The following is a 72,089-nucleotide window of genomic DNA, read 5'->3' on the forward strand; positions in this document are numbered from 1 at the left end:
CGGGGTAGATCCCTCAGAGTGGTTGGTGGGTCACGTCGTCCGTTAACAGCCCTTTTCAATCTATCCCAGACATGTTCTATAGTTTCCTTGTCTGTAGAACATGCTGGCCACTCTAGTCGAGTGATGTCGTTATCCTGAAGGAAGTCATTCACAGGAAGTGTATGATGGGGGCGCGAATTTTCGTCCATGAAGATGAATGCCTCGCCAATACGCTGCCGATATTGTTTGAATTGCCCACTCTGTTTATTGATTGTATAGCCACTGAATTGCTATTTATTTATTTAATGGGATAATAATAATTTTTAAAAGGTGGCAATTTTCTTTAAGCATTGATTTTACTCTTTCGATTGTTGCGAGTCAGCGATAGTGCTATGCTGCTCGCTTTGCAAAATACACATTTTATAAGAATTATTTGGTCCAGGAAACACTTTTGCGATCACGGTTGCGATTTAGACGCTATTCGCGTAATTGTACTGATTAAAAGTTATCGTTTCCGAAAGACGCACGTCCGATTAAAGCTGTGTGCACTTTTGCGCGTATAATGAAAATATTCATAACACGTCGCGTAACAAAAAGAAACATGCGAATCACAACCGTGATCAAACGAAGAAAACATATGACAACATAAATGTTCTTCGCTGTTATTCAGGACAGGCTCAGATTAGACCCTGCAATTTTTAGTTATAGGAAATGACAAGACGTTACACTTGGGAGATATTTGTTTTGAATAACTTGTATTTCAATCATATATAGTTTCGTAGTACAAATAATGCTAATTTATTCCGTGCAGTAGAAAGTCTTTGATACACTGAGCACAAAAATGAAAATAATAAAATTATAATTACATTTTTAATATCATGAATACTTCTTTACATAATGAAAGTAGGGTTCACATCGTCGTAATATTAATTTTCATCGTTGTAGCACTCCATGTTGCATCATCGATCGGATGATGGAATTCACCTATCGAACAGCCGCTACGGCGCCTTCCATAACCACCAGCGGCGTACGTCGACCCCACATAATTCCATCCGAAACAGCACGGAATCTGCACCTTGCTGCACTCGCTGGACAGTGCCTAAGGCATACAGCCTGACCGGGTTCCCTCCAAACATGTCTCCGATTGTCTGGTTGCACGCATATGCGACACTCTTCGGTGAAGAGGACGTGATGCCAAATCTGAGCGGTCCTTCCGGCATGTTGATTGACCCATATGTACCGCGCTGCATGGTGTCATGGTTGCAAAGATGGACCTAGCCATGGACGTCTGGAGTGAAGTTGCAAATCATGCAGCCTATTGCCTACAGTTTTAGTCATAACACGACGTCCTATGACTGCACGAAAAGCATTATTCAGGATGGTGGCGTTGCTGTCAGTGTTCCTCCGAGCCATAATCCGTAGGTAGCGGTCATCCACTGTATTAGTAGCCCTTGGGCGGCCTGAGCGAGGCATGTCATCAACAGTTCCTGTCTCTCTGTATCTCCTCGATGTCCGAACAACATGTCTTCGGTTCACTGCAAGACGCCTGGGCGCTTCTCTTGTTGAGAGCCCTTCCTGACACAAAGTAACACTGCGGATGCGATCGATCTGCAGTATTGACAGTCTACGCATGGTTGAACTATGGATCACACGAGCCGTGTACATCTCCTTCCTGGTGAAATGACAGGAACTGATCGCCTGTCCGACCCCCCTCCGTCTAATAGGTACTGCTCGTGCATGGTTGTTTACATCTTTGGGCGAATTTAGTGACATCTCTGAACAGTCAAAGGGACTGTGTCTGTGACAAAATATCCACAGTCAACGTCTATCTTCAGAAGTTCTGGGAACCGTGTTGATGCAGAACTTCTTTTCATGTGTGTATTTGGATCTAAATATGTATATGACTCTTTTATGATATACAGCGGAGTACAATTGTAAGGAATGGCAAATAACAATTTTATTATCCACATTCTTAGAAAAACGGAAGATCTGATAATTAACTATAAATGTTTAAATCAACAATTGTGCTAGTAGGAATTAACGGTACGAGGGGAGTTACAGTAGTATAGTACCTTATGCTACTGGAGAATGGAAAAATTGACAACTCTAAAGATAATTACGAACAATTACCGCTTATAAAGTCGGCCTTGAGCGTCCGTAACCTCCAAACACACAAACGAACAATTAGAAATGACTCTAAACTGGTTGAGTAAAAATAATATTTTATTCGTAGGAGGGATAAATTCTGAAATATGAAATATATCAGTTTCATAAACTGTAGTCATATCTGGAGGGAACGTGTGATGTAAAAAAATCTGGCAAGTGCGAGTAGCCCCGCGCTCTGTCCGTTCCGTACAAATTAAATTATGTGTATGAATAGTTCATCCATAGTTTCTGCTGAGTGAGTCTTCGAGTATCAAAATATGTCATAAACAGCTGTGTCTTCGGATTGTACTGACTTCGAAGTTTACAATTTTTATATCGCCATTAATATTATTATTATTATATTACCACATATTTGATGTAAATTTCAGTTTGATACCTCCAGCCGTTCGTGATAAAAATGAGTCTTAGCAGACCGACAGACAGACCGGCATCTGATTCAGTAAGTGATGCATTGTTACTGAGTTACGAAACCCTACAAACCACCAATAATAAGTGATTTTTCTATCCTTAATCTTCTGAAAATTACCGGTTGCTTCTTTAAGGAGAGAGATGTTCACGAAGTTACTTGGCCAGAAAGAGGATACAGATTCATTACATATTATATAAGGATAAATCAGTAATTTCCTGGGCAGGTCAGAATTAATCAAGGTGTGGATGTTGATTCTGACAACTTCTTACTAGTGCCAATAATTGATATATATGCAAACTAGAGAATTCCAAATGAGGAAGAAAAAGAAGAACAAGTTTATAGGGTATACGTTTTAAAAGACAGCAGTTCGAGAAACCTGTACCAAACTCGGATGACAAAAAATTTAACAAATTTGGAAGCGATAGAAGACTTTGAAGATTAGTGGGAATGAACCAATACGACAAATATAGTTAATGAAGTTCCGGGATAGAAAAGGAAATGCAGGAGACCTAGGAGAGTGCAGATCGTGCCACAAAAAATGAAAACAGGAAGGAGAGGGAAACAAGAATGCCGGCCGAAGTGGCCGTGCGGTTAAAGGCGCTGCAGTCTGGAACCGCAAGACCGCTACGGTCACAGGTTCGAATCCTGCCTCGGGCATGGACGTTTGTGATGTCCTTCGGTTAGTTAGGTTTCACTAGTTCTAAGTTCTAGGGGACTAATGACCTCAGCAGTTGAGTCCCATAGTGCTCAGAGCCATTTGAACCATTTTGAAACAAGAATCTTTCTCGATAGACATACATAAACAATGCATATATATATAATTCCACAAATGACCAGTATAACATGTGTAAAGAGAAACGGAAGGAAGCGAAATACATAACTCGAAAGCACACGCAGAATCATGGGAATGCTTTACTAGGAATATTGAGAGTGATTTATATGACAGGGAAACGATAGCTTATAAAAACCTCAACACACAAGAGAAGGGTCAGGGTCGTATATCTGTCAGTAGCACAGGAGGGAGGAACGGGGAGATCATAAAAAAAATTTGCAATGCTGGCAGTTGACACTGACATAACGTTGGCAAAAAGACAGAAAAGGCTTGGACGATACTGATGCGAGAGAACCGATAGAAGCTTTAAGAGTTACAGATTACAAGGAACCCATTCCCTTAGATGCTACTAATATGAAATCGTAGGACTTGGGAAGTTTACTCCTACTTCAAGGCTTCACAATTTTTTTGAAATATTGGAGAAGTAAGAAGGTACCCAAGGGCTGGCTAACAGCAAAACTAGTATGTATGTAAGTGGTGATAGGTTTAAGAAAATAATGGTTCAAATGGCTCTGAGCCCTATAGGAAATAACATCTGAGGTCATCAGTCCCCTGGAAGTTAGAACTACTTAAAACGAACTAACCTAAGGACATCATACACATCGATGCAGAGGCAGTATTTGAACCTGCGACCGTAGCGGTCGCGCGGGTTTCAGTCTGAAACCGCGCGACCGCTAAGGTATGCCATAGCTGCCGGCTGTATAACAATTATAGAGGTAGAAGACTCCTTGATTCTCCCTACAAACTAAAGTCTAAAACAGAGAAAAGTACTAAGCACCACGGAGAGCTACGCGAATTGGTCACATATTTAGTCAAGCATGGGTCAAATATCCAAAACTGACGCCAGCCTGTGTGGCCGAGCGGTTCTAGGCGCTTCAGTCTGGAACCGCGCGTCCGCTACGGCGGCAGGTTCGATTCCCGCCTTGGGCATGGATATGTGTGATGTCTTTAGGTTAGTTAGGTTTAAGTAGTTCTAAATTCTATGGGACTGAAGACCTTAGATGTTAAGTCCCATAGTGGTCAGAGCCATTCGAACCATTTGAACCAAAACTGACGCTCAATTTCAACAGACTGTTGGCAAGGATAGTAATCAGGGGACATATCGATTTCGGGGGATGAACTCTTTGAGAATTACATCCGGTGTAATGAACTGGACAATAACTAAGCATCGCAGACGTGCACGTGAACAATTTGCGCTGAAGTCAGCATTTGAGAAAGGACATCTGGTTGACCTCAATGATGCCGGTTAGAGTATTAAGTGAATCACTCGACATTTCAATAGGAGCGATTATACCATTCGACGATGTTGATAGAAATGGGTGAACCATGGCCGATCACAGCATCAAGAAGGAAGTGGTCGATGTAAAGAGACGACACAACGAGAGTATTGAACAAGCGTCGGACAGGCACTCAGAGCCTCCGACTGGACATTTAATCCGATGAATCTGGTGCTTCATTGATCACAAAAACTGTTAATAGGCGATTCACAGAACGGGAGCTGACCTCATGTGGCGCCTTGCGTAGACTTCCATTGATCTCTGTACACCAATCAACCTGTTTGCAGTGGTGTCGGTCACATTCGGCCTTTTATTACATTGGAGTAGAATAATCTTCAGCAAAGAGTACTGCTTCGACCAGAGCCCCGCTGACTAGCGGAGACGTTTCTGGAAGCGTCCCGGGAAGCGATAGGGAGTTAACCAGACGCTATGCCACCGTATATCACAACAACCATTTCATTTCATAACAGGAGCCCATTTGTTGTCATCTGCATGTCCCTTACAGCACAGCAGTACGTCCACGATATTCTAAGTCCGGTTTTGTTACCGTTTATGACAAGCCATCCTGGGATTACATTCCAACAAGATAACGCCCACCCGCACACTGAGGGAGTTTCTAGAGCTTGTCTTCGTGCATGTCAAATCCTAACTAGGCCACAAGGGTTGCCGGACCCTTCCACAACTAGGACCGTTTGGAGCTTTATGACCGAACATCTCGGAAGTTTGGCGATATATCATGACTATTGGCGAAAATCTGGAGCGATTTCCCTGAGGAGGACATCAAAAAACTCTGTCAATCAGTTCCAAGCAGAAAAACTGCTTGAATAAGGACAATAGGTGTACCAACACGTTATTGACTTACTCAATTTCTGGACCTCTATCTCTTGAATAAATCATCCAGTTTTTTTCTGAAATGGTAATCGGTTATGTGTTGGCCCTTGTACATTATACAGCAAAATTCAACCCATTCTGAGACGTCCTTCGTGGTGCGTCTTCTTTCTTGTCTCAGAGTGCACATTCCCGAATCCTGAATAAACAATTAAAGATATGTCTTGGAGAAACTAATAACTGACAAGGAATCAGATTCTAGTAAGGGGCTAAAGTACAGTGACAATTTTTTTACGCTGCAAGAATCTACGGAAAAGAAGGCAGAATGCAATAGGAAAAGTCACTTTGCTTTTAAAGAATTTGAAAAGGGGTTTGATAGTATGAACAGAGAAATATTATGAAAAAAAATGGCTGAGTGAGGTTTCTCATCTCTTGCCAGATATGCTATTAACGGTCTGTACGCAAACACCGGACTTGTTACAGGCATGGGAAACGTTTTCACAAAGCAGACTCTGCCTTCACTAGATGTCACTAGTCAGCGGCAAATTATAAAGCGGAATGAATAGAGCTGCGTCTGTGCCAGCACTAAAGTGTGAGGACGCTGTCAACGGTAGCGGCGCTACACCAGCTCCTTCCGGAGCTAACGGCAGAATCCGACTGTAAAAAGTGGACGCTGGGTACCACCGACAAGACGATTGACTACCAGAAGGCCGAGTGTTGTGCCAAACAGGAAACGCAGGAAGACCCGCTTGGGTAGTCGTTGGCTGATAATGAGCGTGTACTGTTTGATGGATGCATGTATAGCATGTCTTCTGATATTTCAGTAAAACAGTCTTCACTGTGTGGTTATTGAGGTATATGAATCGAGGTTGGCCACTGACCTACGTGTGTACCTGTTTTACAGGCAGATCTCTCAAGGCTCCGGCACATGTCATAAGGCTGCATGTTGCACGGACCATATTGTATTTATAGGACTAACCTATAGGACTAACCTGACGATAGTACTTTGCGGCATCTATATCAAATCGCGCTGTGCGAACTTCACTGTGTTCTTTTGCATTGCTGTCAGATGTTTACGTGACTGACTGACCATCCTCAGTTTGAGTACAAGATGTTAGTTGAATTGCCAGTTTAAGTAACAGTAGTTAGTGAATCAAATTGTGATCGGCTTGCTGACGTGTATGCCTCTAGGTAATTTATTATTCGATAAATTTGAGGCATTTTAGTTATTTTAATTAAATGGCAGAGTGTAACCCAGCAGAGCCGTTGGCTCCAGTCACTAAAGCTAAGTTTCCTGTGTGTTGGGTATTTTGAATGCTGTACTTTTATTTGGTTCTCTGCTTTTATTGAGTGTGATACTGTAAAGCTATTCTCCGCTCTTAATATTTTTGTTTATTATTCCGTGTCCACTAAATACGGAAAATGAGTAAACTTGCAGGGAATGTAGTGCAACAAATTATTGAGAGATAAAAATGTTTTTGTGATAATGAGGAGAAACTAGATAATATTTATTTCGTTTTATGTCTACCAAAAACGAAAGTTTATTAAAATGTGAAGGTGAAATTGAAGAGGAAGCAAAGGAGTGTAAATGACACTTTCTCACTGATGACAGGTAACTGCTACGGAAACAGAATCCCACAGCTGTGGGAGAGGACCTCGCTTCCCATCGCCTTCAAGGCGACCACAGCAGAGCCGCTGCGGGCGTTTGACGCCAGCCGACACTCAGATTTTACGCGCCTTTAACGAGCCTTGAGGGTGGTCTTTCATGTGGTTATCCCCGCCGCGTGCTGCGTGCCTTAGCGCCCACCTCCGGTCCGTGTCAGAGAAATACGTGCGGTACTTTCTGGGGCAAAATTGCTTACTTGTTATCCAACAGGTACGCTTAGCTGCGGGAAAAGTGCCCTAAATTAGCTCTTACAAAAGAAGTAAAGTGGAATTCAGAGAGGCACAACATTTTTTGTTCATGTCGAAATTATTACTATCATAGAGGAATGGTATAATCAGCTGATATAAAATTCATTGTGACTGCAACTGTAATGCACAGGATTCTCTGAAATTCCTGTTACAAACTCTAGCACTTGTAGACGTACTCAGTAAATAATATTTTGCACTGGATACCACGCCTGGAAACTTACCGTTTCCGTGTTTCAAAATCTACAGCATGCGACCACTTTTACAGGTTTTCTGTTACACACAAGCCAGTACATAACTAGTTCTACAGTTCCACTCATTAATGGCCAAAGAAACAAAAGGAAACATAATCAAGTTCGACAAACACTATTGTTTACAGTATGGGCACTTCGAAATCGTGTGTGCCGCGTCTCCTTGGAGCACCACAGTCACGCCTGCTGACAGTGAAAGTACTCCTTTCTCCAAACAGTTGCTTTCTTCTGGCGAAAAGGGTATGCGATGGAGTTGGACGTTGTGTATAACGATCTTGATGCAGCCGATGAGCAGCGCATCCATCACCATGAGCTACGCCATACAGAAGACCATATCGGGGTATTCTGCAGTACTCAGCCCTGTTGCTGTAATACGCACTGAAACGTGAATGAAGCTAGAACTAAGTCAGATAAGTACGACAGAATTCAAATGACATAAACTGACCTAACGTAAGCTGTCACTGAATAATGGCATATAACACTTTCAGCATAATTCGATTTCGTAGTAGAAAGGGTTATTAAGGTGAACTCAAGAGTAGATAGACCTGGACACTTTGGTTTCCGAGTGATTTCGCAAACTTGTAGCTGTTGCTTACGCTAAACGAATTATGAAAATGATATATTCTTGCTATAATCTGGTGTACATTATTATCTATTGCTAGGATTCATCACGTTATTGACTATAAACAGAGAAGACAAAGCTTCCTTATAATTTCATTTCTGCAATGCCGTAGGCATTAATTACTTTAGTTAACTTCCTTCGTATCTTAGGAAACAAAATCATATTATGTTTTCATTAACATCTTTATGGAAGGTTATAGCGGTGTCCTTCTCCATATACACAAAATCGTTCGTTGCAAGGATATTCTCAGCTCCTAGTCATAATCACTATCATAGATTATGGCAAAATGGTTCAAATGGCATTGAGCACTATAGGACTTAACATCTAAAGTCATCAGTCCCCTAGAACTTACAACTACTTAAACCTAACTAACCTAAGGACATCCCACACATTGATGCCCGAGGCAGGATTCGAACCTGTGGTAGCGGTCCCGTGGATCCAGACTGAAGTGCCTAGAACCGCTCGGCCACTTTGGACGGCATCATAGATTATAACCACGATGTTTCCATTTTCGGCTTTAGGTCCGGAAGACTTTTATTCACAAGTTTCTTGTTTAGACTTTAAAAGACTTGTGTGTCACATTTTTCATATTTATTTAACTTTCTTGTGTTAGTATGAAATTCCTAACATCAACAGCTCTCTTACTCACTCTGAATCTTTCAATTGTAATTATTTCAGTAAGGAGGTTTTTTTCAGCTGTTATTTCTTCATCTTCATGGTGGAGAAGTGAAGAGACTGTGCCTAGTATTCTGAAATTTCTGCCTCATCTTGCAAGTGAACACTTTGAAAATTTGTTACAGATAGGACAAAAAGTGGAATAGCAAAATATTAAAATGGTATGTTTATTATGTGGGCTATCCTTCGCTGAACAAAGAATTCTATAATAATGATCATCACTGCCCAATTAAAATACAATGAATTCAAATGTTACTATCAATATAAAGAAAACACAACCAAATCAAAATTCACAACCAGTGTATTTGGATATTTCTTAAAATCACAGTTGACAAATGTAAGACTGATGTAAACAACTTACAGGTTACTTTTAGTCACCCTATCGCAGTAAGGAAATTACTTCTGAAAGCTATCAAAAGTGGCTAGGGATCTAGTAGATATCTAACGACAACTGCTGACCCAATTGTGGTGTTAGGTTATCATTATATTTAATAACATCTGCCACTTGATTGTCAAGCAAAGTTGGCCGACTCGCTCAGATGCTAGTACGAGTCCTGCCCCCAGTTCGATGTCGTACAGCCTAGGCTGGTCCAACAGACTCCCCAGGGGCACGTGACCTGATGCCCCTGCTTTAGAAGGGATACTGCTACATCTGTAATGGCTCGATGGTTCGTCAGTGTTGTTCGACTTTACCATTAGGAAATTCAAATGGCATGTGGGCACCAAGTACATCATAGCACAAAAAATAAGTAGTGCATATCTTTAGGTTTATCCCTAATGCTATACTACACAAGACATAACAAGCCACACCCTTCTAATCTAATACATAAGGTGCTACACCCACTTTATCTCTGACATTGCTATGGCCATGTAATAAGCTGCACTCTCATATCTAATACACCATTCACATCCTGAAAAGCCACACCTCATTTCTGGGAACTGTGGGAACCATTAGTACAAAATAGCTATTCACAACCCAGTATCTTTCGGGCGATTAAAAGGACAGAGCCAGGGTCACTGCACCCGCAAAGCAGCCATATTGGCTCTGCTCAGAAGTATCCAGAGCCCTTACTCTTTTGCTGCAGTTTCAAAGGTATTTATCAAAAGAGTTACAGGAATTAAGAACCTCACAGTATTTCTAAATATAAAATGTGCCAGCAGCATATTTACAGATTTGTGCACAATGTTCAAGCCATGAACTTAGTCGTAAGGCAGCTCTTTAAACTGTGGAAAGTTCGATCGTTATACCACACTTGGTGTGAAAAACAGCAGTCTATACAATTAACAGGATACAATTTTTCTATGATGTGCTTCAAGTTTCACAATGTTATTTCCATGTCTAAAATATCTGCAAGAATAAGTCCGTGATACAAAAAATGTAATGTCTGTATCAAGTGTTGTAACTTTCTTCCTACAAACACACACACACACACACACACACACACACACACACACAAACACACAGCGACACACGTATCCATCAAATTATTGCCTGAAGCATGACGTGAACTTCTTAATGAAGTGCCTCAATGCTACTGCATCCCCAAATAGTTACAAATAACTCGCTAGACACATTAGATATTTCATGTCCCCCCAAAATGAGGCACTGTAGAAAGACTAACATAGCGAGAAATTATCGCATAAAACCTCTGTTGGTTGAAATGTTACACTAAGGAGCTATGCTCACAAACAAGGAGTAACAGTTACTGACAGCAGCTGGAAGAACATAATTATTTAATTGTTTAGTTCCACATTTGGAATTTCGATATTGCACTGCTGAACCACATATTATTTCCAAATTTAAACTGCATATACAGGCTGTATGAATGTCAATTTAATACTGTTTTATTGATAATCACGTTCGCCTCTATAGATGAGTCATCAGCGCGACGGAATACCAAGCAGTGGGGACTCGATTCGATTTTCGGCTGCATCGGAGATTATTCCCGCCCAGGGACTGAGTGTTGTTTGTGTTCATCATCATCTCATCCCCATCGACACGCAAGTCGCCGAAGTGGCGTCAACTAAAATGACTTGAACCAGGCGACCGGTCTACCCGATGGGAGCCCATAGCGGTAAGACAGTTCATTGATGATAACAAAATGAACTTGTTGTATTGCTGTTTCATTTTGTGCCTCTAATTGTAGCACATGCGATAAAGAAGAGCGGAGATTTGTTTTTCTCTGTGTGTGTGCTTTTGTCTTCCGTTTTTCAAATCCAGAGATGAAACCAGAAACGTTCAGTTGCAGTTTATCAGTACAGACAGAAAGTTACTCTTTTATAACTAACTTCTATGCCATTTGATATCTGCTATCACAGACAACTTAATTACCACGACGAGAATGTGACTATCTACCTAATATGAGTACAAAGAAGTTAAAAGCAGTTCATATTCTGGACTCTTATGAATACTCATAGAGTATAAATCAATAAAAGGACGGGAATTTTAGCAAATATGTAATATCTAGAGTATTTTATTAATCGATATGTTTATGTATGTTTCCAGCTAAAGAGAGATGACGTAAGTATTTGTCACATTCTTTGTCACGTGAAACAGAAGACAAGGTATTGGTCGTTTTAACGAATTGTAGATGCCTTTAAAGTTTTCAGTAATGATTCATCGTACTAAGAAACATTTTAATGGGGAACAATGCCCTGCGCAACAAAAAAAAGCAGTCAATGTAATTAAGTCGTAATTATTGTTTTTATTACAAAAGATTCATTCCTACTCGACGGATCTGCTATATGTACTGTTTGGAATTGTCACGAAATGGTTAAGGTAGCTCTTACATGGCAAATTTTCATTACTCACACGGGTGATTTGATAATATCAAATGTTTACACACTAAACAAAACTAGCAATGATTGTGGTTTAACAAGAGAGAGATGAAACATCACCAAAGATAATGGTAAAACAAGACTCAGATGGAAAGTCTTTATCTCAAAAATACAATATCTTCCACCAAAAATAAAATTACACTCTAAAACAGGAAAAACGACACAACACGAAGGAGGTCTGGAAATTGGTCACAAATTGAAATTAATAGGAGTAAACTTTGGTGGACGATGGATAAATGTGTGAAGCTACAGTGCAATTTCACCACGCAGATGGGAATGGCAGTATACAATTGCGTGTGTCGTTACCAGGGCAGGAAGCCTTTCCAAATTTCTATCAGTGTATTCAGCAGAGTAGTGCATCTACTTAGGCGGCACTGACATGCGCTTAAACAATATTTGAGAGTGGTCGTGTAATGGGCTCAGAGAAGCGAGTTCGAGCAGTCGGGGATCTAAGCAAAATTTGGATCGGAGCGAAGCCACTATTCGACGATGCTGGAAGGAATGAGTGAGACATGCCCGAACACAGCGCGAGAAGGAAGTGGTCGACCTAGAGACAGAGATGACAGGACGTGAGGACCAAGTAGTTATTAGGGAGGCACCTAGAGCCCCGGACTCATCATTTTCATTTGTTCGGTGTGCCGCTGCTGCTTCAGAAACCACGAGGTCCATTAATGGACGACTCACAGGACCCTTGGATCACGGCGCCCATTTCGTCGACTGCCATTGACCTCTGTACACTAACAACACCTCTGTTGTACTGACTATCACATTCGGCCTGCAATCTCATTGATTACAGTAGAACTGTCTTTGAACTGAGCCATCACGACCACTGAAGACGTGTCTGGATGCGGCGCGGCACGTTTCTTTTTTACCGCCCTGCCAGAGTCCAGCAATGTTATACTAGACCACTACTGTCTGCTGCAGGTCGCAACATACATAGAATTGTCCGGTAACCGGGATGTGGCTAGTACTGAATTAAAAGTTTTAATTCGGCAATGTAAACTTTCAGGTGTATTTTTACGATAAAGATCACAGTTAATACTGCCGAGTCCATACTAAGTGTTGTAAGGTGTCAGGCAAATCCAACACCTTCCATGAAAACTCTGACATGATAGGCTAATCCAGTAGTATGTCACATAGCTCCGAATAAATCGTGACATTAAATTAACGAAAGTAATACGAGTAACGAGTGAGCAAATGAAATACCACAGATTAACACAAGAATGCCTAAATGCATGTCATACCTTCCCACCGTGAGACAGACGCAGTTCCGAGGGGAGAAACGAGAACAGAAGCCGAGAGCAGAACCGTGTTAAGCTGGAAGGCCCTACGATAAGGGACGGACGGATGCCCACGTCTCCAGCTGACCGCTAGGACCACACCACCCGCAAGTTAGCGTGAGACTTTTTCGCGTCTCTGTTACATCAGGACCACCCCTCAGCCAATGTTAAAAGCTAGAGCCCTCCTGAAGAACAGTATAGATCTTACGATAACACAAAAAGGGCTACACCACCCGCAAGTTTTAGCGTGAGACTTTTTCGCCCCACCACGAAAAGTATAACGTTTCTCATTGGATAGACAGAATTTTTGTAGGCAGAGCTTAAGGTTAACATTGAGACCCTGATTGGTCAGATGAAAACACAGCCAGATAGTTTTTTTTAAACTGTAAACTGTAGTAAGGAGAAGTTAGGAGAGAGTTGCTTCCGAGACGGCGAGGTGAGCGGAGCTGTGCTGCCCGCCGCCTCCTGACGAACACCGACAAGGTAATGAACGCACACGATGCCGCAAAACAGCGCATAAAGCTTTACTCAGAACTGCAGAAGTCTCATCTGTTACACCCCATTTTTGCATAATACTAGTGTCGATCGTCAATTAAAACTCATGGTGTTCACATTTGCCACTTGAAGTAAAAATCTGAAACGCGATGATTTTTCTGTTATATAGTTATTGAGAAGCCACATCAGCCACTGTAATTTACGACAAGTTAGATAAGTAATTAAAGATAATTGAGGGTCACTGTAGACCATTTTGATAGTTTTCTCTCTTGTGAAACTTAATTTAAACCTAGATTATAGATGTGATATGGCATAGGTCATCCTTAGATCCATTGTAGAACTTGGAAACCCACTCAGGGAATATTCGTTCACATTTTTGTTGAACGCAGTTGGTTTTTACCATCCTGTATTAAAACATTTCATTTTATGAATAGTGCAATTTATAAACAATGTTTTGTGAGTAGAATAAAATTTCCAATGGTAAAATTAACTGCATTTTTGACGTTATTTTACCAGCTAACCAAAAATAGGAAAGCCTTGAACCCCTTCCACTAAATTTAGTTAGTATTGAGATTCTGTTACAGGGAGTGCAGTGGAGCTAACGCTGAAATCATTAAGTATTTGGTTATATTATCGCTAGTCTCACTGAACTCTTTTGAATTCTATATGTCATGTGTGGTCTGGCGTCTCCTTACCAGCAACAGGTCCCAGGTTCAAATTAGTCAATTCCCTAAAAAACACGCTCAGCGTTCAGAGCGTCATTGCGCGAAAATGGTAGGGAGACACGATATAGAACAAACAGACGCAGAATGTTAGAGTGTCTACACAACGTAAAGTTCACACGCAATCCATAATCACACACGTAGCCAGTTTATGGTATTTAGACCCGTTACCGAAGTTAATAGAGTTCACAGGATCGTTAAGTTATGAAAATGCTCGCTCAAATGTTGTGCACTCTGCTCTACACGTAATACCTGTTCCAGTCTTAGATCGCACAACACGCCACGTGGTTTAACTAACAGGCAAAAGCAATAATTTTGATATTCCGTCCGAAATTCCACACGTCTTCCACTATACCGTTCACTTAAATACGCTTTGTACTACTTCGCGAACTCGTAATTAGTAATTTTCCCCGATTTTATAGTACTTTCGTCGGAGCTGCTTTCAATGAGATGTTACTAGTCTGACCCTCAGCCCCGACAAGGCTTTGTTCCCAGCATAGATTGGCTCGAGCCTGCAATTTTCAGATTGGCTGATATCACAAACAGCAAATCAGGTTGCAATATTATCCGCTCTAACCCGCGCTTTTCTTCAATGACCAATCAAAGTAAAACAGTTCTTTCTATGGTAATTGCTAAATAAATAAATTTAGAAAAGTATCAAATATAAAATTACTCCTTCTGAAATTACCGATTAATTTGTGTTCTACACACGATTCATTAGTACCATAAACTGACTGCACATTTAATTACAGTAAATCACCTGTATAGCTTAACTGGTACTTCGTGAATAAACAAAACAATTTTCATTTACTTCTGTTCTTCTTCACTCATAGAACACTCACACTGCTAATTGCTACACATATAAAACAATTACAATTATGCAAATACATTAAATATTAGTCAAACATAACTTTACAACATTGTTTTGACTACGACTGCTAGCACTGTACGTCAACTGCTGACCTCTGCCACCTACTAGTACAACTACGTGCATCTTTGTAACTCAGGTCCATGTCTGTTGGTGACATCTGTCGATGACTCATGCCTATAATGATATCGTCCTAACAAGTGACAGGAGCGATGCCTCATGGAGACTCCTCCGAGAGTGGTGGATTATCAATATATCTGTCGTCCGCTATACAGCCCGTCAGCCAAATTCCTGTTTATAGCAGAACACGTTTGATTGTCCTATGCGGTACCCTTACAGCACAATAATATGTCGGCGATATTCTATGCCTCGTTTTGTTGTCCATCATTATAAGCCATAAGCCATATCCCGCCGTGGCAGGCGCCAGTTGGAAAGAACCTGGCATGCTTTTTCCCAGGACGACATCCAACAAGTCAGTCAGTGACAAACCCAATAACTGTTTGCATTAGCGCCAGATGTGAAGCACCGCATTATTGACCTTCTGAATTTGTGAAGCTCTTTCCATTGAATCGCTCACCAACCTTTTTCTGAAACTGTAATAATTTTTTTGTGTCTGCAAATGTACATCACAATTATCAGTTGCCATTCGATTATATCTGATTCCATATTCCCACTACTGTCAAAATTTAAAAGTTGAAGAGCATAATTCGACTGTTGCATTACACTTTTCAAGAGCTGTGGATATTTAAATATATCTATCCGCAGCTAAATTGCCTGTGTCACTCACTAAAATACAGACAGCTCACTTAATGGCAGCCTAGATTTAAATTACAGTTTAGTAAACAAGCGTACTTCGATCTCTGTACCAACATTAATACCACACATTAGATTCATCGAAAAACACAAAAGTTGGTTCTATACCATTACAAAACGCTTCTGAACACTACTGCTGATCTAACGAAAAGTTCAAAGTGCACTTGCTGATGAGAGCTACCAATGCCAGCAGTGTTATTTGCGTTAATAGATTCGTTAAATACTCGTTTTTAAAACGAATATCATAACCAACCAAACATTATAGTGATCTAATGCTGTGTTATTCACTTACTGTTCAAAGCTGTGTCATCTTCTCCCGTCACTCAGTGGAAACTACGTGACACTTCAATGAAACTGAATACTGAACTGAAGAGACGTGGGCTGATGTGATTCCAGAGATGTGTGACTCCTTGAAGCGGTACTTATTTAATTTTGCAGTAAACAGTGTTAGCCACCTTCTGCTGATAATGTCAAACGTTACAGTAAACCACATGTTAGGGAATTAACTCTATCTTGCAGTACGGAACGTCTGCCATGTTCTACCGGTAATGCTAAGTAGGCAAGGCGCTGATAGTTGACAGGAGCAAACAGGGGTTCAGAACTAAAATAATATTCTAAAACCAGAAACAGGTTATCTGTAGTAACTTGACAATGTATGAGCCATAACCGAACTGGGGTGTTAGCTATTGGGTCTTAAGGCTGTATAATAAAACCAGAAGCTGACAGTGTGTTGGCATTGGGTATATCACGTGGAGCGGCCGTAACGACAATGCAGTTATCACGTAATATATATTTTCTGCTCTTGAGATTGATGTAGCTTTTCACTTCTTGAGGACACACAAAATCTTTCTGTCGTCATTAAGCAACTGTTTATAATTATCTCACAGCCGATACGAAAGAAAGGGATGATGAAAAATTATGCGTAAGTCAATGTGTCAGTTTATTAGGACCACAAAAAGGTTAATTTTTCGCAATGTGTAGTGAGGAATTTTCTGATGGCGCAAGAGGTAGTAATCCCCGTTTTCTCTCACTGCAGTTACCTTATTTTCGAAATATGGAAAGCACTCCAGTGTGTACATTTCCATGGGACTGCATGTAAACCTTATATCATTTAAGATGAACCGGGATTTCGCCAGAGAAAACAGATAGCCCTCCGAATGCCGCATACATTTATGTTACTTTGAGTACCACAGAAGTCTCTAGTGATTTCAATCGAATCTGTTTTTTATCACGTATAATTTTAATAGGTGTTAATATAATCACACTCCTCAAGTTCTTTTCATCTCTAAAATTTTATGATAGTGGAATGAACATATGTGGAAATTTCAAAATTATTTTTAAGCATTTATCTCAGTGAAAGGTATAAACCATTGTGATGAAAGTACAACTTTTTTTTTCAGATTCCAAAGTGAAAATTTCCAAGGGTTTTTACACACAGAACATTCACATTTCGCACATTTATTAGTGTGTTTTCTACCCCCAGATCTTTTACAAAATGGGTACTGTTCTGGTTTTTTGATGTGTGGTTTTTGTAAAAATACGAGGTAACTAATGCTGTCTAGTTTCCTGCCAATGAATCGCTTTCCTAGTTCTATGTGGAATTCTTGCCTCTTTTAGTTACTCCTTTCTTCCAGCCTGGTGTAAGATACAGCCATATTACAAATGAATTCACTGCACTAATATCAGTCATGTAAAAAAATAACTTCACTGCCATCTTCAGCTCATTTTCTTCGTAGTGTGCTTTCGGACCCAGTTTGTCCATTGTACCTGCTCCTGATTCTGTTTTATTAGAATCCAGAAACATTATTGTTTAGGGTTGTTCACGATCTTCCATTTCTCTCCTTGAATGCATCATACTAAGTTACAATTTTTTTCGCTCTTTGGAAAAAACGAAGCAATTGCTACATGCTCTTGAAACGCAAAAAATGAAGAATAATTCATCGACCTTTGGTCTGAGTGAAAGCTTATGACTGTTCTCCTTTATTTCTTTTAACTGTTTCTAAAAGTTTGACTTCGGTTTTTAAAGTGCTCTCTCCCTAGTAAGACTTGTGAGAAAGTTGTCAGCAGATACGTTTCTGCCGCTGTGTTCTAAGCCTCTGACAATATCTGAAGCAAGTCTCTTGCCTTGACAAACTTATTATGATTTATTTTCTTGTCGAGCAGTGTAAATGTGCACACTGAGAACGAAGTGTTGCACTCCCACACACGGCCCCTAATTTCAACCCATATCTTCCTATCACAGCTTTTTCTTTCATGCGAGTTTTCGATGCAGGTGACTACAATGAGTCACCTATGTTATGTGTTGGGTTCCTCTGGACGTTTTATGTCCAGATATTCTATCTAGCATTTCCTGCCGTGTTCCTATCTAAAGGCTTTCCAAAGTGTCGTCATTAATAGCTCATCGTTAAAAATAGGGACAAGGGGCGGCTTTCTACCTAAGAACCGTGCAGTGGCGGCAGGCGTCTCATTGCGTCAGCTAGATGCCCCGTTGCGAACTGTGTCGGCCTACATGGGACGGGAATTCTCTTAATAAAATTCTCTTTTCCTCAGTAGTGCGTCTCGTAGCTCGGGTCAGGAAATTACGCAATTACTAGTGTGAGTGTTACTGGTGTATATTCATGAAATGCTAGCTTATTTATTACATCACCCTTTAAATAACATTCGTTCAGTTTCATGTTACTATGCCATGTGACATACCGAGTTAACTGGAACTGTTTCAGGAATTCAGTGTAAGTTGTGTCATTTTTTTGACACCTTACAACCTACCACGAAATGTCACATGTTGTTCGTCAACTGTTATGTTGCCTTGAGGAATGTCAGCATCTTGAAATATTTCTCCGATGGGAGAAAGCTTGTCAGGTACAAGATTGTGACATCTCTCATCTGTGTCGTGAAATTGGTTGCATCTTGAAACTTCGGTAAAACGATTTCTACCAATTGCTTCATTACAAATGAATCTACCATCCTCTTTCATCCACAAATGTGCAAGTGTTTCATTGTGGCCCTTGTAAGCAGCTTCTAGGATCAAGAGACCTATATAGCACTTCAACGTGGCAACGTGGTTGATTGCAGAAATATTGTGCCCTATGCACAATACTCTTACCAGGCTGTTCAGCCGAAATTTATTTCGTTATAGCACTTCAGTTCAGCGGCATATACTGTTGTCCACCTAATACCATAAGCAAGTTCCCTTTAGTATTTCATGTGTTAAACTGTCAGAAAAAAAATCACAGCACCAAGAAGGAGTCGTACGACATAAATAAGAGTTGGTAGGTGTGTTCTTACATCTGGAACGTGATGTGTGTTCGAATTTGACGCCAGTAGCCCTAGTAGCACCACTATGAATATGAAAGTCAGGTGTACTTTAAATACATGATGTAACGGTGGTGAGCGTTAGTTAGCTTTGAGATTGTACGTCTTGATTTGATGTAAGTCGAGAATACCTTTAAGGCGACATAGACGTTTTTATCAACAGCTCACTGAGTTTCGTCCAGGCCATGTAATAGGGCTACAAGACGCAGGATGTTCCTTCTGCGATACTGCAGCAAAACTTGATAGGAGTGGGGCCGGTGTGCGTGTTAGCTGGCAGTGGCGGTTACGAAAATGACGGCCGCAGTACCACTGGGCTCTGGACGTCAACATGTGACTACCGAGAGGGAAGACCATCGTGGTCGGAGTACAGCTCTGGGTCATTGTGCAGCATCTGCAGCAACAATTTTAGCAGCAGTTGACACATTGACACAAGGAACTGTCACAAATTACTTCTAGGACAGCTCTGAGCCAGACGCCCAGTAGCGTGCATTAACCTGACCCAAAACCACCACCGTTTGCGACGTCAGTGGTGTCAAGCGGGAGCTCATCGGAGTGTGGACTGGAGATGTGTTGTGTCTTCTGATGAAAGCCGGTTCTACCTCGGTGCCAGTGACTGCCGTGTTTTCGTTAGGAGGCCCGTTGAGCGCCTGCAAACAACCTGTCTGCGCGCTAAACTGACACCCCTGGGATAACAAGGCCGCCCTGCAGTGTTAGTGACGTCACACTAAGGGGCCCATAGCCGACGCAGCAGTCCACGAACACCTCCGTACGGACGCGCCTGATGCTAACGATCTTCCGTCCATCATACAGAAAGGAGCGAACTATAATTCGAACCAAAGACCAAATTGTATATATTCTTGTAAACAGCATAAAGGTTCATAACGAAATACCGATTACATATACGGGCAGGAATATGTTCTAGAACTCCTCTGAAAAGTGTTTATCTTCAGTACCAGAATGAACATCAAATTGTCAGGTTTTCTAAATAGAAAAGCAGTTTGTTAGTAACAGACAGCAATAATGAGACTTGCAGTTGGTGATTTCTACGTGGAAATGGAAATAAGCTGCAGAGAGATAGAAAATGGTAAGTAAAGAGAGCCTCAGCCTTTTGCTCACATTCTTACATGTAACGCACTTGGTTGTTTTTCATTTCCTTACCTTTCATAACATTTTTAATATTGTTTCAAGAAGTGTATCTTCAATAGCAGAGTGAACTTCAAATTGTCAGGCTTTTCTTAAAGGAAAGAGCAGTCCTGTAGTATAACAGTGCAAGACAGAATCTTGTGTTCAGTGATGTCTATGTTAAAAGGGGAATATTTGATATCTATCTTCTTTTCAAGAATTTTTACAAGTGTATACCCAGTAATAAATATTACTGGGTATACACTTGTAAAAATTCTTGAAAAGAGCTGTCACCATGAACATATGAGTAAATTCACAATACTCATGTGTTTTATGAGATAAAGCGAACTCTTGTTACCTTATTGTAAACGAAAGTTGTGAGGATTTTGCTATGTATGACAGTGTTTAAGATAATTTACTTTCAGTGTAATAGCTTGAAAATGTTTAGTCCTGCTGTCAATTTAAAGCTAAATAGTGTTCTGACAATTATAAAATAGTGGCAAAGTTCCTCAATCGATTAAACTTATTCCTGCCCCTACATGTAATCGGTATTTCGTTATGAACCTTTATGCTGTTTACAAGAATATATGTAATTTGGTCTTTGGTTCGAATTATAGTTCGCTCCTTTCTGTATGACGGACAGAAGATCGTTAGCATCAGGCGCGTCTGTACGGAGGTGTCCGTGGACTGCTGCGTCGGCTATGGGCCGCTTAGTGTGACATCACTAACACTGCTGGGCGGCCTTGTCATCCCGGGGGTGTCGGCTAAACACAGTGGGCCTGGACCCGTAGATATGGTCTGGGTTGCGATACCATATTACAGCAGAAGCATTCTTGTGGTTATCCCACGCGCACTGACTGCAAATTTGTACGTCATTCTGATGATTAGACCTGTTACACTGCCATGCATGCACTACATTCCATTGGGCATTTTGCAACAGGGTAACCCATGTCTACATACCGCTGTTGTAAACTGACATGCCCTACAGAGTGTCGAGTCGACATGTTGTCTTGGTCTGCCGATGACTAACTATTAGTCTAATCGAGCACTTATGGGACTTCGTCGGACGACAACTCCAGTGTAATCTACAACCACCATTGTCAGTCCCTGTACTGACTGAGCAACTGCAACAGTCGTGGTGCTCCATTCCACAAACTGATATCTGATACGTACAAAACATAGTGCATGCACTTTTTCATGCTTGCATTCAACGTTCTGTCAGCTACAGTTATTATTGTACCAGCATTTTACATTTGCAGTAGTTTATCTCACGCTTACTCAACGTGTTATCTTGCTAAGTGAATAACTTAAATATGTCACATAGAAAATTTATTCCCGAAATTTTATTGTTCTACATTTTATTTTTGGTTATTGCGATTTTTTTCAGCCAGTGCATGTTTTTCCAAACAAACAACTGGTCACATTTTGTACTGCGATTGTTGATGACGTTGACTTTACTCGTATTATCTGCAACGTTCCTCTTTTCCAAAATGTCTTCTCGTGTTTGCGCCACACTTCTTCTTGTTTGTTGACCTACACCAGGCTCATCCAAGAATTGCTTCCGGCCGGCGCGCCCGCGCCCCGCGGGCGCAAGGCAGTGTAGTTCAGCGCCCCGTCCGCGACCGTGTGTCGCTAGTGTCGCCATAGGAGAGAGAGAGAGAGAGAGAGAGAGAGAGAGAGAGAGAGAGAGCTGCGGAGCGAGTGAGACCGCACACCACTGTTCTGCGCTGGACTGTCCCGCAGTCAGATCCATCGCAAACAAAATAACAGAGGAAGCGCACCTCTGTAAAAGAGGCCGATGAGCGGTAAGACAAGCAAACCATTTACCTTTTAGGTAACAACTACTGTTCTTGTTGCAGAATTACTATGAAAAGCTTTAGAAAACAATATCCAAAATAAGAATCGAAGAACATCTTAGTTGTTTTCTGACCCGCAAGTTCATTCTATTAGTACTGCACATGCACACTCGTCATATGTACAATATGCGTCTTCTGAAAAATACGAGTATATCAGTTTCTTAAATGAACTCGAGTCATAAATATTCTATATTAGAATTTATGAAAGGGATATAGAGTCTCATTCTTACGGTTAGCAGTTACAAGTAAACATTTTTTGTTATAGTTCGGGCTACATCTCTTTGTATCCCTTTTCAGAGTTTAGAAATCGTATCCTTAGTTTGCTGTTTTGTACGTAATAATTTTAACCGATCAAGTTGGAAAACTTATTAAAAAATTGAATTAAGGTTATAAAGCTCTTTAATTCTTACAGTCAACATTCTTAAAGAAGACAATTAACATTTTACACTTTTTTCTTTCTGTTGGTAAAGGTTTTGTCAATGTTTGGTACGATATTCCCTGAGACTTCATAGAATTAGTCAGATTTTTATCGCCAAGTAATGAACGGTTCTTAGTTTTAGCGAGCTTTAAAAGAGAGAAAAAGCGCTCAACATTGAAAGAACTTAGGCCGCGTGCTGGTGCAAAAGAGGATATTTCTCTCGTGGAAGACAGCTGTAAAAGTCATCCAACGTTTTACACATCAGAAAGCGGTTCTTCAGGCGGATATCGCACTGCAGGTCAATCAGCTCTAGCTGAAACACTTGTGAGACGTCCTCTGCCCGAAGGGAAAACGGGCGAACACATATATCTGAGGCCGATTGAAGCTCATTTATCTCCAAAAATCAGTTTTCAAACCGTTCTTGTAATTCGCAAACGACTGCAACATAATCTGAAAAATCCACATGTTCTTTAACGCTGTCTACTGCAGGAAAGTGTCCACAATTCTTCTCGCGCAATTGTTTTTCCCACAAAATAAGTTTTTCTTTAAATACTTGAATTGTCTGCATTAAATCAACGACATAGTGATTTTCGCATTGGCGTGAAGTGTTCAAGTATTCAAATGACCAGTAAGGTCACTTAAAAAAGCCAAATTCGCCACCCACTTAGGATCACAAAGTAATTCATCTGGATGTCCTTTCATTTTCAAAAAGGTATTTATTTCGCCCCTGAAGGAAAAAAACCGATGAAGCACCTTTCCTCTGGTCAGTCATCTTACTTCGTTGTGGTAGGGGATGTCTGGGTATTCCGCTTCGATAACAGCCAGTAATTATTTAAATTGGCGACGTGTGAGTACATGCGAGCTAAGATAATTAACCGTTCGAAAAACTGTGTCCATAACATTTTTTATGTTGACAATCTTCGCACAAAGTGCCTCCTGGTCTATCAGACATTGGACTGTCGCGAATGAGGAACAGCCGACTTCAGCCATTTTTTACCTCACGTAACTGAGAAATCCAGTGCGTATCCCTCGTAGCGCAGGGGCTGCATCCCTTGTTACACTGGTCAGGCGTTCCCATTTTAAGCCCATTGACTCAAAACCGTTTTCCACGGCTGGAAAAATATCCAAACCCGTGGATGTGTCTTTTAGTGGTATAAGATCGAGAAATTCTTCGGTGACACGCAGATTGTCGTCGACACCTCGAATGAATATGACGAGCTGAGATATGTCCGCAACGTCTGCGGACTCTTCAAGAGCGACAGAAAGTGAAATGAAGTTTGCCGCTCACTCCATTAATTGCTGCTCCATATCTGAGACCATATCTTCGACTCTGTGAGCAACAGCTTGAGGCGAAAAAGCAATTTTTTCAAATTTCTCCGTGAGGTCTGGTGAACAAATACAACCCCCCCCAGTCAACCAGGCAATCCTTGATGAGATTCCCAGCAGCAAAGGGTTTCCCTGCTTTCCCAATTCTCAGCGATCATTTGTAACTCGCGCACAAACTTTGCCCACCTGTTTCCTGCTCGTACCACGCCAAAAAAGAACATACAATTAATTTTGTACAATCCTGTTTTTAAAACACTTTAACAATTAATTGTTTCATTCATTGAAAATCAAATGAAAAACTAACAAAAAAGATTGGTTTTACATGCGTTTTCCCCCAGTTCCGCTGAAAAGGACAGCGATGTGTGGTCGCAAAATAAATTTTTATCTATTCCAATCTTTGCGTACTGGCATGGCGAGGCTCGGTGGGCGGTCCGCACGGCCAGCTAAGCGACACGTCTCGGCCACTGCGACAACATACGAATTCGCCCGGGGCGCTGGCCGCGTGCGATCGCGGGCGCTAGCGCCCCAGGGGCACAGTTTGGACGAGCCTGACCTAGACCAAACAAAATGTATATATCGTGGCATAGGCACTACGGCACGGATATAGTAGCTTAAACTACAATAAGTACCTCCCACAAAAGTCAGAAATATTTGTCAGTCCCTTCACAGGCTGTACGTTTGTACTGCACAAAATCTGATTAGGAACTTTGGTCTGACTCAGAAAGATTCTCTTCTAAGATGTCTATTTCTTCATCACTATATGGGACATAAATATCTGTATCACTTATGTCGCTGATTTTGCAGCGGGAGGATTAACTTCCAGAAACGTTCGGCCACTTCGTTTTCAAGAAGGTGAAGAGCCATTGCCTGCGCAAAGCAACAAACCGAACTATATTCCAAAATCATGTGACAAATAATTTACGGCATATGAAGTAATGTCAACAATATCACATGCCAACAATATTCCCAGAATATAGGAAAGCAAATACAGCAACAATTATTGATTTAAAACCCCAGGGGAAAAGTGGAGTCGACTATAACACCAGTGGTGTTCAGTGGCTCTATCATAATTTTCTGCAAAAGTAAATCAGAATATTTATTACTGCATTACGAAACTACTACTTATTTTAAGAAAATATGACTTTTTTCATAATTTTGAGGAATATACACTGAAGTGCAAAAGAGACTGGTGTAGGCATACGTTTCCAAATACAGAGATATGTAAACAGGCAGAATACGCCACTGCTGTCAGCGATGCCTAAATAAGAAATTAAGTATCTGGCGCAGTTGTCAGATCGGTTACTGCTGCTACAGTGGCAAATTATGAAGATAGAAGTGAGTTTGAACGTGGTGTTATAGTCGATGCAAGAGCGATGGGACACATCATCTTCGACGTAGCGATGAAGTGGGGATTTTCCCGTGCGATTATTTCACGAGTGTACCGTGCAAATCGGTAAAAAATCAAATCTCTGAAATCCCTGCAGCTGGAAAAATACCCGTGCAGGGGCGGGAACAACGACGACTGAAAAGACAGAAATGCAACCCATCCGAAAACTGTTGCAGATTTCAATGATGGGCCTTCAACAAGCGTCACCGTGTACGATTGATGACTGGACGACACAAAGCTTTACGCCTCGCCATGTCCCGTCAACACAGACAATGGCCTGTTGATGATTGGAAACATGTTGCCGTGGCGGATGAGTCTCGTTTCAAATTGTATCGAACGAATGGACATGTGCGGGTATGTAGACAACCTCACTAATCCATGTACCCTGAATGTCAGCAGGGGACTATTAAAAATAGAGGAGGTTCTGTAATGGTGTGGGGCGTGTGGAGCTGGAGTGATACGTTTAGATACGACTCTGAAAGGTGACCCGTACGTAAGCATCCTGTCACATCACCTGCAATCATTCATGTCCATCGTGCATTCCGACGGACTTGAGTAATTCTAACAGAACAATGCGATGCCCCCCACATCCAGAATTGCTACAGAGTGGCTGCACGAACACCGTTATATGTTTAAACACTTCCGCTGGCCACCAACCTCCCCATACATTAACATTAGTGAACTAATCAGGGATGCCTTGCAGCGTGCTGTTCAGAAGAGATCTCCGCCGCCTGGAACCCTTACCGATCTAAGGACAGCCCTCCAGGATTCATGGTGTCAATTCCCTCCAGCAGTACCTCACACATTAGTCGACTCTATGCCACATCGTATTGCGGCACTTCTGCAGGACCGCGGGGACCCAACACAACATTTCGCAAATATACCAGTGTCTCTGCCTCTTCAGTGCAGAACAAGATTGATTTTAGAGGAAATTACGCTCTGGTGTCGTTACAGACCCCACTGCATTTGGAGAAATAACGATGCAAAACCCATTAGCTGTGAAATAATGAAGTGTCATCTGTGATTGCTGTCTTCTGTATGCCACCAGGAAATTCCCATCCATGACAGCTATAGATTCAACGACTGAAATTGGCACGAACTACCATTAGCCAACATTTATCCAGTCGAAGGAGTTGCTGGAGAAAAGGAGAAGTATAATTAGCATATCTGTCTCACAATAACTGTTCATAGCTTGAGCATATAACACAGATAAACATCGTGTTGATTGCTGATGAAAACATATACCAAAGCAATGAATAGGTTGCAAAACGTGGTATGGCTAATATTTTGTGTACGAGAAGGTATAAGAGACTGGGGAACCGATTAAAATTACATAGAGCGAAATTTTAGATTCACAGGAGAAATCTCGTATACTCAGAGGATGAGAGAAAGAAACGCAGAAAACTTGGAAGGAATTACGGGATTAGTCGAGCCAGTAACAACATCGACCGACCAGAATACTTCAGATCAGTGTCACGAAACAGACTACAACTATTGACTCTGAAGGTACGCAAGAGGGAAGACCAAACAATTAAAAATGATGCTCTGTCTGAGAAGCAGAAATAAGATTGGTAACAAACCTAATATTAAAATTGGAAGCAACGTAGTAAATTTCGCGAATATTAACAATCGCGTGGAGATGGCAAGATCACATAAATACCAGACAATGTTACAATCAGAGTAACTTTTAATGGATCCGAATTTATGGCAAGAATGATACGTGGAAGAATTTTAAAAATTCGAAGTAGTAGACAACAACATTTGATTTAAACAACGTAAGTTCTCCAGAAATGTTTGACAGGGTCGACCTAGAAAAAAGCGTTTGGCATTGCACAATTGGGCAAGATGATTGTGCCGTTTTGGTATATATGTATAAGATGTAGACAACTACAGACACTGGACAAGAACCGAGAAGATCAGCGGTCACAAAAGAGCATAAGGTGGAGATGTAGTTTTTCTCCTTTAAACTTTGATATACACTTAGAATTCTAAATGTTAGAAAGTAAAGGAAAGGAGAATAACTAAAATTAAGGTTGAAAGAACATCGATGGTAAGTTTCTAGGTTGATGTTGCTACATTCGGTGAATGGAGAAAAAGCTGCTGGACGTGTAGAATGGAACCAACAGTCTACTGAACACAGAACAGAAACTAAAAACGGGCAAATGTATCTAGTCTTATTAGAAATGAGATTAGTGGTCAAATTAACTGTGGGGTCCTACCCACTCATCGCGTATAGGCAGCATAAGGGATGCTGCGTTCTCGGAATGCTATTGAAAAATTCAAGCAAATAGCATTAGTAGTTTTATTTCAATAGAGCGGATTGACAATACTTAACTTTGGATTTATAACAAGTGTCGCAAGCGATGGGCGACAGTCAATGCGAATCAGAATACTGTGATATATGCCATGTTCATGAAAGTTTATCACACAGTTTTTGAATCACTGCAAACTGTTCTCGTAGCACTCTATGCTAGGCCGTGCTAATACTCCACTAATGTTCGGCCGAGACTAGCAAGAAAGGAGCTTATATTCTCTTCGGCCTGAGGGCGCTCCTGCCGTGGTGCGATCCTAAGAGTGTTCCTGCAGCAACTCTGTAGCAATGCTGAACGTGTTGGGTGTCGCTTTGTCCTGCTGGAATTGCCGAAGTCCGTCGGAATGCACAGTGGACATGAATGGATGCATGTGATCAGACAGGATGCTTACGTACGTGTCGCCTGCCAGACACGTATCTAGGCGTATCAGGAGTCCACATAACTCCAACTGCACACGCCCACACCACTGCAGAGCCTTTACCAGCTTGAAAAGCCCCAGGCTGCAATGTCGGGTCCACGGATTAATGAGCTTGCCTCCATACCCGTACGTTTCCATCTGCTCGATACAGTTTGAAACGAAACTCGCCTTCCTAGGTAACATGCTTCTAGTCATCAACAGTCCAATGTCGGTTCTGACGGGCCCAGGCAAGGCGTAAATCTTTAAGCCTTCCAGTTATTTAGGGTACGCGACTGGGCCTTCAGCTCCGAATGACCCTATCGATGATGATTCGCTGAATGGTTCACACGCTGACCAGCACTGAAATCGGCAGCTATCTGCACAAGGGTTGCACTTCTGTCACGTTGAACGATTCTCTTCAATCGTCGTTGGTCCCGTTCTTTTTCCTGCCGGAGTGATGTCGAAGATTTGATGTTTTACCGGATTCATGATATCCAAGATACACTCGTGAAATGGTCGTACTGGAAAATCCCTACTTCATCGTTACCTCGGAGATGCTGTGTCCCGTCGCTCATGCGCCGACTATAACACTACGTTCAAAGTCACTCACATCTTGATAACCAGCCATTGTAGCAGCAGGAACCGATCTAACGACTGCGCCAGACACTTGTTTTCTTATATAGGCGTTGCCAACCGCAGCTCCTTATTCTACCTGTATACCTATCTCTCTATTTGAATACGCATGTCTGTACCAGTTTCTTTGGCGCTTCACTGTAGAAATTAGGGATATTTGTCTGTAATTTAGCGGGTTTGTCCCTTTACCTTTCTTATATAGTGGAGCTGACTGCTCTTTTTTTTACAGTCGCTTAGGACTTTGTGTTGGGCGAGAGATTCACGATAGATACAATCTAGTTAAGGAGCAACTGTCATAGAGTACCATTTGTGAAACCAAAGTGGGATTAAATACGGGCATGGTGATTTACCATTTTGCAAATATTTAAGTTGTTTCACTACTTATTTCTATATCGTCCATACAGTAGTCTGTACGATGTTTGCACCGTTCTCCTCTGTGATCGATTTCTTAAACGTGAAATTTAAATCTTCGGCTTCCGTTTCGCTAGCTTCAAGAGGTGGGCATTCCTCCTTGAACTAGAAAATCAACTCATTGACAGAAAATTAGACAGTATTAGTTGCCTCGTGCTTATACGAATTTGCATTCCCTTTGAACTGTCACTGTGGAATTTATTGAGAAACATTGTAGCTTCATCACAATCGTTTATACGATTTACTGAAATAAATGGCTGAATATAATTTTGCATTTTCACATGTATTTGTTTCCACTATCATAAAGTTTTATGATATGAAAAGGATAACAGGAATGTGATTGTATGCAAAACATTCTTGTGGAATCACTAACGACCTCAGCGGTACTCAGTGTAAAAAAAAATTCGGAATTTGCCTATTTAATTTTTTCTCTTGCTAGTTCTTGATTTATTTTAGATGGTACAAAGTGAACATATAGTCGAACGTAATATAGACATTGGAGTGTTTTCCATTTTTCGAAAATAAGATAACTGTAGGAAGAGAAAACTGAAACACTTACCCTTTGAGCCATCTGAAAGTCCTTTAAAACACATTGTAAAAATTATCTCTGTTGTTTGCCAGTAATACCCTCACATACTGCCCCAAGCATGCCTTTTCATTATGTTTTTAATTTTAACTCCCAACTTTTTGCTGCATGTGTTTAGAAATATTTGCTTAATGACGGCAGAAAGACTCTGAGTGTCCTTAAGAGGTGATAAACTACGTAGATCTCAAGAGCAAATACAGATTTTGCGTAGTATATGCAATGTCATTACTGCTCCTCTACGAGATAAACCCACTACCGGTACACACTCTTAGCTTCTGGTTTTATTATACAGTCTTAAGATCCAATAGCTGAACCAGAGTTTAGTTATGGCTTATACAATGTCAAGTTATGGCACTTAAATCTGCTTCTGGTTTTAGAATTTTATTTCAGTCCTGAATCCCTGTTCTTTTGTATCAACTATCAGTCCCTTGCCTACTCAGTATTATCCGTAGAACATGACAGACGTTCCATATTGGAAGATAAATTTAATTTTCTAGCATGAGGATTAATGTAACGTTTGGAATTATCAGCAGAAAGTGTATAACACTGTTTGCTGCAAGGTAAAGTAAACACAGGATCATGGAGCCGCCATAATATTTGGGTGTCTTTGAAATCGCATCAGCCCTCCGCTCTTCCGTTAAGTATGACGTTTCGTTGAAGCGAACTGTGTAACACCAGGTGGTGACCATGAATTGAACATTAACATTAAGTTAAATACATACCATGAGGTCACTGCAGTCTTTAGTAGCATCTGATGTACATTTGAGACAAGAGTATTTGATGAATTGGAAAATGTGCATATCATTGCTTGCTTTGGAAACTCTCTACAGTAAGTGCACATTAAACTTTACGTTAGATCAGCAGTAATGTTGTTGAGTGTTTTATAGTGTTATAGAACCAACTTTCACGGTTATTGATGATTTTAATGTATGGTATTATGGTTAAAACAAAGATCGAGCTATGCTCGCCTACAAAACAGTATTTTATTTCAATACTAAACATTAATAAGTAACACAGACAAATGCAGATATATATATGTATATATATATATATATATATATATATATATATATATATATATATATATATATATATATTCTTATCAGAAGCATTACCAAACCGACAACGGTAGTTCAGGTATAGATAACGATGTAGCAAGCTGAAGATCATAAGATAGAGAAAATGTATGTTGATATTGATAGGGAATTGCGGTATGTAAATTGAATAGCTGCACCGCTCCGATTCAGATGTCGAGAAGTTTGCAGATTATTCCAACTGGCTTCTCTGAGCCCAATTAAACGACTTCTCTGAAACGATCTGCGTGTATTGTCCAAGCACCGGTCAGCGATTCCTAGCTACACCTGCCATCCAACTGTATACCCGAAATGATATTCTCAAATGCTTTTTGCCCTGGTAACGACATGTCCCCTGTTTACTATACTTAGACGCTGCATTGTAAAACTGCAATGCAGCGTCACCCATTCGTCCATCAGCCGCTAAAGTTTAGAGTATGACATTTTCGGTTCATACTTGTATGAATTTCAATCTCTCACAAATTTTCCGAACTAATTTCTGTTGCCTTGTTTTTTCTGTATTACACTGTAATTTTATTCTGGTGACAGAAATTGTATTTCTGAGATGTCTTGTTTCATCATTACCTTTGGTCTTGTTCCACCACAGTTTTTGGTCGTTTCGTTTAGTGTGTTAACATTTCATATTATTAGATTATGCGTGTGTATTATGAAAATTTGCTGTGTAAGAGTTACATTACAACACAAATATCGTCGAACCACCTACTTTTCTTTATGAAAACGTTGTTCGATTAATTATTTTGCACGTGATATGTTGTGTTTTTACATAATGTATTGAGATTATATTTTGGTATTGCTTAGTAGTCTGAAATCTTTGCATGTACCATGTTTTCATAGTTCCAATTACCAAATATGGCAGACTCTTCAATGTTGTTGATGTACATAACCTCGAGTAGAGCTGAATCTTTTGCAAATAAAAGTAAGAATTACAAATCAGTATCACTTATTGCATTTTTTCTAGTGTAGAACGTTCTTCCCCATTAATCTGTTTCTTGGTAAGATGCATCATTATTGAAAACATTTAAGGAGACGACAGTTTGTTAAAACGATCTATAACTTGTCCGCTATCTCATGAGACAAAAAATTACTAATACTTGATTTTTACATCATTTCTCTGGAGCTGGGATTGTGAGAACATAAAGAAAGATCTCGATTAATAAAATACAGGAGACACTATACATTAGTTAAAATTCCCTTATCTTTGGTGATTTATTTTATATCGTGGATACATATACGTACAGATTAATCACTGTCCTTAACTGTGTGTGCACTGTAGGTAATTAGATACAACCTTTTGTGCTAATTATGCAAATCGCAGATATCAATTGATAGTTAAGGTACTTACAAAAGATTAACTTTCTGTCTGTACTGATAAACTGGAAGTGAACTTTTCTGGTTTCATCTCTGGATTTGAAAAGAGGGTGACCAAAGGACACACAGAGAGTAGAATAAATCTTCGCCCTTTTTTATTGCATGTGCTACAATCTGAGGCACAAAATAAAACAGGAATAATACAAGTTTATTTTGTGAAACATCAGTGACACAGCATGAGATTGAAATTCAATCACCCATTATTTATTTTAGAGATGGACATGCTATTGTAATACCTGACAAGCATTACAGAACAATTTAAAATGGGAAATAATACGAGATTCCGCTGTGCATTCACCAAGTATATACCTAAAAAATTGAATTAATTTTATTCTACCTTCAGTGGCCAGAAATTCAAATTCCCTGTTTGTTTGTGTGTATAACTCCTTAGAATAATATTTTAACCAACAGAGGTTTTCTGCAGTAATGCCTCGTCAGGTCGGTCTTGTACGCTGGAACATTTTGGACTCACATGAAACATGTACTGCCTCTTTAGCAAATTATTAGTAACTATTTGGCCAAGCAAGTAGCATTGAGGTTCCTCATATGAGAGTGTACATAATTCTTCAGACAGTAATTTGATGGATGTGCGTCTGTGTGTGTGTGTGTGTGTGTGTGTGTGTGTGTGTCTGGAAAGAACGTTATAACACATACTTCTATGTGGCTGACATACTTTTGCTAATACTTTAGAAACTATAATGGCATTGTGAGACTTGAAGTGCATCTTAGAAAAAAATTAGGAGTGTTATTTGTATGGACTGCTGCGTCTTAAACAAACTGTTGTACAATGATCGATCATTCCACAGTTAAAAGAGCTGCCTTATCAATAAGTTCATGGCGCGAACATCGTGTCCGAGTCTGTATATATGCAGCTGACGTATTTTATATGTGGACATATTTTGCGGTACGCTCCTCTTGTAAGTCTTTTGATAAATACTTTTGAAACCGAAGCAAAACTGTCAGATCTCTGGATACTTCTGAGCACAGCTAAGATCGCTGCTCTGAGGATGCAGTGAGATTTTTTCTTTTCTTTTAGTCGCCACAAAAGTACTGGCCTATGTTTAGCTGTTTTCTCCTAATGGTTCCCGCAGTTCCAAGAAATGAAATCGGGTTTCTCGGAATGTGAGTGACATCATAAGTGACGATGTCAGAGATAAAGTGGGTGTAGCATGTCGTGCGTTAGATTAGAAGGGTGTACCTTGTGATTTCTTGGGTAGTACAGGAATCGGGACAAACGTAGAGATACGCACTACTTATTTTTTGTGTTTTGATTTACATGATGTCCACATTCCATTTGAATTGTCCGGTGGTAGAATCGAAGGACACCACTGAACCGTCGAATGATTACAGACAGCGCAGTTTTCCCTTCTCGACCAAGGGCAGCAAGTCACGTGCAGCTGCGGAGTGTCTTGGACCAGCCTTGGCAGTATGACATCGAGCAGTCGGCCGCGCTCGAATTAGCATCTGAGCGAGTGGGCAGTTTTTGCCTGCGAATCAAGTGGGAATCTAACATCACAGCTTGGTCAGTAGTTGTCATTAACTAGCTACTAGCTCCTGGCGAATGGTTTTCAGAAGGAATTTCCTTTTAGGGATGGGGTTACTGAGATTATATGTGAGTTGATCAAGTCAGTCTTATATTTGTCAACTGTACTTTTAACGAATTTCCGACTTAATTGGTTGTGTTTTCCTTATATCGATAATGACAACTGCATGTATCGTGTTTTAATTGGGCACTGACACTTGATCATTATTACAGATTTTTTTTGTGAGTAAAACATTACCCACGTGATAAACGTACAATGATAATGTTTTAGTTTGCAATTTTTTATTTTATCTGTAACACCTGTTCAAAGCCTCAACTTGACAGTGTCTTCACGGCTCCACAAAGAAGATGAAGAAGTGACACCTGAAGAAAAATTTCATACGGAAATAACTAAAATTAATAGATTCAAAATGACCCACACAGCTATTAATGATAGGAAGTTCATATTAATCCAAGAAACTTAAATAGATATGAAAAATATGATACACATTTCCTTTATAATCTGAACAAGAATCTTGAGAAGAAAAAGCTGCGGTGCCCAAAGGTGATAAAAGCGACATCGTAGTTATTACCTATGATAGTGGTTATGACAAAGAGCTGAAAATATCCTCAATGCGAACGATTTCCTGGGTATTGTGAAAGACACCACTGTGGTTATTCAAAAATATGTTAATAAATGCGTAATGAAGTGTTTGATTTTCTGAAATGGGAAAGAAAGTAACTATAGTAATGAATGACCACAGATATACACACATGAAATCATAAAGAAGAGCTGTCTTCTCTGTTTATAGTCAGTATAATGTGTATCTTAGCAACAGATGATTCACTACAACTTTTATAATTCTTTCAGAGTGGGAAACTCCTACAAGTTTACAAAATACGTTGAAAACAAAGAATTCCTGGTTTATCTACCCATGTGTTTACCTCAATGAGCCTTTCAACTACGAAACTGAATTGTGATGAACGTATTACATGACATTGCACTGAGACAAGAAACTGTAATATATAAGACACTCGGAAATTACTGCTACAATCTTGTAGCACTTGTACTGGTACTTGCTAAATAATATTTTGAACTGGAAACCATGACTGCGAACGTACCGTTTCCGTGTTACAAAATTGGCAGCATGTTGATAATGTGACAATTTTTATAAGTAATATATTAGGCATGAACCTGTGCATCACTGTTTCTACAGTTCCACTCATTAATAAACAAATAAACAAAAAGGAAAGATAATCAACTTCGACGGACACTATTTTTGACAGTACGGCCACTTCCAGTTCGGAAGTGCCGCGTCTTCTTGGAGCACCACGGTGGCGCCTGCTGACAGAGAAGATACCCCTCAAAGCCGTTGCGTAATTCTGGCAAAAAGGGTATGCGATGGAGTTGCACGTTGTGGACAAAGATCTTCATGAAGCAAACGAAAAGCTGACCCATCACCTTCAGCTTCGCCACGCAGAAGGACCATGTCGGTATATTCGGCAGTACACAACCGTTATGCTCTAACACTCACAGAAACTTGTATGAAGCTAGAACCAACTCAGAGATGTAGGGCGGAATTAAAATGACGTCATTTCATCTGACTTAAGCAACCCCACCGTAAATACCGTGTTGCATACCTTCCTAGCAGACCTATACTGAAACCGATGCAGCATTCAAGATATTGACTCCTTGGCTCCTTCTCCAAGTCGTACAACTCTCTAACGGGAATTTCCAAACATCCTGTGCTTCGCATGCTATAAACTATATCTTGTGGCCTTCGGATTTTGATTTTTGTACGATTTTTACGTTGTTGTTCCTGTGGTCTTCAGTTCAGAGACTGGTCTGATGCAGCTCTTCATGCTACTCTATAATGTGCAAGCTTCTTAATCTCCCAGTACCTACTGCAGTCTACATCCTTCTGAATCTGCTTAGTGTATTCATCTCTTGGTCTTCCTCTACGATTTCTACCCTCCACGCTGTCCTCCAATACTAAATTGGTGATCCATTGATGCCTCAGAATATGTCCTACCACCGATCGCTTTTTCTAGTCAAGTTGTGCCACAAATTTCTCTTCTCCCCTATTCTATTCAATACCTCCTCATTAGTTGTGTGATCTACCCATCTAATCTTCAACATTCTTCTATAGCACCACATTTCGAAAGCTTCTGTTCTCATCTTGTCTGAACTATTTATTGTCCACGTTTCAGTTCCATACATAGCTACGCTACATACAAATACATTCAGAAACGACTTGCTGACACTTAAAAATGTATACTTGATGTTAACAAATTTCTCTTCTTCAGAAACGATTTCCTTGCCACTGCCAGTCTACATTTTATATCCTCTCTACTTCAACTATCATCAGTTATTTTGCTCCCTAAATAGTAAAACTCATTTACTACTTTAAGCGTCTCATATCTTAATCTAATTCCCTCAGCATCACCCGATTTAATTTGACTACATTCCATTATCCTCGTTTTACTTTTAAAGATGTTCATCTTATAGCCGCCTCTCAAGACACTGTCCATTCCTTTCAGCTGGTCTTCCAGGTCCTGTGTTGTCTCTCACAGATTTACAATGTAATTTTTAGGTAATGAGTTGTAATGTGATTCTTTTCTGTATCTGTATTTCATATTTATCTGGCACATGGGTACTTACGAGGCATATGCTATTGTGCATTCTAGTGAGGCAGCCTATGTTACTGTTGTAAGCCTTATCCATATGCGTTAAATGCAGGTTCTTTTTCGCTATTAATGTGACACACTACACTGCAACAAGCTCGATTTGTACGTATCCTCTAATATGCATGTATTTCTTATGTTGTTACAGTAAGTATTTGCATTATGTCCTTTCCGTTCATTATTAGATGTAAAAGTAATTGCTTAGCAGTTGAAACTGGACAAAATTGTTCATATGTTCTTCTGTCAAGACAATTTCATTAAAATATTTTCGAAATTAAACTGGGAATGAAAAAATGTAATTCACACTAGTCCGGTAGCTTTGAGGAATGATCTTCTGCCGTAGCTTCAGATTTTACAAGCATTAAAGAAACAGTTGGTGAACTCTTTGAAGAGATGTTCCTTTTTTTAGAATTTATGTCAGCACATTCATAGATGTGGGTCACTATCAGGGTAAGGAGACATGATTTAGATGATTTTGTTGGCCCACACATTCACAAATCTCTGTGTTGATGTACTTATATTATGGAAACAATTTCGAAATAGACGCTAACTGATAGCCAATGAGCTGCTCAGAAATATCTTAAAAATTACGAGAACGGCCAATGTAAGAGCGTGTAGGTAACATATTAACTGGATAAAGAAAGAGTTTCTGTAATTGAATTAAAGAAATTTAAGAGAATAATGATTGAGAATATTACGTAACAGTTGTCGAACGTGTCATACATTCATCACAACATGTTACAGGACCACGTTATCCCGTAATCCTGAAACATCTTATGGTAAATTACGACAGTCGACAACTGGTGCGTACTGTTCTCACTACTGATGATTCATGAGACATCTGTATGATGCATTCACAAAAGATAAGAGAAGTAAGAAAGATTTCATGCAGATGTGAAGTAATTGCTGCATCGATACCGGGCCTGTTTGGTTCTCAACTTGACTGAGAAGTATTGCTGGGTATACCAAAATCCGTCGGTTTTTATTTACAGGGCAGCTGTCAAAAGAAATACTGTGGGGAAACTAAGAAATAAATGACACATGGCAAGTGTCCATTTTATCTCTATAAATAACGCATGGGTAAGATTTGATTCCTTTTATGGTGACGGTAGTGCGATGAGTCCGTACAGTTACAGCTCTCAATACAATATTACTGATTTATAAACAATGTTTACGCATTACAGGAAAATGGTGATTCTAACAGAAAGTATTAGGTTGGTGCATATGTTCGTAGCGTTTTTGTTTGACACGTTGGTATTTTGGTTGCTATGATTTCAATTATCGATTGCCAATTTTGTATTTGTAGTTCACTGTTGCTGTTTTACTTTACAAATCGTCATTATTTAATTTGGAGCTAGGACGTGGAGGTGTGGACGCTAGAAAATGGTGTGCCATGTTGCGAAATCTGAACGCTTACGATGTATTGTTCTTCTTGCGCCTTGTATGGAAACAGTGTAACTGGACAGAGAATGGCAAGAAAACGATTTTCTAGTTTTATGGAGGATCGTTTTGACGTAAGTGACTCTCCTTCTTCTGGAAGACCTTCGAGGTGTGATGAAGATCCGTTAAACAAATTAATCTACAATTACGCACGTCAATCTACTCAGAAGTGGTAAACGCGAAGAACGGTGACATCTGCTTGCAGTGGGTGAGATTCAAAAATCGGCTTTCTCGGTACCTCATGCTCTAAAACAAAATCACAAAAATCAGCGGGTGACCGAATGTGTATCTCTGGTTGGTCGTTATAAATTGGCTCGTGAACAACACCGACCACTCCTACCCTGTATCGTGACTGGGGACACGAAGTGGTGTCTTCACATTAACACAGGAAAAAGAAAGAAACGGTTGATCCCAAACAAAGCAGCTTATCCCCGTAAACAGGCTTGTGCTTATCCACAAGAGAGAATGTTATGCATCTGGTGTAACAGCAATTGCATGGTGCACTACGAATGGGTTAACCGAGGTGTACCTTCGCTGCTGCTATTTACTGGCAACGACTGAGACGCCTTTCAGACGCAGTCCAAAAACAACAACCACGAAGCTGTGTCAATTGATGTTGTTCCACGATAACACTCCCCGGCATTCCGATAGATTTTTAAAAAACATTGTGCAAGAGTTGGGTTGGAAAGTCATTCCGCATTCACTGGTCTTGTGCCCAGAAATTTTTTCCTTTTCCGTTCGCTATCTAACAACTAACAAGGAAATTCCTATCCGGATAAAAATGCGCTCCGAATATGGCTCGACGAACTGTTCGCCACAAAACCACGTCATTTCTACAGTTCCGGAATCAAAAAATTTCCCCATCGTTGGCAGAATATTGTAAATAGTGAAAGAGAACATATTAGTGATCACTAAATTTTCTGTTATATTCACCAATCCAGTAATACACATGTACCGTAACGGCGCAAACGTTAACAAACAATTTTTTATCTATTGAATTAGCCAGTGCTCTATGATAGTAATAATTTAAACTTTGACAAACTATGTTGTGCTCCTCTGAATTCCACTTCAGTTGTTAGGTAAGAGCTGTTTTATGGTACCTTTCCCCTAGCTAAGCGATAACAAGCAAGCAATTTTCCCTCAGAAAATACCACACGTGTTCCTCTGACAGGGACCAGAGGTGGGGCGCTGAGGCATGCAGCACGCAGCGTGGATAGCCACATGAAAGACCGCCCGCATGGCTCGTTAAAGGCACGCAAAATCTGACTGTCGGCTGGCATCAAATACCCGCAGCGGCTCTGCTGTGGCTGCCTTGAAGGCGATGGGAAGAGGGCTTCTCTGCCACAGTTGTAGGATTCTGCTTCCCTAGAAGTTACCTGTCGTCAGGGAGACAGCGTCGTTCGCAGTTCTCTTTTTCTCTTCAATTCCATCTTTAACTTTTAATAAACTTTCCTTCTTGGTAGACATAAAATGGAATAATTTTTTTCTCGTTTCTGTTCAGTATCACAATAGAGTTCCATCTATAAATAATTTTATATACTACATCCCGTGCAAGTTTACTCTTTTCTGTACGCAATGGATAGTGAAGTCCGCTGCTGAAACCGTGGGATCCCCTTTACCTAGTAGTTTGCTCTCATCAACGAGACAGGCTCATCTACTGTAGCATTTTCTACGTGTTTTACGTTGGTGTGCATTGAATCATGCAAACTTTAGTATCAGTCGGTTGACTGAATAACCAGTGCTTTGTGCTTCCAGTTGTCTATTGTCAATTCTAGTAAGTGGAGAACGTGTGTTACCCACAGATCCTACACTGTGTGCTAATCCAGGAGAGACAAATTTATTTTGTATTATGTTTTTAATAACGACATGTTTACGTAAGTGGTACGTTGCAATATGTTTCTCTTAAGGCGGAAAAACGGAATACCCATAAGAAACGTAGAGTGCTTTCAAAAAAAGACTTGGAGATGTAGATATATTTGTGACGATCAGAGACGTAAGAAAGACGTTCATGCGCGTTAATTCTCCTGCTGGTAGCTAATGAACATTTGTTTGATACGTCTTTTAATTTTTCAGAACAAACCGTTTTTTAGGCTAGTCAAACTGAGGACCATGTATACTCGGTGTTTGCTACCACTCTGACATTTATCGTTTACTTAATAAGTGCTCACCAGTTCAGAATTAAGTCAACGTGTTACAGAATTATTAATAGCAAGAACAGGACTCTGGAAACGTGACCAGAGAATATATATTAAATACAGTATGTATAATAGATTAAATGATAAAGAATATGTATGCGTTAGTCAATAAATGTGCAGAATCGTGTTTAAAAGCAAGAGATACGTCAAACAGGAGTATTCATTTGAAGTAACTTCCTACGGTCTTCATTGTGATGCTGTCAGATTGTATAGCACAAGGAGCCGATTGAAATGGTTAGCGTCTTTGTTAATCATTTGCACAATTAAGAACCCAAAAATCATTAGTCAAATATAAAACTATACTCGTACATATCAAATGACATATAAATGGCTCAGGCGTTGATAAGCTGCTTGATACAGTACGTGTTAAAGACTCCAAGTCCTGATATGTTTCGCATACTGAGTATTAAATAATCAGGCCCAACACACTCCGTGCCACGACCACAGGTCTGAGATGTTCAGAAAAATCGGTTGAAACTGTCTTTTGATGTACTCTTTCTACAAACATCTCAATGCAGTCAATAGTTATTATTGTTAAATATTTGTCACTAATAATCATTTGAGTAAAAATCGTCACTACTGTGATAACGATGACACTTGGATAAATTTAGGACCGATGAATTTCTCTGATTGCCATCATCGTTTTTGTGTGTCTGGTGACTGTGTGACCTTTGTGTACAAAAAGCCTGAATTTTAGCAGTAAAACGTGACACCATTCTACAGTGTTTAGTCTAGTATCGTTGATAACTGAAGTGCTATGTTTTTGTGAGTTGCTGCAAGTCACCGCCTGCCTGGTATGTGCACATGATCTGCGTTTGACATTTCCGTGTTTACCTTTCAGCGGCACTGGCGAGTCCCATATGCATGACGTCGCAGATCATGCCCTTGTTACTAGGGACGTCCATTATCTGGGAAACTACTGATTTTAGGTTACATCGGATGATTTCATCTCTAGTTTAGCTTGACTCTTAAATTTCTCAAAATAAAAGGTTTTCCGAAACCAGGAATTTTTTGTTTTTATTGCTGATGATCATCGACGTTGAAAAAATAGTGAAAAATTCTAATGAAAGTGAAGAAGTAGGAAACCACATTCAATATCACGTTCAGGCTGCGGCCGAAATCGGTCTCATTGTCTCCAGTAAAGATTGCTATCGTGAAGGAGACAGGTGTGGTGACAGCATGAGTGAGAGGTCACAAGTTAAGGACTTTTCTACGTAGTCACATTTAGATGTCGTCAATTATTCACTCAGCTGCTCACAAGATATTTTGGATTCAGCTATTATCCCAAGTCCATAAAATTATATCCCAATTCAATTCTTGCAATGACAATCAAACATGAGACTTGCAACATGGAATGTGTGGAGTATGTTTAAAACAGGGTCCTTCTAAAGACTCAGCAAACAACTAGACATTAACAGTGTAGCAATAGCAGCAATACAGGAAACATGACTATTAGGTCAGAATACACAAAATATGGATAAGTACACAATATTCAACAGTGGTAAAGAAAAAGGTTACCACGAATTTGGAACGGCCTTCTGTGTACTAAATGATATTCTAACAACAGTAATAAAGTTAAAAGACATTGACGAAAGAGAATCAGGTCCAAGTAGTTCAACTTGTCCCCAATAAACTATCATGCACCAACTAATGGCAAAGAAGATGCAATAAAGGATAACGTCTAATAAAAGTTATCAGACCTGTGGAACAAACTACCAAAACATGATTTCACGATAGTAATAGGCAATTTTAATGCAAAAAATGGAAAAGAGGATATTTTCAGACCGTCTGCATGACGAAAGTAATGATAATGCCATTCGGATGGTAAATTTCACTGCATTAACAAATATGATCGTTAGCAGGACTACCTTCCATCACAAAAGAATACATAAAGAAACATGGTTATATAGTGTTAAGATAACAGCTAATCATATTGACTATGTTCTCATAGATAGCAAAATCCCAAAAAAAAACAATTAGTGGCGCACGACCCTTACGACGAGCTGAAATGGAGTCAGATCATAATGTAGAAATAACCACAATGAAAATCAAGCAGAAGGCAGCACCAAAAGTGGAATCTAGTCCGATAAACGTGGATTTCATTTGCAAAATGTGATAATGTCAGACGGAATAATGAAGTACAAAGTTGAAGTTTCAAACCAGTTTGAGTCATTAACTTATATGGAAGAAAGTCTTGAAATGTCCGGTGGTGAATATTGGAACAATGTAGAAGAAGGCATCCTCACAGCTACAAATAATAACCTGCAGAGAGCTACGAAAGGCAGGGAAAAGTGGTTCGATGAAGATTGTGAAGGAGCTGAAGACAAGGTTATGAAGTTATGGAAAAATGGTTGCAAATAAATAATAATCCTGAAATAGTCGTTGCTTATCGACAGGCTCAAACGCAGGCAAGCAAAACTAACTGGAAGAAAAAGAAACAATTCCTAAAACAGCAGATTGAATGTATTAGTCAGTATCATCAAAACAACAACATCCAGAAATGTATGGTTCAATCAACAAACTTAGAAAATGTTTTAATTACAAAACCAAGGTAATGAAGGATTTAAAAGTCAAAATGATTATTGAACCAAAAAAAATATTAGTGACAAACAAGGAGTACTTAAACAACCTACTGAATTGTATTGATAAAGAAACACAAGTTACTAGTTCCAGCACAGTCACAACTTTGAGGAAATTCCAGAACCCACATATGAGGCGATGGTAGAGTGTATCAAACGCCTAAAATGGTAAAGCAACTGGCAGTGACAGCATCCCAGCTGAGATACTAAAATACGGAGGATATACACTGCACAGACGTTTATTTCATCTCATACAGATAATCTGGAGAAAAGAGAACATTCCAACAGAGCGGAGAGAATCAATAATAACCCTATACATAAAAAACGAGACAGAGCAGATCTCAGAAACTATAGAGGAATATCATTAAATACAGGTTATGAGAGCTTATCTTGCTTATTGCAATGCCGCTTAAAACGATAACAGAAAATATAATTGGAGATGATCAAAATGATTTCCGCAAAAACAGATCCACCACTGACAACATATTTGCAATCAAATCAATAAATGAAAATTTTTGGGAATATAAACCATAAATAGATTAGCTTTTTATCGATTTCATGAAGGTCTTTAACTTCATCCATAGACAAATCTTGTGGAATGTAATGAGTGAAATTTGGTTTCCTAATTCAATTGATAAATCTGTGCGAAGTATGCACGGATGAAAATAAAATCAGGGTTTTAATAACTGGATTAAAGACTGGCCATATTTAAAAATAAAACTGGGTTAAAACAAGGAGGTGCTTTGTTCCCCCTTCTCATGAATATAACTTTAGGAAGAATAGTGAGGAAACTCAAACTGGTACCTGCTGGGATCCTCCAAGGAAGTAGAATTAACATGTAGGCATAGGTAGATGACAGAGGGCTCGTTGTAAACACTGAAATAGAGGTTAGGCAATTATTTGTTGAGTTTGCAACAGAAGCATCAAGACTTGGCCTGAAAGTAAATGATGACAAAACGAAACACATGATACTTCAAAGATGTAGTGGTCAATTGGATAACCAATAACACATAATACTTGGTGAACGCAAATTCGGGAATGTTGAACAGTTCATATTTTTGGGACCAGCGATAGAAGAATAAAATCAGAGGCAGGTAGAAATAAAAGTGAGACTGGAAAATGCTAACCGAGCCTATTGTGCTATACAAGGTCTCTTAAGTTACTAACTGCTGACTAGGGAAAGTAAAATAATGTAATATAATACAATAATCCGTCCATCCACCTAATCTATTGGAAGGAAAGGTGGAGCCTAACGGAACCAGAACACCATCATTTACAAGTATTTGAGCACAAAGTTTATAGAAAAATCTTTGGTGCATATTATGACAATGAATCACAATGCTGGAAGGAAGACACGACATAAAAATCCACGAGCTATCACAACAGCCAACGATAGTAAACATAATAAATGGTAGAAGACTGCAATGGGCTGGACATATAATGAGAATGAAAGAAGACCAAATTGTGTTAAGAATATTTAGGGAGAACCTATATGGCAAAAGACCAAGGGGGAGACCCAGGAGTACTTTCAGCAATGAAACTGATTGCATATGCGAAACACTGGGAATAAGTACCTGGCAAGAGGCAGTACCAGACAGGAGCATCTGGAGGAATCATGTGAGATCGGTACGGGAGCTTAGAGTCCCTCAGAAGCCTACTACTACTACTACTAATTCAATAAAATGGTTTAATAAAGTTTACGTTCCCTACTAAGATGCACTATGGATGTAGCGGCTGCATTTCGTAAAATAGTCACATTGGCGATGGTGACATTTTGCAATCCATTCCATGTCCGAAGACGACGGCAAGGAATTACCTAATACACCAGGTACCGGAAAGTCTGACACACGGCATATGCGGGCGTACTCTGGAATAGCCCACGACGCACGGCAACAGGTACGTTAATGTCTCTGTAATGCTGTATCCATTCGTGCTAGTCTTTAACTGTAAGCGTCATTGGTAAAATAGTGTTGTTCTGGATTTAATTATTTGAACCAAACAAATACCTAGAAATATTCATTATTGAGAACTAAAACTCGTGTTTGTTTTAACCGTTCCGTTTTCCCCAACCGTACTTGCCACTGCCTAACACACGCGAATGGGGAGCGGGCGTAATCTAAGCAAGAAAATAATACTTTCTATTTTCAAGCTGCGGCGTACTAGAGATGGAGTGAGAGAGAGTTGCTCGGCCAAACAAGGCTTCCACAACTGCAGAAAGTGGTACCTCACAGAAAGAGTAAAGTAAAGCAATATAACTATCGAATCTCAAGGGTACCACAACGCTGCACTGTGTAATTGTGAAAGTAGACTTTTGCTTTATTAAGAACTATCAGTGACACTGTTAATTTTGTGTGTAGCCTGTATCAGAACAGTAAAATTGTTAACTCAGAATCACGTATTTAACACGGGACTGATCAGAACACTTCTAATTCTTTTGTGTGAATGATCTCTTTAGGTTGAGCACTTCCTGTTTAAGTGTTGTGTGACCTCCTGACGTATTCATATTTGTTCTAATGTTTTATTTGGAGCTTGCGCTGATATGAAACTTCCTGGCAGATTAAAACTGTGTGCCGGACCGAGATTCGAACTCTGTACCTTTGCCTTTCGCGGGCAAGTGGTCTACCAACTGAGCTACCCAAGCACGACTCACGCCCCGTCCTCAGAGCTTTACTTCTGCCAGTATCTCGTCTCCTACCTTCCAAACTTCACAGAAGCTCTCCTTGCAGAACAAGCACTCCTGAAAGAAAGGATATTGCGTAGACTCTTTCCATAGACTTTTTCATAGTTCCACACAACTTCTTCCTATTTTCTTGATTGATCTGTGTTCAGTTTTTCAAGGCCTATCCACTGTGCCAACTTATAACTAAATTGGAGGGGGGTGAGATGGGCAGGTTCCATTGTAAGTATCCAGTGCATTCAATCCTAAACAAAGTTATTAAAAGTGGAGAATAGCTTTTCACTATTACAATCAATAAAATCAGAGAGCCAAATAAAAGTACCGCACTCGAAATATGCAATTCACAGGAAGCTTAACTTTAGTGACTGGAACCTACGGCTCTGCTGGGTTACATTCTGCCATTTAATTAAAATAATTAAAGTGCCTCAGATGTTAGAGTATTAAATTACCTAGACGCACGCAAGTCAGAAAGCCGAACACAATTTGATTCACTAAATACTCTTACATAAACTGGGAATTCAACTTCAATTTTGTACTCAAACTGAGGACAGTCAGTCAGTCACGTAATCATGTGACAATGCAATATAACACAGTGAAGTTAGCACAGAGCTATTTCTTATTGACGCCGCCGAGTACTATCGTCAGCTTCCTCTATAAATACAATGCTGTCTGTGCAACACGCAGGCTTCTGACATGCGCCGGAACCTGGAGGGATCTGCTTGCAAAACAGGTATAAACGCAGCTCAGTGTCCAACCTCGGATCACAATTGTCAGTACTCGCACTGATCAGCGGGGCTCAGTTAGAAGCAGCGCTCATCGCTGAAGATAAGTACACTCCAGTCAATCAGGTTCCAGGCCCAATGTGACCGACACCACTGTCCACTTTCTGTAAGTCCCCTATTAAGTCTTTGTGGTCACTGAAGCACCAGAATCATCGGACTATAGTTATGATTCAAGGACTCTGAGTGCCTGTCAACGCTTGTTCAATCCTCACGTTCTGTCTCTCTAGACAGATTACTTCCCTCTTGATGGAGTGTTCGGCCATTGTTCACCCATTTCTGCCAACATCGTCGAATAGGGGACTCGTTCCTACTGAAATGTCAAGTTATTGGCCGAATACTCTAACCCTCTTGTTTGAGGTCAACTACATGTCCTCTCTCAAACGGTGACACCAGCGTATATCGTTTGCTTGCGTGCCTGCGATGCATATTTACCGCCCAATTCATTACACCAGTTAGAATTCTCAAAGACTTTGTATCCTGGCATTGATATCTCCCCTGTTTACTATCCTTGACAACAGCGTGGTGAAATTGCCTAACAGTGTTGGCTTTTTCATCGACGCATGCCGGAATATGACACCAACTTGCATAAATCCCTCTTGGTGAGCAGTACTCTTTTCTGTTTTAGAGTCTGTTTTATGCACTGATTTAAGGAGGTTTACACCTCTATAGTTGTTACACCTATCACCACTTTATATACAGATTTTACTTTTGGGTTGGCCAGTCCTTGGGTACATTCTTACTTCTCCAATACTTTTTACAAATTTTATGAAGCCTTTAAGTTGAAATAAACATCCTCAGCCCTACGATTTCATATTAACACCATCTACACAGCAGGTTTCCGGCAATGTGTACCTTTTAGAGCTTCCATCAGTCCTCTCACATCAGTATCGTCTAAGGCTTTTCTGTCTCTCAGCTCATGTTATGTCCGAGTAACCTGTCATCATATCACGATTTTTATAATGGTCTACCCATTCCTCCTGCTGTGTCACTGACTTATATACGACCCTTTTCTTGTTAGTTGAGGCTTTTCATCTCTTTATAAGCTTTTGTTTTCCTATCATATAAATCATGCTCTATGTTCATAGTAAAGCGTCAGCGTTATTGTGCCTGTGCTTTAGAGTTACGTATTTCACGTTCTTCCTTTTCTCTTTATACTCGTTTTAGTTTTCATTTCGGGAATTATATATGTTTGCATGTATGCCTCTATGCGTGTAAAGAAATCCTCTTGTTTCCTTCTCCTTGCTGTTATCATTACTTGTGACCTGATCTGTACCCTCCTTGGTTTCCTGTATTTCCTTTTCTTTCCCAGAACTTCATTAGCTGTATTTGTGGTACTGTTCCTTTACCTCTCTTACCCAGTTTTCTATCATGTCCAAATGTATTAAATTTTTTGTCATCCTAGTTTGGTACAGATTTCTCTAACTGTTATCTCTTAAAACGTATATCCTGTAAACTTCTTCCACTTGTTCCTCATTTGTTTTTCTCCAATTTGCATGGATGTTAATTAACTATACCAAAACTGAACTCCATCCGAACGGCATGTACCGACCAGCCGCCGTATCATCCTCAGCCTACAGGTATCACTGTATGTGGATATGGAGGGGAAAGTGGTCACCATACCGCTCTCCTGCCCCTATGTCAGTTTATGAGACAGGAGCACTACTTCTCAATCAAGTAGCTCCAGAGTTTGTCACACAGGGATGAGTGCTCCCTACTTGCTGAGAGCGCTAGGCAGACTGGATGGACACCCATACAAGTGCTAGCCCAGCCCAACAGCGCTTAACTTCGGTGATCTGGCGGGAACCGGTGTTATAACTGCGGCAAGGGCGTTGGCGTAGATGCCAATTATTGGCACCTATAAGATATGGTCTGATCCAACAGGTACACCTTGATTAATTCTGGTATCCCTAACCTGTCCAGGAAATCCATCTATTATTATATAATATGTAACAGATTTGTATCCTCTTGCTGACCAAGTAACTCCGTTACCGACTTTTTTTCTTAAAGTAGCAATCGATAATTTTCAAATGGTTAAGGACAAAAAAATCTCTTAGTATTATGTGGTTTTTGGTTCCGTATCTCAATCAGTAAAAGCGGAATCCTTACTGATACAGTTGTAATCTGTCTGTCCGTCTGTTTGAGTCCCTTTTTATCACGAACTGGTGGAGGTATCGCGCTGAAACTTACGTCAAATATGTACTAATATTTATGTTTCTCTGCCATTGTAAAAATTTTTAACTTTTAAGTCAGTGCCATCAAAAGACACGGCTATTTGTGACACACCTTGACACTCGGAGACTCACTCAGCAGAAACTATGGATGAACTACTTATACATTCAGTTACGGTTGTACGAAACTCTCAGAGCACGAGGCCTACTTGCACCTGCCCAATTTTTTTTACAACATACGTTTCCTTCAGACAGGCCTACAGTTTATGAACTTCATACACGTCATTTTTCAGGATTGAGATCTCCTACGAACAAAATCAGATTATTACTGAACCAGTTCACAGTGATTTCTAACTAATTCTTTGGGTGTTTGGAGCTTTTGCCCACTCAAGGGCGAGGTTATCAGCGGTAATTTTTCGTAAATATACTTCGAGGCGTCTACTTTTCCCTTCTCCTGGAGCATAAGCTACTGAATCCTTAGTATCACTCTGTGAAGTTTAATTCCTTCTAGCGCAATTAGTCTAAAAAATGGTTCAAATGGCTCTGAGCACTATGGGACTCAACATCTTAGGTCATAAGTCCCCTAGAACTCAGAACTACTTAAACCGAACTAACCTAAGGACATCACACACACCCATGCCCGAGGCAGGATTCGAACCTGCGACCGTAGCAGTCCCGCGGTTCCGGACTGCAGCGCCAGAACCGCTAGACCACCGCGGCCGGCGCAATTAGTCTAGTTACACAATTTTTGTACATTACGTTATCTTAGAACAAATAAGCCCTCGCTCACAAATATTAAGTCAAAAGTGACCATGTTTCGACGCTAATATGAGCGTCGTCTTCTGAATTAAACTAACTGTTCTAAAGCATATTATGTATATAATATATTAATAACGTTAAAGTTTGTAATGACTGGAAAAAGATGCAGTACTTATAAGTCGTATATTAAAAAAGATGTAAGCCGGAAAGGCGATGTCATGAATAGTTGTAAGTTAGATGGCGAGCCGCTAAGGGCTGCTAGTACTGTGAACAAGGGTTGAGACAAGACTGAGGTGCCCACGTTAGAAAGTGTGGACAACTAAACATGTTGTTGCTACGAGCGCTATCTAGTAACCGCAGAAACAACTAGGCTACTGTACATTCAAAATTAGACACATGAAATTCTGATGCAGGTGATTCAGGCATAACGTAAGCACTAACAAAAATAGGATGAAGTTAAATTTTTATCTGCTTTAGATAGAGATACATTTTGTAACGTAAAAAACGTTAGTTATGACATACAAGAAATCAGCAAAGACGTGACCTAAAAACAACATTTCGGTAAACAGCATGAGGCAATCTGAATCAAAGATCAAGCAATGGCTTTATACAGTCAACAAAAGTTGTTATTTCGCAGCTGCAGCTGTTCGTTGAGAATGAGGCCATCATGACGAGAGAAATGTTTGAAAATCTCCAATTCCTCTTAAACATCTAACCTACACCCCTTCTTTTCGGTATGCCGAATATTGTTATCGCCTATGGCTTTAGGTACATGTCCAGTAATTAAGAGATGATCGGCAAAGGATGAATTTAGAGGACTGGTGCCGTTCTTTCTCAAAAGATGTTCTTTATATCTGATGGTGAAAGCACGTCCAGTTTGCCCTATTTAATAGGAGGAGCAGGTATCGCAGATCTTATAAACGCCAGCACTTTCTGTAGGGGAGCGAATAGATTTCAAATTATGAGTGAAGTTTCTCTTTAGATTATTATTAGTAGAGAAGGCAACATTGCAGTTGTATTTGTTGCGAAGCATGCGCTGAATCTGATAGTAAATGGGTCCTATGAAAGGAACAGAAAATCGTTTTTTTGGGTTAATTTCAGTGCATGAGGTGTTGAGCGTGGTAGTTCTTGCAGTTTTCTTTTTTAGGATATCGTCCACGAAGTTAGGCGTATATTCATTATTGACTGCTATGGTTTTAAGTAAATTAATCTCTTCATTAAACTTTTCTCTTGAAAGTGGTATGGAGGTGGCTCGGTGGACGGCAGAGTGAAAATGGCCATATTTTGAGACTGTGGATGAAAAGAGGAAGCAGGCACGATTTGGCCAGTATACGTTTCTTTTCGAAAAATATTGAAAGTGATGTTATTGTCTTCAATTGTAAGCGTCAAATCTAGATAATGTAATTGGCGTTTACGTTTTTGAGTTCAATAGTGAAAGAAATTTTTTCATGGAGGTCGTTAAAAAGTTTACATATATAATTAATTCTATCGTCGGGTCTGTTACAGATGACTAGAATATATTCAACGTATCTTGTGTAAGAAAGGATACCTATTGAAGTGGCTGAGAAACGGTTAAACAGCTTTCTTCCAAGGAACTGATAAATATTTCGGCAAGGGTTACCCATAGCGAGCCCATCAGACTGCTGGTACAGTTGTCCGTTGAATTCAAAGTGGTTGTACTTGACAACGACATTAATGAGATTCATAAAGCCGGTAATCTGTTCATCTGACAGATCTTTTTTAAATTGACGTAAATTTTCTTCCACAATGATGAGCGTCTCATGTACCGGGACATAGGTATAAAGATTTTTAATATTTAAGGAAAAGAGCTTGGTGTCTGAACTGCATACTAAGTTTTTAATATTTTGGACCAAAACGTGGCTGTTAGGAACGGAATAATTATTTTCGAAAACGAAAGGTTTTTTTCAAAGTTTCGTGTAGAAGTCGGGCCAAATCGTGATATGCGCCATTCATGCTATTGGAGATTGGACGTATCGGATGATTAGGTTTATGAATTTTGAACTGGGGCCGAAGTTTAGTAGTCTTCCTAAGTTTGCATTAAAATTTTGTGTGCTCAGTCTTTCTTGCTCCTTTATAATATGTTCTGATACGGTTATAAGGTTTTATATTGTTTTGTGTGATATGTTTGTGTTAATGTTGCGTTTTGATCCTTTTTCTAGTATTTTCTTTTCTTGTTTGGTAAGATTTATGTCAGTTAGCTTAATGATTCTGTCGTGGAACTTATATTGTTGGTTGAGATTGTCTTTAGTGGGTTTGTTTGTGCCGTTGATTATTCTATTGAATTTTCTGTTTTTTTTCCTCTCGTTTTTCTTGCATTACTTTCTGTATATATGCCTTTTCTCTCTCTGTTATTTCCTCAGAGTGAGATGGTATTGCAAATTTGTTTTCCACATCTAAATGTTTTTGGTAAAGTTCAGTGTTGAGCGACTGTTTTTTAGCATATAATTCCCTAATTCTCTGCTTTAGTCACAAAATCTCCACTTTCCCTTTCAATTTCTTTGGTGCAGATTTTGTGGCATTACAAACACCTTCACAAACCGCACATTCAACAGCCACTGATACGTCATATAACTCGCTGTATAAAACCTCATTTACCTCTGTCGACAAATCACCAGTATAAGAGCCGTTTATAGTTTCACCATCCATTGCCCTTACATCACATAAATTACATCTACAGCGTTGGGAAATTTCAGAATCAACTGTACCATTAAATTCCACTGCATTTTGATTTCAACCTGAGCATAATACCTTTTCCTCTCCTATATGCTCCTGCTACCACATAAATTACGGATCCCCCAACAAATTCAGATCAACATTCATTCTCCAACAAACATTCTAAATCCACAGATCCATCCAGAATTTCAGGTTCACCTCCATTAGTAGAAAGATACAAACAGATTTATTCCTCTGAAGTGTCAATACCAGCACCTTCAATTTTCGTAGCTCCAGCACATAAAACATCACTACTACCTTCCTTCAAAAATAATTCGCCAATATCCGCCGATACACAAACAAATTCATCAACATCTGACGATACTAATGCTACATCGCACTTATTAACCTCCTTAACAACTTTCGCCGTCGTAATATCACCTGAAACATCATCACCTTCATCATCATAATCGTTACTGCTGGTTAGTAGCTCCTTAGAATTTTCTATACCATGTAACTCCACCAAATTCAGCTTCACCTTTGCCTCCTTTTGAACATAGAATCTTTCATTGTATAAACATTCACACTCACTTTCCTCTCTCAGATTCATAAAACAAATCATTTAGCGTTAAATTGTTGTCTCTCATTATCTTAGGATTATGTTTTTACGTATAATCTGATTTGAAAATTTACCTATTTGATTCTCATCTCTTACTAATTTCATTGCAAAATTCTGACAACTTCCTGCCGATATATTAACACCTATCATATTCCCGTTTACTCACGTCCTATTCATCACCGGTTTATTTTGCCATCTACAGACCTGACATGTGACGAAACCTAGTTTTCCGATATCCTATTACGATAGTTCATTTTGTCAGGTGCCAGTCACTCAAATCTACGTTCTTGGTGTCGCTCTCTATCACGAAATTATTCGTTCCCATTACCCCCTTTGAAATTTATCATTCGATGTGTTCCTGTTACCGTTTCCCTTATCTAAACTGCTGTTTGTGTCCCATTCATAGCTTCCCGGAGATCTTTCTTGGTAATTACTCAGACTGTAGTTACGATCTCCACTCTAAAAGCTATTTGTCTGCTTATTTTGGGGTTTAAATTTCAATACCCGTTCTAATTTTTCTACAATGTCCAAAATTCGTCTGTTGATTTGCTAGCACTGTGCACTAGCTCCCACTGTAAAGTTTTCGGTAACCTCCTTTTCAACGTCGTAATTTCAGTAAGCTCTCCCAGTGGACATTTCACATGCATTAATTCCAAAGTTCACGTTTGCAAAAGTCTCGTATCGACCCATTCCCGTATTTAAATGTTGGCCCGTTCAGAAGCTCATTTTGCAGTCGCATTTCTTTCGCTTCACTCCAGAACTTGTCGATGAAATCGCTTTCAAATATTTCATAGGTGGTGAACGTATCAGTGAGTATAATTGCCCAGGGTTGCGACTCACCTTCCAAATGTCTTTTCACGAAGTTTATCTTCGCCTCGTCGGACATTCACCTTATGAAACCATTCCTGCATACTGCTAGAAAATTTACTGGGTGATATTTCCCGTCGTCTCCTAAACATTTGACCGATCCCATCCACCGAACGCTGATTATTGTAGAGTTTTGATGTGCAGCTGAAGAGTTCAATTCGCTTTTTATTTCATTGATTTGTTTTTTAACTTCATTATTGCCCATTTTAAAGCCAGATACTACTTGTTCCTTTGTTTTATGTATTTCTTTCTCCCCTTTTCTTATTCGAACGTGTAAGTTACTAATAGCCTCTGTTGTCTCAGCCATTGGAGCATCTTACCGACTCATACAATTACTTACGTTGCCAACCAGATCTGCCTGCAACTTCTCCACCTTATTACTGAGGTTTTTCTCTGCTTGATATACCTTATAATCAAACATACCAACTTCATCAGAAATTTTGCCCATTGCATCCCGAACGTTCCTCGATTCCACTAGCCACTTCACCTACTTTGTCATTCACAACCGATGCTACTTCGGATTGCACCGAATCAATTTTTTTTAATTTACGTCAACCATATCGGTTTTAACAGAATCAGTTGTAGATCCTAATCCTCTTATTATTTGCATTAATTGCGACATCATGTCTCTCTCACATTAATCTCCCTTGCCTGATTTCGGAGTGTCTGCCCGACTAAATTCACCGCCAGTCACGCTCTCCCGCTCCGACTTAGGGTTAAACGGCTTGCTAGTATTTACGGACCTACACAAACTGGCCGACTGCTTAATATTAGCGACGTCTATTATTGGCGGTTGAACTACAGAATCATATCTAACCTAGCTATCAGGGCAAGTACTTAGCTTTGTCGTGCTGGATCCTTCTGCCATGGTATTTCTGCCGATGTTGCAGTTGTAGCCGACGCTGAAGATCACGTAGCCTCTGCTGTGGTATTGTAACAGCCGCTGCGCGATGAATCGCAGTTGAGGATGCTGCTGCTGCTTAGAACCATGTGCTTTCGATGTCGCCTCTTCTCCCTGTTACTTTTTATCACTCCTGACCACTGCTAAAACTCGGAGCACACAACTGCTGCAAAATTCGTAGCTCAGAGCCCCCACGCAAACTGCCTAAACTGCCACATACTTGGGACCTAGGTAACAGAGAGTCGTTAACTGTGAGAATTACAATTGTAATTTCCCAACTATTAAAGAAACCTACTATTCAATCGTGAACTGTCTAACATCTAAATTTTGGAGGAGGTCCTGCCTATTGAAGTTCAGATAATACTTTTGTAAACACTTTGCAGATTTCAAATCCAATTCTAAATTTTCCAGAGTTCATATTCCGCAAGTAACACTTTTCAAAACCGAATCCTGTTCCAACGCTTTGCAAGATTCCTGTCCCTCAACGAACACTTTGGATGTTTCTATCCCAGACGAGCCCCGAATTGCGAGCTAACATCGCTAAGATGGTCTGGGTCACATGCTGTTCCTCTTCGTCGGAATGTCTTCGCTCAAACTCATACAGGGGTTGAACCACACGTGTCGCATTACACGCCCTGAATTAGACACTCTGGATGATGGCAAGTTTGCGAAATACAAAGTCAACATAACATATAAAACAGTGATAAAAATAACGGTAACAAAATTAATGACGCATAAATGGAGTAGTCCACACTGTAGCAATTTCGTTAGAATAATGTTTATTCAAAAAGCAAACTAATAGCGAAAGTGGTAGTATTTAGAGGTACTGTTACACTTGAGCGCATATCCATTTGATACAATTCGATCATTCACGATCTCAATGCGAAACAAAAGTCCAATACTCCACCTCGTTACTTACGCGAAAATTTGAAGTTCACACCAGGCGAGCGGCTGCTCACCGCTCAGAGACTAAGGCAAGCGGCTCCTCACTGCTCACAGACGAAGTCCCACTATACCACGCGAAATTTTCTAAGTCGTTTCACTTCCTAGCTACCTAAAGACCAACTGCCCGCTTTCGTGTCTCAATCCGAACTGTAATATCCTATTACGTAATGTTCCAATAAGGTGTCATGCTGTTATCGTTCAAAGAGTTGTATGTGGAGGAAATGATTATCTGATGCTTAAATGAAAATACTGATAATTTAAATTTGCTATAGCTTTTAAACAAATAAAGTTACACGGATTAAATGTACAAAGTTTGTGATTTTAATTATGCACTTCCATATTAAATGTCGATGTTTAAGATCGACCAAAGCGTTCAGATTTTAGCATTCAGGTCTTTGTTTCAGAACTTGCAAATTCCACTTTAACAGTAAATCCTAAACTATTATAGATATGATGAATACTCACGTTTCATTGGGATCACCAAGAAAATTTATGGACGTTGGCATATTAAACTTACTGTGGCTCTATTCCTTGCATTTCTACAGAATTAAATAGTTTTCATAAATGTTTACCTTTAAGGCCGATGTTAGGTCCGATCTTTGGCCACAAACGGCTTCTACTGTGTTTCCCTATGATATACGTTCTCTTCTGTCTCACTCGCACACTACGGCGCAATAGACGCCTGTGAATTTCCCCTCTCGTGGTGGATCTGCGCAAGGTCCTGGACGACAGGGTTCGTTTCACGATTCCTGAAGGCTGACTCTTTCGGCGATATACTTAAAGGTGAAACGTCCCCTTTGAACAATTATACAGGACTGTGCATAAACTGACATACAATATTTTTAGCGCAACGCAATCTGACTTTCAAAAATCCCTGCAAAAGAATGGCCCTGAGTAACATTAAACTATAGCTTTCAGAAATCACTTACCTCACAAAAATCTTCATTACTCGAACTACAGCAGTACAGCGAGCGCCACTACTGCCAGCTAAATAAAAGATTCAAACTACGGAAGGCACTAACTACTGATAGGGATAGTTAGCAAATGAAAGATATTAATAAAGAACAAACAATGTATTTACCTTAGTATCATCAAAAGTCATAATATATATAGCAGTTCATGACAAATTACAAAACTCCGCCATCTCTCTCCCCACATCCACCACTGCTGGCGGCTCACCTCCAACTGCGCAATGCTACGTGCTGTTCACATCCAGCTGCCCAACACTACAATGGCGAGTATTACAACAATGTAAAGCAGCCACAGACTGCACACAGCACAGCCAGTGATTTTCATACAGAGGTGGCGTTACCAATAAAAAAACCTAAACAGCCTACTTACATAGACCCCATGCTCCCCACAAAAAATTTTAGAAATTGGTTTTGGCAGTGGCCAATACAGATTTGAAAAAAAAATTTCATAATTACAATAACAAAGAAATCAAATGCACACACTTATTGATACAATGTTGGTCAAAAGCTAAAATTTTCTCACAGTCCATAAAGATAGTCCTCATCATTCGTCACAGTAAAACTGCAGTGTTTTTCTCGAAGACTGAGCAGTAAAAGAAAATGCACACAGAAGTAGTGGATTTCCATGCAGTCTTGAAGAAGTTGTGTTGACCTTCCAACGGAAAGACAGTGCTGACTCTCGACATGCAGACAGGTAATGCGCCACAACAGAGCAAACCCACAGCAGAGCAAGTTTTGAAGAATATTGGTAGGTAGGTCATCACAGAGTAGACCCACAGTAGTCCTGGTAGAGATTACAGTATTGGTGGGCCACCAGGGGTGCAGACCCACTGTAGTCCTTGTAGAAATAATGGTACTGGTGAGTCAGCAAAGACGCAGACCCACTGTAGTCCTTGTAGAGATGGCCAGCAGCCATCTGTTGTGACTGTGCAGGTGCACAATCACCATCGAAGATTCTTGCGGAGAATATAGCAAGTCCATAAACCACCACATGTCCACTCACAAAAAATCTGTTTGAAATGTCCTTAGAACCAGCAACGCTGTTATCCAGTCCCTTGCTGAATTATTAACACACTGCAAACACTATCAGTCCCTACTTGTCACATATTGTCCATATACTATGACCAACAGAAACGTGTGCCGTGAAATGTAACTTAATTTGAAGAACTGGTGTCTATACAATTATAAAGGTACAAAATACATCATTAAAGAACATAGCAATATAGATAACAATTGTAGTAACACAGGCTTTACAAAAGAATAGAAATAAACATATACATCAGTGTTACAGGAATTATGACATAAGTACATACATAAAAGATCAGAATAACTTTCGAAACATCAATTTCACACATGAGCATTAAAACAAAACAGAACAAGTAATGTCTAAACATCTTTACAAAGTAAATGACATAGTATTAGAAAAATTCTACAACATAAATCTTATTACCTAAACACTTAAAGACAGGAAAAAGACAAATACACAATGGTACATACACACATAGCAAAATAATACAAAAGGAAAGGACAGGGTTTGTTTTACTGCAGTATTTTGCATGGAGATCTCCCTTGGTTCATCATTATTCCCAGAAGTCCTATCTATACCTGATTTCTGCACTTTTTTTTCGTATAACTTCTCAATGCATTTTTTTCCTATTGTCCATAGTCAGTTTCTTATGTAGTCTACCCCCTCTTAAGCTAACTTAAATCAACTGAGCTCAGATGCTAAACTAAGGGACGAATCAATGCAGCAGCACAAAACAATTAACACACACAGCAATGATCAAAAATACAAATGGCGAAGCAAGCAGCATAAATTACAACTAATATAAGGCAATGAGCAGCAAACAAGAGAAATAAATCAGTAGTAAACTGGCTTAGCAGAGTAACACAAATTAAAATTCAGTAGCACTATGCCTGGCAAACAGCAGAAGCAAATGATATAACTAGTACCTAAACATGACAAAGCTCAAACAGAAAAAATTTTACACTAAACACAACAATGCAGATAAGGAAAATGTCTATTCACATCTTAATGTCTATGTAATTAAAGTTGTGCACCACCAGAAGTTATTCTACCAAAAATGTTACCAAGTACTTGGAAAGAAAATTATGAATGCAGTTCCTGTGAAGGTAAACGTCTTTTTGGCTCCCTCATTTTTTTTTTTTTTTGAAAAAATTATTATTTACTCGATCTGTAGACAGAAAATATTTATATTAGTACATCTATAAAATTTTATTTTTACCTATGCTGCAGTGCAGCTAGAAACTAGATATTAAACAAAATGAGTAAATAAATACATAAAGGCAAGCCATACAGCATTTCTCTCAATTTGCAAGACAATAGCCGTGAAATGTTTCTCTGATTCATTAGGCATTTTAGTAAATATCATAAATTAAGAGCTCCACAGTGTAATCATGTTTTCAAGTTTGAGGGTGTCGTATTTACGATGCTTTCTACAAAGGAATGTCAATAGCGAGGGTAATGGCCTCCCTTTTTTTTCTTCTCCACCTGCGCCTCTGGCACACACTAATGGCTTTTTTTTTTCCAGGCGTCTGTCACGCAGCTGGGTGCTTACCGAGACCTACCTTTCAGCTGGGCGCCAAAAACGCATTACGCCAAGGTCACTTACCTTTCTTAACAAAGTATTTACGACAGCAGTTTCCGCTACAGTGACAGTCGCATATAAAAATTTCATAGATCGTGAATTTGCGTTACAAATGTAGAAACAAAATCCTGTAAATATAACATTGTCCAAAAAATTTTCGCCGGCATTGTGATACATTCACGCATTTACACACATTCCATAACTCTTAAAGTACGATTCTTGGTTTCCAAGAACTGCGCGGCCACTCAGCGCGGTTCGAGGTACCTGTTCAGAGGATCTAGTTATCTGCCCCTTCTCAAAGTTTCTTATCTGAATGGATTTCACTACATGCAGCCTCTGTTTGCACCAGAGTGATCCACCATGCATGTCTCGTCCGATTACATACTTTTGTCATATGCATCCACCTTCGCTCTGGGCCGTGGTCATAATGTTTTGGTGTATCAATGTATAATATCATACAGGTGATGAACACACAGGTAACAGCTGAAAGAGTTTTCCTTGGTGGACAAAATTTCGGGGGTCTATTTGTTCCTTGGAGGGAAATAACACCCAGTATCATGTTACTTTACTTGACAAGATGCAATATATTACCTGATTTGGGTAGTAGCACTAACAAGTAACCAAAAGCACGTGAAGATGTTTTAATTGGGATGCCTTTTAAGATGTCAGATAAGTCTAAAAGAAGGCTCCCTTACTTTAAACCCCTAACTCTGACCAGTATATACTGGGTGGTTTTAGTTAAAAAACGCTACCAAAAACTAATTACCGTACGAGTACGACACTTCGTAGTATTAATGTCAAGGACATGGGGAAGAGAAGTAATGCAGAGTCAATGCAATTGAAACACTTTTAATGTGCTGTTACGGTAAATCATAGCACACCGGTAGCATTACTGCTACAAAAGGGGCTTAATCCGGCACCCATCAGTTTCCAGAAGAGTCTGAAAGCGCAGGATTACATTCTGCACAACAGAAAGAAGCTTTTCCATAGGTACGCTGGCTACCTCTCTTGTTACTCTGCGCTTTAGATCACCATATGTGTGAATGTTCCGCTAGTAAGCCCTATTCTTCAATTAGTCCCACGACCAGAAATCATAGGGAGCGAGATCAGGTAGTCGTGCCGGCCAAGCATTTTAAAATGAAAGGCTGATAATTCAGTCGTTTCAAAATGTGTTTCGGAGAAGCAGGTGAACTTCACGAGTGATATGCGGTCGAGTCCCATCCTGCACGAAAATTGTTGAGTTCAATCCGGCTCTCTCCTGTAGAGCTGACGAAGCATATCGCAGTAGCGCTGGCCAGTCACACTGCACATCTTGGGTCCTTGGCCGCCAACATGTCACCAAAGAAAAAGAGGGAGGGGGGTAAGAAAGGGTGAAACACACCATAAGGTGACATGTTCATCGTACAGAAGAGCTTCACGCACAGTGACTGGAAGTGAAGATTCCCATACTCGGCAATTCTGTCTGTTCTCCTCACCCGTCAGAGGAGACTGAGGTTAGTCTGTTCACAGGACGGTCCAGGGACAGCCTTCGGCAACTTCAACCCTTCCGAGAAAGTAGAGAGCAATGTCAACACGTTGTTGTGCGTCCCGTGGTGCAAACAGCTGTATCATATGGATCTGGTACGGACACCATTTGCGAAAGTTCCCAAGCACTTCCCATACAGTGGACCACGGGATGTTCAACTGTCGTGACACAGCACGCGCACTGACCAATGATCGGGAATTGCGAGCAGCGTTATCTGCAATAGCAACAGTGATTTCATCAACCGCCTGTGGTGGTACCAGTCGTCGTCCTCTTGCCAGGGCGACCCCCAGTTCTCCAGTTGATTCAGACTTCTCCATCATGTTCCACACAGCAGGTGGAGAAAGAGGACACTTCTGTAATCATATCAACCGGCGATATTCTGGAAGTAAAGCTCCAGCATTACCGCGTCCGCATCTCGTGGTCGTGCGGTAGCGTTCTCGCTTCCCGCGCCCGGTTTCCCGGGTTCAATTCCCGGCGGGGTCAGGAATTCTCTCTGCCTCATGACGACTGGGTGTTGTGTGATGTCCTTAGGTTATTTAGGTTTAAGTAGTTCTAGGGGACTGATGACCATAGATGTTAAGTCCCATAGTGCTCAGAGCCATTCGAACCATTTGAAGCATTACCGTTGTTTTGATAACAGAGCTTCACCAATAATGGCCTGCTGCTTTTGTCGAAGCTCGTGTTGACACGTCAATAAGTGCACTGCATCTGGTCAGGTGTGTAACAATATAAATCAGGATAACTGATCACGGCACCTGGTAGTCGTAATTGGAAGTGGACGGTGGGGTTGTGACGTACGGAAATCAAGCATCCCATTCTCCGGAAATCAATGCCACCAACTTTGATGCCCGTATGTTAATTAGTTTCCGTGTTATAACGTTTTTGAAAGGGAAAATTTAATTATAACCACTCTGTATTCGCTTTTTGTGCTGTGATTCGAGCACTCTTCATTCTGGTACATGATATAATTAATTAATCTTGCTACATGGTTAGGTAATTAGCTGACGTTTTCTTTACAATGATATTCAGATGATGATTTCAGCTTAAATATTATTTCTTCTAACCAAGACTGAAATATGCTGGTTCAAAATTTGTTAATTACTTATATGAGAAATCACTTGAGGTGTAGTTAGATAGCAAAAACAGTGGTACCTACCAAGTTGAAAGTGGATCAAATTTCAAATACAATTTGTTAATTATGTGATGTAAATAAAAATATTTATTTCAGCTTATTAATTATAGGTCCCTTTCACGTTACATTATACAGTTCTGTAAGGTAGATATATTCTATCAATAAATATACTGTTGTCTTTTTCCACTTGTGTGTTTCTTGAACTTTATCTGCAGTGCCGTTAAAATGACCTTTTTGGTAGCAGGACTTTCTATGTGTTCAAACTTTACGCAGATATCGACTTACAATCGTGTAGTAAATAATTATTCCGATCTGGTGGTGATACTTCTCTTTGTTTGGTTTCACAAAGACACTATATGATTCCATAAACTTGTAGAAAAATTTTATGTTCTTGACTTTTCTATAAGTTTATTGCTTAGTGTTTCCACAGTATACGTGGTATTTTGCTGCTGATAAAGCTGGATTACCCATATGCATCAATTAAAGTGTAATTGTGGCCTATTTGTATTTTGATTCCGCCTCATGCTTGCACTTGGCGTATTAACGCAGCTACAGTCGACACTGGTAATCCATACTCCCTAAATTCACTGGCTTCTGACGGTTGTTTTATAATAATGAATTCGGCCTAACTGTTCTATAGATCGATGTCTTTGAGTGGATTCATTCGTTAATTTATTTAGCTGAATTATTCGTGCCACGTTCTTATGGCCTTAAAGTGTCAGTGTGAAGTAAATAATTTTTTGATGTGATGTATGGGACGTTGCTTGCACTGCGTGCCGTTAGACTGGTTTGAACGAGTAGCCATTATCAAACACAGAATACACCAGAACAAATTTTAATTCTTCAGTGGAGTGTGCGCTGATATAAAACTTCCTGGCAGATTAAAACTGTGTGCCGGGCCGAGACTCGAACTTGTGACCTTTGCCTTTCGCGGGCAAGTGCTCTTCCAACTGAGCTACCCAAGCACCACTCACGACCTGTCCCCACAACTTCAATTCTGCCAGTACCTCGTCTCCTACCTTCCATACTTCACAGAAACTCTCCTGCGAACCTCGCAGAACTAGCACTCCTGCAAGAAAAGATATCGCTGAGACATGGCTTAGTCACACCATGGGGGATGTTTGCTGAATGAAATTTTCACTGTGCGGTAAAGTGTACGCTGATGTGAAACTTACTGGCATATTAAAGATGTTTCAATCTGCCAGGAAGTTTCACATAATACACCTTTATCCACTTTCTGAAAAGAAAGAATTCGTTGTTTTGAGATAAAGACGAGTAATATAGCAATCCGTTAACCCAGGACATCGAATGACAAGGTATGTACTTGGGAAACGGTCATCGAAAGGATGAAGTAGTTTCGGTGGATACTCTTACCGTGTGGCTCTAATTTACCCTCCGCTACCTGAGAGGGGCCCATGAAAAGAGATTGATCGTAGCAGAATGAATCTTCGTTGAAACATTTGTAAGGACACTCGGAATATAAATAATGAATAAATCGTCGAAGGAAACACGTTCTCATTTCCACATGATAGGTCAGCATTTATTAATTGCGCACCACGTTCACGTACCAGCCTACAAACGTTGTTCCAGTGTGACGATTATCTGTGACGAGGATAGAGTGAAAGCGCACTGGAGACTTCCGCACTGCAGCCCGAAACATTTAAAGTGGGTTGTTGGCTACCTCTCTCGCTACACTCACTTTCAAACTCCAAGATGTGTCAATGGCCGTTGATAAACCAAGTCCTTTAGGTAACCCCACAACAAGAAACCACAGTGTTTAAATCTGGTATTCTAGGTCGCCACTGATTTTGTAACGATCTTCCAATCATTCGGTTGTCTCCAAATCTGTTACGAAGTAACCAAGGCACTTAAGGAGCAATGTGTCGATGTTCGCGAAGAGCAGCAGTACTATGGTTGTTGCTTCGATACAGCACCTTTACGAGGAAAGCCCTGCTCACTTCGTCCAGACTCCTGTTGACGGTTTAAAACTGTAATGCGTTGGTAGAGCACTTACCCGCGTTAGGAAACGGTCCAGAGTTAGAGTCTCGGTCCAGCAACCGGTTTCAATCTGCCAGGAAGTTTCAAATCACAGCACATTCCGCTGCAGAGTGAAAATTTCATTCTGGAATGCGTAATGATGTTTGCATTTCAACGCTACGTCGCCATACCAGTACCTCCGTCTTATGCCAAATCATGTCACTTATACTACTAACAATGCAGAGCACAATCTACACACGGGTCCTGTAAATTTCAGTACTCATACGGTAAATACACTGAGATGACAGAATGCATGGGATGGTGATATGCACATGTACAGATGACGGTAGTATCGCACCCTCAAGGTATGAAAGCGTAGTGTACAGGGAGACACGTAATTGTCACTCAAGACATTCACTAGAAAAGGTTCCTGACATGATTACAGCCGGGGGGGATTAACAGGTGTTGAACGCGACACTGTAGCTGGAGGTACACGCATGGGTCATTCTGTTGTGGCGTAGCAAGACAGCCACGCCACTCGGAAGTAGCCGAAAGGCACGCGTTACACTCACGCAGATTGGCGTGAGGTCTGAAACAGGATACGTAATGAATGCTATAAAGAAAAGTACGTAGCTTCTGGAATACTTAACTTTAATCCATTATTTGTATACATTGTTCTTGATGAGACATGCTTCATACGATAACTATCAATTGCTATGGCGCCTTGCTAGGTTGTAGCCATGAACTTAGCTGGAGGCTATTCTAACTATCTGCTCGGCCAAGGAGCGAGGCTTAGTCAGTGTAGTCGCTAGCAATGTCGTCCGTACAACTGGGGCGAGTGCCAGTACGTCTCTCGAGACCTGCCGTGTGGTGGCGCTCGGTCTGCGACCACTGACAGTGGCGACACGCGGGTCCGACATGTACTAATGGACCGCGGCCGATTTAAAGCTAACACCTAGCAAGTGTTGTGTCTGGCGGTGACACCACACATTCCATTTCGGAAATCGTTACGGGATTCAGTAATCCGAGATCCACAGTATTAACACAGCGCCGTGAATACCACATTTGAAGCAATACGTTACACCACGGACCACCCAGTGACTGACGGCCTTTACTTAACGTCCCGGAGCAGAGTCGATTCCATGGAGTTGTCAGTGCTAACAGTCAAGCAACTCTGCGTGAGATAACCGCAGAACTCAATGTAGGACTACAACGAATGCATCCGTTGGGACAGTGCCTCGAAATCTGGACGCACTGTACTCTGGTAGCAGATGACCGACGCGAGTGTCTTTGTTAACATCACGACCTCGGTTGTAGCGCCTCTCCTGGGCTCGTGTGCTTACCGGTTGGTCCCTGCACGATTCCAAAACCATGGCCTGGACAGATGAGTATAGATTTCAGTTGGTACGAGGTTATGGTAGGAATCGAGTGTGACACAGACCGGACTGTGTTTACATGGATTAGGCTAGGCCCTCTGATCTAGCTGAAACGATCATTGACTGGAAGTAGTTTCGTTCAGCTACATGGAGAAGATTTGCAGTCATGTGTGGGCTTCATATTCCAAAACTAAGAAGCAGTTTTTAAGGATCACACTCTTCCATGTCATCGGGCCACAGTTGTTTGCGATTAGTTTTAAGAACATTGTGGAAAATTCGAGTGAATGATGTGGTCACACAGATCACCCAGCATGAATCCCATCGAAGATTTGTGGAGCGTAATGGAGTGGTAGGTGAATCCCTTTTTTAATTTCGCTTCGGAACCTAGCATTGTAATTCAGGGCGTTTACCCAGCTGTCCTGCCCGACTAAGTCTCTGGAATTACTCGTTTAGCACAAGAGTTGAAATATTTCGCAATACCGTCCTTCACTGTAACCACATCCATAAGTCTCTACTTATCAGGACACAATTTGTTTACACCAGACCATCTCATACAATGAAATAACTTGCATGGAATGTGGCGTTGCTGGGATAAATATTATCTTATTGCAAAATCATTACACACTTCTCTTTTTGTAAGGTACCAGTGAAGATTTTTTATAATGTTTCACAGCACACTGAGAGGGATGAGCATCAGATATGGAACGATACGCTGAAATATTTCACTTTGTAGAATTCTTTCGCCATGTTGTTGTGTTGTAAATTGTAGTCCGCAGCTCGTGGTCGTGCGGTTGCGTTCTCGCTTCCCACGCCATCGTTCCCGGGTTCGATTCCCGGCGGGATCAGGGATTTTCTCAGCCTCGTGATGACTGGGTGTTGTGTGATGTCCTTAGGTTAGTTAGGTTTCAGTAGTTCTAAGTTCTAGGGGACTGATGACCATAGATGTTAAGTCCCATAGTGCTCAGAGCCATTTGAGCAATTTGTAAATTGTAACCTTCCTTGTGTACACGTTAAAAAATTATGGGTGTGAAGCACAGTAGTTCGATGGATTCATATTTTTCTGAAGTTTTTTAGTAGCGTGAACTCCATTCTGGAATCTTGTCTCAGTATATTACCTCTATAGTTTTTGTGAAAATGGTACATTTTCGTAATATTTGTCAACCTTACTCATAACAACAGCGGTTTTCACGACAATTCTGCTTTCTGAAAAATGTCGATAACTGCAACATATCTTCATATACGTGTGCGTAAGAAATTAAAGCAACAAACTGCTATGTCCCCATCCTGTGTCTAATTCACGATATACTCATACAAACAGTCAACAGGTGTCGTTAAGATCTTGTTCTGCATGGAAGATGGCATTCCGATCTACCGACAACCACACCAGCAATGACGTCAGGACACCTATCAAGCGCAGTAATGTTTGTAGCAGACTTCCACATCCACAATCGTTGTGTACACAGGCACAGAAGCTGCAGTATGACACAGATGCCCACAGATCCTCTGCTGTGCAGGGCCATAGCGAGAATGGAAGCAAGACAGCAGCAAACTGACGTGGACCGATGGCTTAATGTGAATCGTTCTGTTGTTTCTCGGATGACGCGACAGATTGTAGAGACCGAAACACTATCCTGCGGAGCAGGATAGGGCCGATCACGTGTAACATTACAAATAGTGGACCATTATTTGGCCATAAGAGTACGACGGTACCGCTTTAGTACTCCACTGCATCTGGCATCTGACCTCACAGTATCCCCAGGACGTGTTGTATCGTGGTACAAGCTTAACAGAAGTCTTCAGCAGAGTGGCCTTTATTGTTACAGACCTGCTTTATGTTTAGCTTTGGGGTGTCTTCACAGAAGCGAACGTCTAGAGTGGAGCCGTCAACATGCCACCTGGACGGTCGAACTGTAGGCCTACGTATTTTCACAGATGATACCTGATTTGGTCTGGAGGGTGATTAGCAACGGATTCGCATCTGAAAGGTACATGGAACACGATATCAAGACCAAAATATTGTAGAAAGAGCCCGATACCGAGGAGGATCTCTAATGGTGTGGGCATGGATTATATTGACCCACCCAACACTTCTTAATGAAATTGCAGGGGTGAATAAACAACATGTAACTGCTATTAGGTACCATGAGGAGATCCTGGTATCTCATGAGCGGTTGGTGCGAGTTGCTGTGGGCCGAGACTTCGTATTGATGGACAATTATGGTCGACATCATAGAGCACAGGTTGTTGAGGTTTTCTTTTGGAGACGGGACATGCTGCACGCATGGCGTGGCCTGCTCGCACTCCTGCTTTGAATCACATAGAGCATGTTTGATATGCACAAGGGAGACGGGTTGCATGACGTCAGCATCCACCAACTGCTCTCCAAGACTTGTGAGCACGTCTGCAGGAAGAATAGGTGTAATTGCCTCAACATGAGATTGATGACATAATTCGTAGCACGTCCTGACGTTGTCAGGCATGTATTTAGGCCAGAGATAGTCACGTACCATTCTGAGCACATTGACCAGTTTTCAGAATGTGTGTGTAAATCCGCTAAGTTGGAGAAAAACGAAGAAAATTTTTGCCTAATGTTATGCATGTAGCAGGTGATAACGTTCTGTATTCTTTACATTGTTTCGACTATACTATCACCTGTTTATACTGTTTCGTGGCACAATAAATACAACGTTTCAAAATTTCGGTTTATTGCTTTAATTTTGGACACCAGTCTTTTTACATCACAGCAGCATGGACTATCGTCCTCCAGAAAGTTTTGATCAGACGTATGCCTCACTTATTGTAGGTATTTCGAAATCTTCTTCAGTTTGCATTCCAACATCCTAAATTCATGCATTTTTCATTACAACATTGTTATTTCTCAGTGGTTCATTTCTTTACATAAATATCAGTTAATGGCTTCCCAATTTATATTTAAGATAAATCGAAACCATCCGATTGGTACACATTTTTGTATAAGTAAGTTATGTGCTTGATGCGTCATTTGTTAACATATAGTTTCTTTTCAATAGATAAACAAACATCAAGAATTTATGATAAGGTGAACATTGATATGGGTTGTAATATAACTTATCCCCCCTAGCTCATCGTACAGGACGTGACACTGTAAATAAGATATCCTCACTCATGCCTATCCCCACAAGTATTCGTCAAGGATTTCAGAACCATTTGTGGTGCCAACCGCTGCATGTAAGCAGCGGTTGTTGGAGATCGTTGTGGGGTTGACACAAGCTAACATGTGCAGAATAAGGACATTATTCAGGTCGAATTTACCACCAAGTAATTTAACAATATCTCCCCTTTATTTTAACACTCACTAACGTAATGGTACATAAATGATACTTCTTATCGACATTTCAGCGTTTTTCTGATCGTTATTTTGCACTGCATAACAAAGTAAGGGAGTAAATCCTGTTAAAGTTACAAGTTTGTGTGTGTGTGTGTACGAGTGGGGGGGGGGGGGGTTGTTAGCAATAAAGCCTTATGCGTCACTTTTTTCAGCGGAAGTGACTGCACGCATGGCTGGCCTGCTCGAACTCCCGCTTCGAATCTCATAGAGCATGTATGATATGCACAAAGGAGACGGGTTGCATGACGTCAGCATCCACCAACTGCTCTCCAAGACTTGTTGTGGCGTTGACACAAACTAACATGTGCAGAATAAGGACATTATTCAGGTCGAACTTACCAGCAAGTAATTTAACAATAACTCTCCTTTATTTTAACACTCACTAACGTAATGGTACGTAAATGATACTTCTTATCGACATTTCAGCTTTTTTCTGATCGTTATTTTGCACTGCATAACAAAGTAAGGGAGTAAATCCTGTTAAAGTTACAAGTTTATGTGTGTGTGTGTGTATGTGCGTGTGGGGGGGGAGGGGGGTTGTTAGCAATAAAGCCTTATGCGTCACTTTTTTCAGCGGAAGTGACTTTGACAGTCCTTGATACGAAGTAAGTATCTACGACTGGTCATATACAAGAGGTCAATACATAAGGACTTTGTATAAGTTTAAATGTGTGTGAGTTCCTAAGGAGGTCATCGGTATCTAGACTACACACTAATTAAACTGACTTATGCCAGGATCAACACACACACCCTTGCCCGAGGGAGGACTCAAACCTCCGGCAGGAGGAGCCGCGCAATCCGTGACATGGAACCTCAAACCGCGCGGCCACTCCGCGTGACTTTGTATAAGTCACCTTTGTCTAAAGCCCTGGAAATTTCGATGTGCCATTTGTTGGGGAGATTATCGTGCTGAGGCTCTGCTCTCGATTTGCGGCCTTAGTCGTGACTGCCAAGTGTGATTCATAGGCTGCAGGTGATCGGTGGCCACAAGTCATGCACATTCTCGTGTTTCTACCGACTGGCTCATTTCTTATGGTAATTTCTATAAATTCAAGGTGACAAGAATATCGACACCGTCGTCCTGGCTGATTTTGTGAGAATTTTTGGTTATTGTAGCTGCAACATCTCGTGGCCGTCTTTACTAGCAGCGCACTACAGAAAAGAAGTCCGATCATTACAGCGTACCCAGTTCAACTGACCAACTGGTTAACGTAGTCGTGATAAAGGTTTATTACATTAATTAATTAATATAAAGTTTTAATTTTTACAGTAATGAGGTGTGATTTAATTTTCAAAGAATACTGTTAAGAATTTATTCTATTTACTAGTGATTCATCAAGAACATTAACACATTTAATCACACTATCTGAGCGTGTAAGTAGTTGCCAGGGAGTAACTGATGGAATCATAATCAAATTGCTTTAGCAAATGGGAATGTTATTGCTAAAAGCGTTTTTTTAAAAAAGAAACAGATTTTAAATTATAATCAGAAAGCACTCTCTAAATATAAAGGTACAATTTAATCAGAGGCAGAAAGAAACAAATTTTGGACTGTATGAGCTTTCGGGCTGAGAACCTCGCCGCTCCCTTTTGACACGGCCGTAGTCACGACCGCTCACAACAACCTCTGAAAAATTACACGGGTGCAAATCTGCAAGTCACCAGATTACTTTAAACTAAAAGTTTTAACATTCACACAAGCACACAAACTATGCACCCCGTAGAAGAGATGGAAATGTTACAAAACACTAACATCAAAATATTAACTTGCCACCAAAGGTGCAACTTGATTTTAACTTCCAAGAAAAGTCTTACGGTGGTAGGGTGGCAACTTCATATACTAAAGTGACCATTTAAATAAAAGCCAATGAAATGCAATCATATATAAAATTATACAAGGTTGGCCAAACGAGTTAACATGCTCTACAATACACATATACCGCCTCTCGAGATGTTAGGCAAGATCAAAACATAATTCACGAATTAGGCCCTTACACTCCAAGAAATAAATTCAATAGCACACCGAATCCGACAAACATGACAGAGGCAGCTACTAACGTTTGGCAGATTGATAGGGAGATTACCGAACAACCCAATCCGCAGGTTGCTCTAACCCGCCCCTACGCCACAAGGAAAAAACGGACCACCCAATTCATAAATAACCACCTTCCGGCGGGTGGGCAAACGGAGAAGAATGGTGGGACGACCCCAAAACAAAGCGCTGGTGACCTCACCAAAAAAACAAGTAGTATTTAACAAGTAAATGAAACAACATATCACCAATCACATAACTTCTAATAAACTGCGATTTCTGGAGAAGACCTGGCGCAGCACTCCCAAATCACTCTCCCGAACCGTCCGCTGCCAGCCGCTTCAACGGACGCAGGAAGGCGCGCCGATCTCCCGTCTCGCGGCGTCGCAGCTCGCACCGGCCAGACCGATGTCGTGGGTTGACTCCTGTTGCTCTCGTGTCGACCGCGAAGCCACTACCTTTCGCTATGTGGCGCGGCCCACTGGACTCACGTGGCGACCTCACATGCGCCGACGCTCAAGGCGGACAAGTAATCTTGTGTCTCAGTGCGCGACCGAACAACCGATCGATCCAACCGCCAATGACCATTGCCTGAGGAACTAGAGCAGACTGGCGGCCTAACGCGCAGACTCAGATGCAGGAAATAAGGCTCTACCGGGGAAGCACTCGCTGAGTTCTCTTACTGGCGCAGTGGAAAGACTCTCATTTGGTCAGCTTTAAAGACTGATCCGAACGATAGACATACTAACACTCTGGACGACAGACAGACACTAACAGCCTCACAAATTCGGACGAGAGAGAAACTAGCGGGCTGGGGACTTGAGACTGACCCCAATCTGACCCCAGACTCACCCAGACTGACCAACTGGCGAGCGCATAGCGTCCTTTAAATGCACGTGAACAGGCAACCTTTCTCCTTTTTCACCAGAGGGAGACATCATAGCTGCGATTGCCACAGCGGCGCCACCGCCAGAAACGGAGGGCGACTGCTTCACAATACGCTCTGCGGCACGCTCTTCAAAACAGTAATTTTTACCATGGCTCAGTGCGTGTAACAACAGTCTTTAGCAATGTACTGACATTATTTAAAGTCTGATATGTAAAAGATGGAAACCAACCAATGGCAAAAGTGTCATCAATATTTCACCTCAGCGAACAGCCAGACATTAAGATGTAGGACAACGAATCTACGTCTTCTATGTCTGCATCTATATAGATACTCCGTAAACCACTACACGTTTCGTGGCAGAGGGTACCCTGTACCACTACCAGTCAATTCCTTGCCCCTACTACTCGCAAATACACTAAGGGAAAAAGACTGTCTATATGCCTTCGTATGAGCGCAAATTTTTCGCATCTTACCTTCGTCGTTCTTATGCACAATGTATTTTGACGGCTGTGGAATCATTCGGCGCTGTAAGCATCAAATACTGATTCAAATAGTTTTCTCAATAGACGATGATAATGATGATGTTTGCTTTGTGCGGCGCTCGACTGCGCCGTCGTCAGCGTCTATACGTATTCACAATCTGTGCACAGTCCAGTCATGAATGATGATGGTATGATGAGGACAACACAAACACTCAGTCTCCTGGCAGAGAAAATCCCCAACCCAGCCGGGAATCGAAGCCGGGACCCCGTGCTCCAGAGGTAGCAACGCTAGCCGCTATACCAAGAGCTGCGGACTTTCTCAGCAGACTGCCTCGAGAAGAACGTCGCCTTCCGTCCTGGTATTCCCATTTGAGATCCCGAAGCATTTCCATAACACATACTTGTTGTTCTAACCTACTGGGAAAACATGTCGCAGTCCGCCTCGATGTCCTTGCACTTATCCCAGGCACTCGAACAGTATTCAAGAATAAGTTTCACCAGCGTCCTATATGCGGTCTCCCAATAAACCGAAGTCGACGATTTACCTTCCCTACCACCATCCTCACACGCTCGTTCCATTTCACATCGATTTGCAAAGCTATGTCCGGATATTTGGACGACGTGACTGTGTCAAGGGGCACACTTCTAACGCTGTATCTGAACATTAAGGGTATGTTTTTCCTACTCATCCGCACTGAATTGCTTTTGCCCACATTTATCACCAGCTGC

Source organism: Schistocerca americana, chromosome 3 (genome assembly GCF_021461395.2).
Source record: "Schistocerca americana isolate TAMUIC-IGC-003095 chromosome 3, iqSchAmer2.1, whole genome shotgun sequence".
Lineage (NCBI taxonomy): Eukaryota > Metazoa > Arthropoda > Insecta > Orthoptera > Acrididae > Schistocerca > Schistocerca americana.